Below are 72089 nucleotides of genomic sequence, written 5' to 3' on the forward strand. Positions count from 1 at the left end.
TCCTGGCAGGGGGCCTCTAGGCATTTCTATGTGCCTGGGGGTCACAGCCAGGGCCTGATCACAGAGGTGTCTCTAGGCATCTCTGTGCTGTTGTTTTCGATTGTCCCCAATTAGAGGCAGCTGCCCCGCATTGTTGTTTTCTCCCCACCCTAAACGGTGACAAAGGCACTTCCTCTGTAATCTCAAATAATTGTCCATTATTTATTGAGGAAAGCTACATAGGTCCTACATGTACAATTGCAAAAACTATCTATGAAACTCTATTAAATGTATCTAAAGTAAAATATACAAAAAAAATAAAAATAAACTGAACGTAATTTGAAGAACATATAAAATATGTCTCAAGAGTTGCTTATTTTCATCTTCGAAACATCGCAAAAATTAGAAACTTTCTATCAAAAACTGATGCAGAAAAATTAATTCATGCTTTCGTTACTTCTAGATTAGATTACTGCAATGCTCTTCTCTCTGGTTATCCAGACAAATTAATAAATAAACTTCAATTAGTGCTGCACACAGCTGCTAGAATCCTAACTAGAACAAAACAATTTGAACACATTACTCCTGTCCTGGCATCCTTACATTGGCTGCCTGTTAGGGTTAGGGCTGATTTTAAGGTTTTACTCTTAACCTATAAATCAATACATGGACTTGCTCCTACTTACCTTGCTGAAATGATCCAGCCATACATACCTACACGTAACCTTAGATCGCAAGATGCAGGCCTTTTAATTGTACCTAGAATTTCTAAACAAACAGTTGGCGGCAGGGCCTTTTCTCATAGAGCTCCACTCCTGTGGAATGATCGGCCAATTAAGGTTAGAAATGCAAACTCAGTGCAAACTTTCAAGTGTCTACTAAAAACTCATCTCTACAGCAAGGTTTATAATTAGGTGTAGCCTGGCCCGGGGGTGTGAAGGTGACCAGTAGGCTTGATACTGTCCACCCTTGCTGTCTTGCCAGGTGGGCTCTCGTCGCCACTGGGATGCCCTCCCTCCAATGCCCTTCGGGGGAAGAGTCACTGGCTTGTTGTTGACTCTCTATTGCGCACTTGTGCAGTTGGGCTGTACGCTGCTGGCAATACTCGGCCCTCATTCAGGGGGGTTGCGGTTGGTGGGTGTCCCTTTGGTTGATGCCTGGCAATGTGGTTGGATTGATTTCCTGCCTGTTGGGCCCTGTCTGGGGCCTCCCCCGGGTAGGGCCACAGTGTCACCGGACACTCAGTTTCCAAGGTGTTACGCTGCTATATTATTGTGCTGGGGGACATGAGGGATGTACTACTAACTTTTCTCAGTTTCCTCCAATTTTAAATTTTAGAAGGAGATGAGGTCCTGGTCCACACCGGCGTATTACCTGGTTTGGGGGGACCGTTGCTGTTCCTGTCCTTGTCCACCTGGTCATACTTCTGACCTAGTCTAAAATCGAATATTTAGCCAAGAGAAATTTATTTATTATTCCAATTGGACTCTTAATATCTCACCCGGCACAGCCAGAAGAGGACTGGTCACCCCTCTGAGCCTGGGTCCTCTCTAGGTTTCTTCCTAAAATTCGACCTTCTTAGGGAGTTTTTCCTAGCCACTGAAATTCAACACTGCTGTTGTTTGCTCCTTGGGGTTTAAGGCCGGGTGTCTCTGTAAAGCACTTTGTGACAACTGCTGTTGTAAAAAGCGCTTTATAAATACATTTTGATTGATTGATTGATTGATTGATTGATTGTAATTGGAAATGTAACATTTAACCTCATGGTGACTTTTGAACATTTGGAAAAATGGTGTGAACATTGTCGCTTAAAGCCACACTTTTTGTGTAAAACTTATTTTAATTTGTCTGTATCTATGATAAATCCCCACCCAAGAAGATTGGGATTCCATGATAACCGGCAGAATGGATAACACCATGTAACTACATGACAGCTCCATATTTATGTGTGCCTACTGTACTTCTCACTTTTTCTCCTCTGGCTGATGTGGTCAGTGTTCTGTTCCACATGAGAAATGGTCCTCAAAAACTCCACTGAAGGGCTTGTATATAATGAAGTTGGATCATTCACTGTTGAAGCTCCATCTGTGTTTTGGGGTCCCAGAGTAGCCCTCAGTGCTTTGCTGTGTACGGGACAGAGTACCCCGATGGGAGATAATCACATTCTTACATTTGTCACAGGTGAGTGATTTGCTTTCCTCTCCGGTTTTCAAACCTTTGTCACATTAAAAATATTAGCAGTACTGACAGTTACTTCTCACAGTGATGATAAATGAAGTACTTCATAGATTACCATACATCTATGTTTTACTCATATACATTCGTGTTTGACTTCAAAGGACTTGCTGCTAATAATGAAAAGTTTGTATGTTTAGAATACAAGAATGTCTCCATACAACAACACCCACTCAAGGAAGCACTCAATCAAATAAGAGAAATGGAAGCCCACATCCCAAGACCTAAATGTATTCCATGGCCGGAGAATGAACTTTCCAGCCATGTGACACATGATTTACACACGAAAGGCCACCGACTCTCTACAATGATAGATCTCCGCCTCAGTCTGCTCAGGCTCATTCTATGACATATAATCCTTCTCTTTTAAGCTGTAAGATAGAGATAGATAACAAAACGCTGTATTGATTTCCCTGTCTGCACACTGGCTGGGCTTTTAAGAGAGCACAAGCACATCATGTCCCTGTCTAAGTTCTAGACATAATGACAAGATGAATGCTATCACAGTTATTTATTTGTTCCCAGTCTTAGATAATGTTATGTGTGTTTATTTAAACTGATGTTGAACAGATTGCCTATGAATTTCTATATGTTTTGGTTATTCAATGTCATTTTATACACTATTGTACTGTGAATGTGCAATATGGGCCTAATGCTTAGTATGTGTACATTTAAAGTACACTTTTCGATACATTTAAGTAATGGGTTGAAAGGGAACCCGTGTGGAATATGAATTTTGTTTGTCTTAATAAGACAGTTTTTGATTTGCTTTTGTAAACCTGTGTTGGTGAGCTCCTGAAAAAGATTAAGATAGAACATAATACTGAATTTAGAATTTCTCTTCTCGTGGGTCATGCACCTATTTGGATGTCATCAGTTTCTGGGGCAACATGAGTGCACAGGAGGTTGTTCTTTGGCTTTAGGCCTGCTATGTGAATCCTCTCTGTGTTTACAGATTGAGAGAAATGGCTTAAATCTGCTGGCGTCAACCCTGATACATGTCACTGTGAGTGACGGGTGACCCAGGAGCTGCTGGTTTGACAGTCAGACAGATTACAAGTGAGCAAAATGCCAACAACCTCTGGCCTGCTGTGGGGCAACACATGACACAAGAGGAGGGCAAGAGGTGTACCGGCAACCATAGGCCTGCCCCCATCCTCCAAATGTCCCTTCAATTTTTCTCTGTCTGAACACCAGGTCTAATCGGTAGACAACAGGTTACCGAAATATAGTAGTCATAAGCATATCACTTCTTCAAGTATTATGATCTTAAGATCTTTTCCCTTGAAGAATCTATGTGTTGGCCGGTGCAGTAGGTTTATAATGGTTCATTAAGGCGTTGCCAATTTTGTTTAATGCTTTTTAGAATAATAGACATATATACCTAGCTTCAGAGTTGGCTTGGCAGCCTTTTCTTCCATCAACCAACCTAATATGATTTGAATGAACACAGACATTGTTGCAGATGTAACCTCTATTTATATCTCATCCATATACTTATCCAGGCAGAATCCACCCTTCTCTCCTCATACTCTACACACATTTTTTTTTTTTTACAAGCGTATTAAAGTCGTCTGATAAACATAGGTGTCACCCCCATCTCTGGTGCCCGGTCATTAGCGTTTGGTCTGTGAGTCCGGAGATGCTTGGGAGGCACAAGCAGGCAGTCGGCAGGAATTAAAGAGGGTGCTGACGTTTGCAAGGGGGCTAGGCTGCAGATTAGGCCTCAATAAAAATGTGTGATTTGTTGCTTTCATATTTGGGAGATGTCAGCTTCAATTTGAGCCAGCACGGTGCCTTGAGGCAGGCTGGGTGACACATTTGAAGGATGCACTGATGAACTGCTGGCAATCAACCCTTAGTTCTCTCTTCCAGTATATGATGGCAATAAAAATGTTGGCCATGCATTTCTAGTATATGCAAAATGTGTCCACAGTTCTCAGTGGCATTCTCATCCTGTTTAAAAAAAATGTTGGAAGGGGATTACGAAAAATTTAAGATGTGGACAATTAGAAATTTAGAAATAGATTTGTATAGATTGCTGCCCAGTGTTGGTCCTGAACTGGCCAACACACAAATGGTTTTTATTCTATACTTCTAATCAGGCTCTAGTTCAAATCTCATACAGCAGGTAAATGCAATAAATTAATTTGCCCTACATTGTGCGATTTTTACTAGGCTTACATTTTCTAAGATTAATCTAGCTATTTGTTTTGTAGCTTAAAAAGACCTATATAGGTTTAAAACAAAATTGTATTACAGAGGAATGTCCTCATACTATGGTGCAAAGGAACACTTTAAAAATACATTATGTACATGGTTTAACAGATTGTCTGGCCTGAACGGTCCTCCATGTTCAACCTTCTCACAGCTACAGTACTTTGCTAACTTTTTGAGGTGTGATGGGCATTCCAAATATTTTCTGTGGGCCAGCTGACATGGCTCAGTCCATGTAAAAAGATTATTTCTTTGAAATAAATATTTTTTTTACCAGAAATCAAATTCAATAATCTATTATCTATTATGTGAAAATATACTTTGGAACTACTAATCACAACTAATCACAATATATTAGACAGTAGTAGACTGAGTCACAACTAATCACAATATAGTAGACAGTAGTAGACTGAGTCACAACTAATCACAATATAGTAGACAGTAGTAGACTGAGTCACAACTAACCACCATATAGTAGACAGTAGTAGACTGGGTCCCAACTAATCACAATATAGTAGACAGTAGTAGACTGGGTCCCAACTAATCACAATATAGTAGACAGTAGTAGACTGGGTCCCAACTAATCACAATCTAGTAGACAGTATTAGACTGGGTCCCAACTAATCACAATATAGTAGACAGTAGTAGACTGGGTCCCAACTAATCACAATATAGTAGACAGTAGTAGACTGGGTCCCAACTAATCACAATATAGTAGACAGTAGTAGACTGGGTCCCAACTAATCACAATATAGTAGACAGTAGTAGACTGGGTCCCAACTAATCACAATATAGTAGACAGTAGTAGACTGGGTCCCAACTAATCACAATATAGTTGACAATAGTAGAGTGGGTCCCAACTAATCACAATATAGTAGACAGTAGTAGACTGAGTCACAACTAATCACAATATAGTAGACAGTAGTAGACTGGGTCCAAACTAATCACAATATAGTAGACAGTAGTAGACTGGGTCACAACTAATCACAATATAGCAGACAGTAGTGGACTGAGTCACAACTAATCACAATATAGTAGACAGTAGTAGACTGAGTCACAACTAATCACAATATAGCAGACAGTAGTAGACTGAGTCACAACTAATCACAATATGACGACCTACATTTCTGCCCTGCAGGACATCAAGGAAGATGTGTTGGGTTATTCTGGAAAATGTGACCTTTTTTTCTTTTCTTTTTTATAAAGTAAAGTACTACACACATCGCATTGGACTGTGCTAATAGTGCAACTTTCTTCAAGAGGGATTGAGACTCTTCAAAACTGGCTTCAAGTGGTGGTTGACACATCGGTGAAGCCTTTCAAATGTTCTTCTCTACTCACAGAGAAGTTATGACTTGACTCAATTATTGACAGGGCGTACGTCTTTTGCATTGAACACAGAAATGAAACAAAATGAATAATTAAGGCCTGCCATTACAAGTTGAACCATAAGAGACAGACAAAGAAAGAAATAGAGGATGATTAGAAGAGATGGGCAGAATATCATAAGTAGTCTTAAATTATGAAAACAAAAAAGTTAGAACGATTGCGGTAGAAACTTTTAAAGACATCTAGTTGATGACCCCACTGTTCCTGAGTTTTCACCTGTTCATACTTTATCAGCTGTCGCATTTTCGTATTAGAATGAGCTATCATGTAACCTGAATAAAAAGATGTGTTTACTGATAAATGACCAGGAATAAATTCATGATGCAAGATGAATATGCATTATCATGCAATGTAATCAATGGTATTGCAGTATGTTAATCAAATGTTTAATGTGATTTCCATATTTACAACCACAACAATCCAACAGAAAATATATACAACATACAGATCTTCCCAAAGCTGGTGGAACGGAGATTGCTAAAGGTTTTGAACCAAATCTATTGTATAATCAGTGAATGTGAAAATGGCAATCCAATTCTAGCAAAAGCAATAAAGCATGTACATGAGACCTTAACTGTGGCCTAGAAGTAATGAGGTGTGATGGTAAGGTAAAGAATTTTTTAAAAAGGAGTTCACGGAGCGTAAGGATTTCAGGGAAAAATACAATATGGACTCAGTTTTGGTCCCTTATCTCTCACCAGTAATTCATTAAACAAATGACATTTAGTTATTATGATGATGCAGCGTGATTAACTTTTTAACCCACTGATTCACAGATAACGCAAAAAACACATCCTTGTCCAACCCACTGAAGGAAACAGTCAGCCAGATAGTAAATGTTTTGTGTGTATCCAAGCAGGCAAATTCCAATGCACATTTGTCCCATTAAAGCACATCAACATCAGAGAAAGGCACGCCAATGTAAGCAAGGAGCGTACACTTATCATGATTTGATAACATGTTTAATGACAGATTGACAAAGCATTTGCAAATGCGAGCTGGCATCAATTTTGCTAAGTTCAGTTTTCACGGGCGCCTCTGCAATGCAAGCATACTTACGTGCATAATTTGATTTTTCTACTAAGCTATTAGTACAGTTTTTTTTAAAGAATCTTCAAGCCTTGGCCTGTGTGAAGAGTGTAAGCTGTTCTGATGTTTGCTAACCAACAGACTATGAATAATCAGAGTCATGACATTTATAGACCTTAAGACGGTTTAAATATTTCAAAAACAAATTTACTGTTAGACGTCCTGCATAATGGTATAGGCAGGCTGTTACTTTTGATTGTCTGCAAAACAGTGGGTAAGAATAATTTCTTAAACACGATATGACTAAGACAGGGAATTTAACATACTAATATTTTGCTAAAGTTTATTTCATTTACTTCTCCTTCATTCAAGTTTCACGGATGAGAGGAAATGTGATGATGCATAATACAATCTAAAGTCAACATCACAACTGCTGAATGTACAGTATTGTGTATAGCACTCTCTCTGCTATCTATACAGAATATTTCTGTCCATAAAACAGACAAACTCCTTCCTTCAGCCATGGCTAAGGTGCTGAGTTATTCTGCAAACAAATCACACATGTTAATAACCTTGCCCAGTGCACAAAGTCTGTAAAAAATATATAATTAGGGTGGACATGTTCCATATGGAACGGAAATCATAAAAGATCAAATGGATTGTTTGGCAACTGACTTGCTTACCTGTTATGAGTGCACTTTCTTTGCTTTGATGAAATGGTGTTTAGTCTGAAATGTTTGTTTAAACCTATGGTCACATACCAGGTCCTTAACCTCCTATAAATAAAATACTGTACAATGCCTGTATGATAACAATGAATCACCAATTTGACCTTCACATATTAAATCAAATTAAGATAAGAAGCAATCATTGTGGTTGGACTGATTACAGGATTTTAGCTTTAGGAAGCCTATAACAGTAGTTAACCTATAGCAGTCAAATCCGCGCCCACTAAACCAGTTCCACTCCATTTTCTCATTGCAACCCCTTAATCAGGGACTAATTTAGACCTGGGACATCAGGTGGGTGCAATTAATGATGAGGTAGAAAAGACTGCTAAGTCCCTGATTAGGGAAAATGGAGTGGAACTGGCTTTCAGGGTCGGATTTGAAAACCACTGGCCTAACCCTTTATCTGGATAGGCTGGACTTTATGCTGACAGGCGCAAACTATTGTATACCTCTGCTCTGAATCATTGTTTGCCCACATGCAAAATTGCAGTGTATTTTAATAGTCATTTCAAAAAGGATAAAAACAACTCAAGCAAAATTGTGACATTCAGAATAATTACAGCTGCAGCAGAATGGCGGCTTATCTCCTTTATAATAAGACAATTCAATCTCACATTTTAATTTCCATTAATAAACACAAATGATCTGGATATAGCAATCAGTTTTTCACTATGTTCAGCCCGTATCTTAGATCATTTGTGCTGGCCCCAATTTAAAATAAGTTGCTACTCTACAATATAATAGCTCTAAATCAGGGGATCCATTGGTGAGGCAAGGAATTCAATAATTTATAGCTTTAATCTGTTCACTGAGGTGTGTGGTCTATGACAGAAATTAAAAATGCAAGGAGAAATTATAGCCGAATATTTTAACTGCATTAGGAGTCATCTGATGAACAATTGTGATTGCATGCTCATTTCCAACAATAGAGGGCAAGTTGGTGTCACAGTATTCAAATCTCCATAGCGCCAATGTTCGTTTCTCCATTTGCCATCAAATGTCATTAGCCTGTTATAAAACAGAGATTTGATACATAGTGGTAATTGAGAGACTTGATCGCTTAAAAAAAGGGAATTCTGTAAAATGTATATGCATTATGCAGGCAATTATCTTTAATAGCTGTGAAATAAGGGAGCTGAAGGAAATGTTTAATTGTTGTGAAGAACACAGGCACTCCCAACAACACATTACTCTATACAGTACATACATTATATGGTTTATCTATTTCAGAAGACAGGAGACTCATGCAAATTTACAATGCTGGTAGCAAATGTTAATTCTTTATTTCAACTGGTAAAAAAGGTGCACGGATCATCTGTCTCAATGTCATTTTTTTTTCAAACGAAACACTAAGATTTTTTTTGTCTTAAAATATTTTACTTTTTTATACATGTAAGACATCATTGTTTCCAACCTGTCTACAGTTGTTGGGTTCATTTACAGAATCGGAGTCTAAACTGGTGATTTAACATTTATTAAAGTGCTTTTCTGTTATATCATTGCAACACAAAACATTTTTACATAGCAATACACTTTACAATTCAGCAAATGTGTTAACGTGTCTGGCTACCTGTTTAAAACAGCTGCATTTTTTTGCAGGTGTGTCACTGGAGTTAAAAATGACATTTTATCCATTAATTTGTTTTTGAAACAATATAATTGAAACTTGACATATCATATAAATAAATAGTAGTCATAGCCAGAGCTATTGCATGCAAACATCAGCAATTATGTTTTTAAGCAGTAATACATTTCATTACTGGTGATGCATTTGAGCAGGGTGCAAAGGTATAAGTTGGTGTATTATTTAACATTTTAGGATTCCGTCTAGCCAGTGTGTCCATGAATTGTTTAATTAAATGTTTTCAATGTCTTTATGCATACTACAGAACGCTACTGGAAAAATGGTTGAAATATCTGACCCGTTTTAAAAAAATCAATAACAACAAAATGGTACCAAAAATGAACAACCCCTACTCTTTGTCCATTTCTACATATTGTGAATGGTTCTCAGGTGATTTGCTGTGAGTTTTACTCAAGTGGAGTTTAACCGCATGGTTACTAGCAAATGTCCTACAGCAAAGCTTACATTTGAACTTAGCGTCAAAGTCATCCTCTGTTACTAGTGTCTCTGTCACCTGGAAACTGAGAGCCTTGGACAGTTCTGGCTCCTCTACCCTCGTCTGATGATCAATAGGCAGTTTGCACATATCTTTGATTTGGAACCCTAGATGGGATTCCAGATGGGAGATAAAAGCTGGTGGTGTCCTGAACTGGGAAGCACAGTCATTGCAATAGAAGATTGGATGGCCAGTGTCCATGCTCTTCAGAAATTTGGTCCCCCCTGTTTTCCTAAGTTGGTATTTCACATTGGCCAACCAGTGGCTGATGGTTGTCATGGACAGTCCGGTAAACTTGGAGATGTGCATTCGTTCTTGAGGACCAAGATCTGAGAGTAAGTACTTGCCCTCAGAAGTCAGAAAGAGGCTGGAGGCAAACTGGGCTTGGAGGATAAGAAGATGCCGGGGGTTCCAGTTGGACTGCCTTCCTTTTCGCTTGTGAACTGAGTAAACCTCTGCCGTCACATCCTCAAAGCGTCTCACATCAGTTTCCAGTTTCATGGTGGGTATCCTCGATGGCATGGAGGCTTTTGGTGTGGTGGCTTTAGGAAGAACTTTGACCATGTCAGCAATGTCAGAAAGTGCATATTTCTGCGGCATTGGGGCAGAGGGCCGTACATCGGATGAACTTGGTTCGTTAGATTTATATTTTGTCAGGTCAATTGGCTGATCACTGCTAGTAAACAGGAATGCATTGTTAACTTTGTTCCTAGCTGGGGTGGCATGCACCACTGCTTGTTTCTCCATACTCCTGTTTAGTTCAGAGAATATAAATTGGGATCGACCAGATATTTTACTATTTTCAGATCTTGAATTGGTCAGTTTATTTGCCTTGCCTAAATGATTGTTCAGAACGGACTGCAGGGCACTTAGAGGGTTTATGCCCAGTATTTCTGGGGTGTCATTGACAAGCTCCGAAGTAGTGCTTCGTCCATTGCTGGCAGGTGGGCTTGGTGTCTTGCCTCTGTCTGAGAAATCAGGACTCAACTTCCCTTTGATCACATCACTCCCTTCATTCAGACAACCTGCATCAGGCTTTGAAGAGGTAGAGGAATCGTCCTGACAATCGCTGTCATCATTTTCCACCAGATCAAACTTACTATTCTGACTTTCTTTACCATCACTAATGCCAACCTTTTCTTTTTTGATGTCTGCATCTTTAAACTGTTTCTGTCCCTGAGGAGTGTCAACTCGCCCAGCACTTTGAAAAAACTTCCCTTTTGGGGCAATCGGTCTCAGTTTGTGGTTAAATGTCTGCTTTAGCTGTATGGGGGGAGATGCTGAAAGGGGAGTACTGCTCTTGATGATTCCAGAGAGTTGATAGGCAGCATGAATACTGGGGTAAGCACTCCAGCTGGGGGTTCCAGTCTGAGCCTTGTTGATTGCAGAGGCCACCGTGTTGGCTAAAGACTTTAGGATGTCCCCTCCTCCACCTGGTGATCCCTGTTGCTCCAGGTCCTCCTCGCGGAGATAAGGATATTTCGGTGCCCCTTCTCCTGCTTTCGGATCGTCATCCTCTGCCTTATTGTCTTTCACTCCACTTTCTTCCATTTTCTCCAATGTGCCTTCTTCCTTATGGCTATTTTTCTCACCATCCCCTGCGGAGGCTTTTGGAAATATTTTATCGCTTTCAGTATCATTACCAAGAGGCTCGGCTAACACCTGCATCTTTTCTATAGCCAAGGGATCGAGGGCTAACTGTTTCCCCTTCTTAGAGGCGGAGTTTGTAACTTTGATGAAATGTCCAGTCACCATCATATGAGTGGTGAGCTGTTGCAGGGTGTCATGTGAGCTCCCACATTCCATGCATTTTAGAATCTGAGACTTGCATGTCTCAAACTGCCAAGTGTAGCTGGCTCCATTCTGATAACCATAACGATTATTGTTGGCATTTGAAATAGCTGCGGCTCGTTGGGCTTCACTGTAGCCAGCTAACCCTGTGGTAGAATCAGGAGAACAAGGTCTGTTGGCTTCGTAGGCCCGTTTCTTTGCTGGTGGGAGTAATTTGGGTGAAAGTACAGGCATAGGTTCTTTCAAAGGCACTTTTTGGTAATGCTTAGTCTTTATCATATGGACACTCAGGTCTTGGAGGGATTCAAAAGAATGGCCACAGAACATACACTTTAGAACTTTCTGTGCATCCTCTTTCCCTTCCATGTCTTGCAAATGTCTTTTTCTTGATTTGGAGGACGACATGGAGGCGTTGCTTGGTTTGTTGTGGTTGTTGTCCTGGTAATGTCCGCTCTTGTTCATGTGAACAGTTAAATCCACAATGGAGTCGTAGGCAGCACTGCAGTCCTTACACTTGAACCGACTGGCTCCCGTGAACACTGTCCCGCCTGCTTTGCTGCTTTGTCTGTAGAGGTGAACTGAGCTGAAGAGGTTGGGTTTAGACATTGGCTTTGGGGAATGTGTTTGCTGGAAGGTTTTTGAGAGGGCGTCCTGATGCCAGTCAAATTCACTCTTGGTGCTACCATTGGTGCTGTCGCAATTGGCTTTGCTGGGGGTTTTGCCAATTTTCAAGTCCATTCCAATCCCTGTCCAGTAGGAATCTGAGAGGAAATTTGCATATGCAGCTCTCATTTTCTCCAGGCTGCTATGCATTTCGTCCTTGTGTTTTGAACCACTGCTCTCCTCATCTTTCTGACTTGCTGGTGGTGAGGACGTTTTGAAGTCTGAAAGTGAGAGCCTATCGCTAGCTTCGCTAAGACGGGACTCCAACTCAGCCTCTTGATTGGAAAGGACACTGACAGGGGAATTCTGGTAGCTGTAGCTTATGCTGCTTTTATTGTCCAGCTCTTTGTCCTCTGAGGCCTTGGGACTCATCTTCTCCGAACCCTCTTCTTCAGTTGGAATGTCATTCTCTCCATCATTCTCAGGAATGGTCTCTCGCATGATGCCATCTTCATCTGGCTGGTATACTAAAAGAGGGAAAAGGAAAGAGAACAGAGATTAAATTGTGCTGGCATTTTTCATTACTCTTTCCACGAGCCCTTTGTTTAGGCTGGGACTAATTAATAGTTGCAATCAATACTACAATCACTAACATTTTAAAAATTATTTTCTCAGAAAAACTGCAAAATTCACGAAAAGGTGCATAATGCAGTCCAGAGTTACTACAGAAGATCAGCATTATCGATGGACATATTCCTGGACTAACAAACTGCCAGTGGTCAAATGGTTCCTTGTGATTCTCAGTGGACACTGACTTAGTGCACAGTCAAAGGTTAGCTTGTTTCATGTTAAGATGTTTACGACAACCGTTTGACCAGTGACTGGAAAATGCAGTTGATTTCTCCTGGGGTTTCGCAAGTGTTATTGCAAATGGCCTATTCCAAAATGATTATGGGTGTCTCAAAAACTGGAATGAACTTGAAATGAAAATGATATTTAAGCATTCTATCTGTGAAAATATGTTGTCTTGCTTGGATCCATCAGACTGCGTTGTAGCAAATTATACATACTGATAGATATTCTTTTATCTGACAAGTGTTCTAATAATAAATAAAGAAGGCTGAGCCTTGCAAGATGAGTTTCCTTAAATGTCATACCTCAAATATACATTATCTCAATTTAAATGGTCTGAGAGTGTCTGTGACAAAGTCTCTGTCGACAGATACAGTACTGTACATGTTACTGATTAATGCAAATGAAAAATCTAATATTGTGAATAATTAAATTATATTGTTAATCACAGCATAGAAACTGGGAAATGTTAGAAAATAGATTTACTTGGTATAACTAGATAATTATCTAATATTTCAAAAGATTATAGGCAGATCTGTCACATTGTCAAATAGTTCTTGACAGTTTCATAAACATAAATTATCTACTTCATTATTCACCTGTTTGTTCACACGCATAGGGCACAAATGTTTTTGCATCAATTAAACGATAATTAAAACAACAGTATTTCTAATTGACAAATGTACCATTGTCTAATTTGTAATACATGTGATACAGCATGATTTTCTGTTTTGATTTGGCTGGTGGATCCTTAAAAATAGAAACAGCTCAATACAATCAAACTATTCTCCTTTGATTAAACAGCCTCTAAAATCATTACATTGCACAAACTACTTCAGCAATGGTCACAAACACTTTTGAAGACAAATCTTGCACTTTGTCAGATCTCTCATAATATAATCTGATATGTCCTCTATGAATTCATATCAGAAAATGTGCATTTTGGGAAGTTATGGCAGACGTGCTTTCAGTTAAATATGAATAGGACATAACGGCCTTGTCCAGGCACTTATGCATTTCATGTGAGTTATATTTCTCCTTTGAGTTATGGGCACTCTATGGAGTGTAATGCTGGATGGGAGGAGCACTCAAGAGTGCAACAGTACTGTAGCAGTACGGCTCATATAATGTAGAATGTCCTCCTTTGCATTCGGAAAATAAGACTTTTGTATCAATATTTCACAAGTGCCTCAGGAGAAACCCTGGAGGTGAACTCATCGTCAGCTAATGGATGAAGATGGAGACGGGACTCAGGTTTTAAAACTAACATGGAGAATGGGGCCTCTGTGAACAAGGAAATTCCCCAATGTGCTGTGACCCTGATCTACCGCAAGAGAGATTTCTAGACTGGCCAACAGAGTTCACTGATGGCCTCTAAAACAGGCTCTTCCTCCCCTTCCAGGTTGAAGAGGGAGTGAATGTTGTCAGAGAACAGATGCATGTTTTATTGATAGTTATGTATATACACTGAACAAAATTTTAACGCAACACGTTTGTTTTAGCCCCCATTTATTATGAGCTGAACTCAAAGATCTAACACAAAAGGCCTATTTCTCTCAAATATTGTTCACAAATCTGTCTAAATCTTTGTTAGTGAGCACTTCTCCTTTTGCAGAGATAATCCATCAACCTCACAGGTGTGGCATATCAAGATGCTGATTAGACAGCATGATTATTGCACAGGTGTGCCTAAGGCTGGCCACAATAAAAGGCCACTCTAAAATGTGCAGTTCTATTGCCACAGATGTCGCAAGTTTTGAGGGAGCGTGCAATTGGCTGCAGGAATGTCCACCAGAGCTATTGCCTGTGAATTTAATGTTTATTTCTCTACCATAAGCTGTCTCCAAAGGTGTTTCAGAGAATTTGGCAGTACATCCAACCTGCCTCACAACCACAGACCACGTGTAACCACACCAGCCCAGGACCTCCACATCCAGCATCTTCACCTCCAAGATCTTCTGAGACCAGCCACCCAGACAGCTGCTGCAACAATCGGTTTGCAGAACCAAAGAAATTCTGCACAAACTGTCAGAAAGCGTCTCAGGGAAGCACACATGCATGCTCGTCGTCCTCATCGGGGTATCGACATGACTGCAGTTCATCGTCGTAACTGACTTGAGTGAGCAAATTCGATGGCGTCTGGCACTTTGGAGAGGTGTTCTCTTCATGGATGAATCCCGGTTTACACTGTACAGGGTAGATGGCAGACAGAGTGTATGGCGTCGTGTGGGTGAGCGGTTTGCTGATGTCAACGTTGTGGATCGAGTGGCCCATGGTGGCGGTGGGGTTATGGTATGGGCAGGGGTGTGTTATGGACAACGACCTGTGTGATGCCTCACCTGGCATCACACAGGTAGCTAGGAAAAACTCCCTAAGAAGGCCAAAATTTAGGAAGAAACCTAGAGAGGACCCAGGCTCAGAGGGGTGACCAGTCCTCTTCTGGCTGTGCCGGGTGAGATATTAAGAGTCCAATTGGAATAATAAATAAGTTTCTCTGGGCTAAATCCAGTCTGTTTGATTCTAGACTAGGTCAAAAGTATGACCAGGTGGACAAGGACAGGCACAGCAACGGGCCCCCCAAACCAGGTACTCCGCAAGTGTGGACCAGGACCTCATCTCCTCCTAAAATGTAAAACTGGAGGAGACTGAGAAAAGTTAGAAAGTGCATTCCTCATATCCCCCAGCACAATAATATGGCAGCGTAACACCTTGTAACTGAGACGAGGGGGTCCGGCGACACTGTGGCCCTACCCGGGGGAGGCCCCGGACAGGGCCCAACAGGCAGGAAATCAATCCACCCACATTGCCAGGCGTCAACCAAAGGGACACCCACCAACCGCAAACATAGACAATGTCTTAGATCTTGGAGTTCAGCTCATGATAATTTTGTTCAGTGTAGTTTATCAAGGGGAAGAAATCAGAAATGCTATCAGCCATGACAAGCTTCCAGGTCACGTCCACTTTTTTGAATGTCTTGAGACTATGGAGATGAGTTGAAATTAGAGTTGAATTGGATGATAATTGATTGAGAAATATGCATATTTTTTGTAACAATTCAATGATAATGTCAGACATTTTAGCAATCAAGGGAATTTTTTTGTACTTTAATTATTATAATAACAGAGCTGTATGAAGGAGGGCCAGATACTGTGGGGAGAACAAGTATTTGATAACCTGCAAAATCGGCAGTGTTTCCTACTTACAAAACATGTAGAGGTCTGTATTTTTATCACAGGTACACTTCAACTGTGAAAGATCACATTGTATGATTTTTAAATAATTAATTTGCATTTTATTGCATATCAAATACTTGTTATCAGCACTGTAGGTATGTCATAGGAGACAGTGAAGAAGAACACAGACCGGTGGCTGAGCCGAGGCTAAAAGTCCATCGCCAGGGGGCAATTGTGGTCCAGTGTCGGCAGCTTAGAACGCAATACCAAACTCCAGCACACAGGGGACATTTTAAGGATTTTAAGGATGTCCAGGGGACCATAACATAACATCTTGACTTGTTTTTGTTTCATGGTATGAGACTAGAGATCTTAAGAAAACCACCAATAAAAATAATAATGAAGCTATATTTGGCTAATTCACTTAATGTGCTAGTTGTGTTTTTGGTGTTTTATAAAAAAACATTTGCTAATGGATTATTGCTGGTTGGATAAACTAGTACCATACGGACGCTAGCTAGTGGAAGTTGATGTCATCTTGTCTATAGCGTAATGCAGTTGACAGTTGGCCATAACATGAAAAGGTCTTGGTGAAGACATTAATACAAGCATTGCAATAAAAAAATGTACACACCAGTTACCCAGCCTGTAAAGGCTTATTTTCACGGGTGGCAACAAGCAGATTCTGGATATATCCCTCTTTCGGGTAAGCATGCGTGGTGTTTCCATGGTTTTAGATGAACTCTGACTTGATCTTTGGACTTTCATCGGAATAATGGAGCTGCCATTACCTTTTATATCCATCCATGAGTCACATTTACTTAATTATTGGACACAGAAGTCAGAAGAAAGGCGGTAATAACCCTACATTCTGTATACTGGTGATAGAACAAAACAGCTTTTCTTCTTCATTGGATATTTCATGCAGATAAAAAACCTTACAAACAAATTAATGGATTAGGAATTTAGCATTAATAAATATTGAACTAAGAGACACTTACAGCTATCATACATAAATAGGGCATGCTGACACGCATCTGATAAATTATTTCATGGCAATTAGATGATACAATTTACCATGTTTAAGAAGCTTTAACTGCACTGTGCGAAGAGACCACTAACAAATCCAGTTTTACCATTACCAACAACAGTAAAGCATAGTCAAGTCATACATAATTTTAAGGAAATATGAGCTAAAGGGTAAATAATGTGAATACAGATATTCAGCTTACAGATATCCAGTATTTTCAGATGGAATTGACACTAAAATGAATAGTGGAATTTCTTACTACTACATAGTACATCAAAAGCAGCAATTAACCTTTGGCGGAGTCATTCCAAGATAAACATCTGCTTCCCCTTCTCGCACGCCCTCCATTCTGCCAGCCCACGGTCCATGTCAAGCAGCGTGACTCTTTAATACCAGATCAAATGCAAGGGCAGTTCCTACTATCTTTCTAGTCTACAAGAGCGCTGTGACATCGAGTTAGTACATGTGACAATGCAACAATAGCGGTTATTTAGTCGCAATAGCATGGTAATATTAAGTTGATTGTTTGACAGTTGTAATGCTAATAGGCCTGCTGAGAAACGCCTGAGTCTGTTAAGTCCATTCATTCTTAGAAAACAAGACGCTGACACGCCAGTGCTGAGATTTAGCATGTCATAAACCCCCGCAAAAGCCTCCAATCTGTGTCACTACAAATCTATATCTTTAGACAGGAATATGCAAAGGTCGAAAAACCTAGGGTGTCCATCATAAGTCAGTGACTTGAAGTGTTTATAACATTAATCTGTATGAACAGACTCCTGGCACAACAAGGCCTGAGCATCCAGGAGCAGCGGCCAAGTTCTGAGCCAAGTCAATCTCCCCCAGTGTTCAGAACACAGCAGACTGCATGGCCAGTGGTACAGTAGGTCTAGTAGTAGTTGAGGGATTCATATTTTTCAGTCACACAGAAATTAGCTTTACTCTGTCCAACGGGATTTTCCACAACCGATCACTCCTTATCCCCTTAATAGCTTACCTCTAAGGCTGAGCAGGGTTGACCCCTGGATGGGAGACCAGAAACAACTGGATGTTGGAGGGGCAACATAAAGATCCCAATACACCCGGACAAGGACTGGAGACCGAGCCCTGTGTAGGGGGCCGTTTCTTTGTGAACAGCCCTTTCTCTATGTGGTCAATCAAGGTCAAATAGCCTTTTTCTGTATGATGTGGGTGTTCACTTGTGAGTCCTGACTTCATTTCCAATCAGACTATCATACAAACATGGCTAACTGATCCCAGCTTCCAATTTCTCCCCTCTCCTTCCCCTGTAACTAATCCCCAAGTTGCTGCTATCACCAATTAACACTTACCTGGTAAACCATTATAACAAACAATATCAAGAATATTACCAAATTTGCTTAGATTTTTCACATTTCATAAAAAACATATTTCCCTTAAACACAGGACATTTACAGAAATTAGGTCTTATTAAGTGAGCCTACAGCATATGTTCCCGGTGAGAGTATTAGATTTTCACTACTAGCCTCTTAGCATTACATTTTATAATGGCAAAGATATCAACATTTATCCCATGGAAGGTCAACATTTTCCTCATTAAAGTGACAAGGCGAAGAGAGTGAGCAGCCTGAGGGGTTTAGCTAATGGACAGCTGCCTGCAATACTCTGTGATACCCTGCCCGCACCAGGTAACACTATCTTCACTGAAGATTGGGTAATTCATAGGTGCCAGTGACAGGTCCGCATGTCTGTGCCACTTTCCCTAACTGCTCTCTGGTTGTCTCAAGCTACAGTTTTCGCTGCTCACAAATCAATATTTCTTTTTACTTCTCATTGATTGCCTGGCGGTGGGACCGACCTAAGCAGGACTGTTATGACATTTCTAGATTTCCCCCTGTCCTTGGACCAATCAATTACACGCATATGGCAATCAAAACCTCTTTGCAAAATGAACCTGCTCCGTGACATTTACATCTCCCGGATTTATGTCATGCTAAATAGAAAAAAAAAAATATATATATCTACAAAAAATAAAACACAGCAGGCTCTAGCGCCTTCAGTGGTATTCTATGTAAACCTGCGGCTTCTACACAACAAAGCAGATCAGCAACCCACCGCGTCCTGTGGAACAGCAATGAAGAGCATGGCGCTAGCAACGCCGCGGTTCTGAGTTTGATCCACCAGGGGGCGAGACCCTTTGGATGAGATCCTCTGCCTGCTTACTTACATGTACAATTCAGTCATATTTTAAAAGTGGTAGGTTAATCTTCAGTTGCACACCTCATTGGGAAGGGACGGCCCCTCCTACAGACAGGATGTGGTGGGAGGACAAAGATCAATCAAAACTACACTACCGTCGTTGTGTTCATAGGGCCTGCCAGATGTCCACGCATTCTGGGGGTTAGTCGTCACCATATTCATTATTAACTTCTGCTGGATCTAATCACAGTATACGGCAATCACAAAAAACTGCCTAAGCTACACATGCCTGGGATTAAATATTTTACCAGAGATAGTCAGGTAAGGTGTACAGTGTGCTGATTATCAAGATCAATCTAGGAGCAGGATTCATGGCTGATATTGTATTAGTTAATTCTTAATCCAAGACTATGCTTTATGCAACCTACTCAGAAACTTTTCATAGCAACATTTTATTGACCTTTGGGCTAAACACAAAATACCTCAGTGAGTTTTAAAAATTCTTATCAGACCTTATTGTCATGGGTGACAATATCTTATCAAACCTTGTTTTCGGGTGTAATACCTTATATGCAGTGTTACAACTGAAAATAAAAAACAAATACACAACTTGAAACTAGCTCCCTGCCAGAGCCCTAAAACGAGCCAACAAAAGAAACTGCAATAGCACTCCAACAAGTTGGAAATATTTAGACTAGCCTGGGAAGACAGTAAAGTGCAGTATTAAAAACTGCTCACATCTGCAGAGACTGCACTTGTGAAATTGGTAAATTACCTTGGAATGGTGTCAGACTAAGGCTCTGCGTCTGTCCATGTGCATCTTGACCTTAGTGCTGCCTTCTACACCATTGATCACTCCCTCTTTATGAGAGATTGGAAACCCATATTGGTTTAATGTACATGGACACATTCTTGCCTGGTTTAGATCCAATCTATCAGAAAGATACAGTTCTCAAAAGATACAGTTGCTCAAAAGTTTGCATACACTTGGGGAATTAGCAATACATATACCATTTGTAAAGAAAACATGAATGAGCAGGCAAAACACGTCTTTTATTTCTTATGGGGATTCACATTCAACTGTAGGTCATAACAGAATGGCACAATCATAAAACAAAACATGGCAATAAAGAAAAAAAATGAAATGACCCTTGTTCAAAAGTCTGCATACCCTTTGTTCACTCTCATTGATGCTAAAGGGGGCAATACACAGTATTAAGAACTGTCTTTTGTAATAGTTGTCTATGAGGCCCCGAATTCTTGCAGGTGGTACAGCTGCCCATTCGTTTTGGCAAAATGCCTCCAGTTCATGCAAAGTCTTTGGTTGTCTTGCATGAACCGCACGTTTGAGATCTCCCCAAAGTGGCTCCATGATATTTAGGTCAGGAGACTGTCATGGCCACTCCTGATCCTTCAACTTTTTCTGCTGTAACCACTGGAGGGTCTACTTGGCCTTGTGCTTAGGGTCATTGTCGTGCTGGAAAGTCCAAGAATGTCCCATGCGCAGATTTCATGTAGAAGAATGCAAATTGCCTGCCAGGATTTTATGATAACATGCTACATTCATCTTGCCATCAATTTTCTCAAGATTCTCTGTGCCTTTAGAGCTCCCCCCCAAAAAAATCAGTGAGCCACCACCATGCTTCACAGTGGGGATGGTATTCTGTTCACTATAAGCCTTGTTGACCCCTCTCCAAACAGCGCTAATGGTTGTGACCATAAAGCTCTATTTTGGTCTTGTCACTCCAAATTACAGTGTGCCAGAAGCTGTGAGGCGTGTCAAGGTGTTGTCAGGCATATTGTAACCAGGCTTTTTTGTGGCATTGCTACAGTAAAGGCTTCTTTCTGACAACTAGCAGCCTGTATTTCTCCTGATGTTACCTGTGGGTTTTTCTTTGTATCCCGAACAATTCTTCTGGCAGTTTTTGCTGAAATCTTTCTTGGTTTACCGGACCTTGGCTTGGTATCAAGAGATTAGAATTTGCAAGGCTTTGGATATATCTTTATATCCTTTTCCATCTTTCTATTGTTCCATTACCTTGTTATGCAGGTTTTTTGACAGTTATTATCTGCTCCCCATGGCTCAGTATCTAGCCTACTCAGCGCATCCACGTGAGAGCTAACAAATGAATTGACTATTAATACAAAGACACTAATTGCCATTTAAAAAGCCACATGTGTGGGAAATTCACCTTAAATTGCCATTTTCACCTGTGTGTCACCTTGTGTGTCTGTAACAAGGCCAAACATGTAAACATTTGATCAGGGCCATTTGGGGGATTTCTATTATCATTATGATTTAAAAAGGAGTCAAACAACTATGTGATAATAAATGGCTTCATATGATCACTATCCTTAAATAAAATCGTTTTTCTTGCATGATCAGTTATATTTTCAAAATCAATGCCAAAATGTCACAATTTCTGCCAGGGTATGCAAACTTATGAGCACAATCGCATCAGTTTGTGTGTGTTGATTGTTTGCTATGGGCAGGGCCACTGTGTCTCTGGATCCCACCGTCTCAGTCCCTAGTGATTTTTACACGGTTTGTGTCAGGGAACTAAGTCCATATTCCAAGCCCTTGGACTACCTATCCTGGTGACTCCTGGCTGTCCCTCTCCAGAGTTTTGTTCCAGATCTATATAGTAGCTTCTGCCTGATGATTACTGCTTTCACAGCACACCTATTGACCCTCTGTTCATCTGAAAAGGCAAACATATTGTGAAAAAAAAGGTGGAAAACGAAAGTTTTTAGTGAGGAACAGAAGCGTTCAATTTGCAGTGGTCTCTTAACTTTAACTCTTCTGTTCCACACTCAAAACCTTCCTTGTTGACTTTTTTGGAAAGGAAAGAAAAAGGTGCAGTGGTCTCTTAATTTTTTCTGGAGCTGTATATTAAAACAGACTGTTTTATTTGATTAAGAAGAGCTACTTATTTTCTAAGACATTCTACCCAAACTCAGGAATTGCATGCATTATCATTGCCCTTATAACATTATCTGGTTCTTTTAGCTACACCTCCAGTCATAGTCACACACAGAACAGCTGTACTACCAGCAACAATTAGATCTAGTAAATGAAAGCAGTAATACAGTGGTTTGAATTCTATAAATGAAGGGAAAAACCCATTTACCTTTCCACAAAGTGGTTATGTTAAGATCTCTCTGAGGGCTTTGCTGCAGTGCAAAACCATACGACTGAAAGATTAGTGTTAATTTTTGTATGCATGAAAGGGATGTTACTTAAAGCGCATTACTTACTTCACTAAACAGTGGTTATTCATGCAGATAAATGCCTTGCTTTCATACACCCTCACATTAAATATTTTATAGATTAATATAATCAAATAGAAAACCTCGCCATTTAAAAAAATACAATGTGGACCACGTTGAGGAAGGCAGATTGTGAATTCTGCAAAAGACAGCATGATGTACAGTACATAGACGTACGGACCAAGACCCAGATTAATATGATAGGATCACCAATATGACACCATATCCTTCCATCTGGCTGCTCATTTGTGCAAAAATTATCACAATAATGATGGCAATTAATCAAAACAATGTTTTCACAACCAACTGATAAATGAAGGTAAAACACTGAATACCTCAGGAAGTAGCCTACACTAATGACACACAATCCTGAAAAAGGGTACATTAAGTATGTTTCAAAAGTTTTGGGGGAGATTTCATCAGTTCGATTGGAGGATTTTCTGTACAAAAGACAAACGTCGGCATTCCTCATTGTGTCCCTGTCTCTCCATCGATACTAATCACGATTCTCACTTAGTCACATCAAGCGGTGGCTTCCATCCTACACTAGCTCCAGGAGTCCCTTCACTTCCTCCATGGTGTCACGGAGCGGCGCTGCTCTTTTTGATGCCTGGCTGCTAGAAGCTTCTGCTCCGAGACGCATCACTCGGCCCGCTGCCTAATTGGAAGTGAGCGGTGGGGGGGGCATTGCAATCTGCACTACAGCACCTAAGTCATCACTTGGAGCGTGCCACCGCGCCACCGCCTCACGTGGAGCACTGTTGCCTCATATTCCATCTCACCCCAGGGTTGTCAAGAGTTTTTACACACCTTCCCCAAAAAAAAGATGATTTATCTGATGTTGCATCACTGGCAACACGGTCCACTCCTTCACTCCAACAATTTTCATTGGCGGTATGCAAGGCATGCTTTGTTGAAAAAAAACTAACTGTATTTATATATCGACAAGCATAGGATACTATCAGTCGATTTCCCTTTAAAACACACCTAATGTGAAACATTTATTCATTCTCGTTTTTCATGTGAGTGTGAGCGAATGACAGAGATAGAAGAAGAGAGAGAGCGGTTGCCCAGTGTGCTACTGCTTTCTCCTTTCTCTGTCACTTGGTTTTTGAAGAGCTTGTGACATGGCTCTCCAGGAGAGACATGATGAGGTCTGATGGTTCCTTTCTGCAGAATAGCAGTTTACCCCTCATTCACCCTTATCAGAGAGAGAACCCATCATCTTACTGTACGCCACTCAGCCAACCCTCGCATATTGGAGCTGACCAGTCAAGCAAACAGGGAGGTACTAATAAAAGACCATCTTGCTTCGGTTCAAATTTCCCTGATTGAATGTCAGTCAGGAATGTTTGCGTGGCTTGGCAGGCAGGCAGGCAGGGAAGGGGAAAGTGGGCCATCATTTAAAGGACCACTGCCTTGTACAGATTAGGCCTTTGTTCATAACTTTTACGAGCCACTGGCTGGGAGGAGAATGTGACTATCTTTTCGGCACTTAACTGACTGTCCTGGTAATACTGCCTAGTAGCTTTAACAAATAAAAATAAGGTACGTTTTTATATGGGTTTTCATACATTTTACCATAATATAGTTTCCACAGTTAAATAAATGTACTTTAAATTATATATATTTTTTCATACAATGGTATCGAGTGATACTGCAGACATTTTCCGTAAGATACCCCACATCAGAGTATTTTACGCGATAACACAACATTACATAAACATGCTGGCGGTGGACCGTCTCTTCCAGACATAGGTCAATCGTTGTTACATTTCCTCTTCCTTGCGAGTTAACAGACAGACTACACAATAAACAGTAAAGCATCATGAAGAGTGCATAACGCCAGGCATCAAAACACTGGCCATCACATCAGCAGATATCCATCAAGGTCAAGCCCAGCTTGATGAATCTGATACTGCAGCTGACTGTAGAAGAGTGTGTGTTCTATTAAAACAATCTGCATTTCACGAACGCTCCCTCCCTCCTTCGGCTCTCTATGGATCTTTCATTAGATTTTGGACAGGATCCAGCCAAGGCTTTCCTTATACAAGCAGTTTTGTGCAGTTTTCAGCAAAGGGAAGCATTTTTTTTTATATTCCATATATTCCATTCCTTCCTTTTATATTCATTAATAGTAGATTGCCACTTTTTCCCTTCATTAAAGACAATGACGCTACACAGTAAATTTGCAACATAAGCGTGGTATTGTCAGACAGTTTCTTGCGGAACCAAAGGCTGTTTCATGGCAAGAGCAAAGGGAGGGAGGCAGACCCACCAAACCTGCAGCAGCTTTGGGGGACAAGACAAGTTAAAAAGTAAGAAAGGCAGAAATGCTTCAAAACAACCCTGCCTCTCTCCCTTTCATTTCAATGGCAAATTTGTTGTCAAATGCATTGCAAAATGATTAGGGCCCACTGTTTTTCTGAATAGCACAAACATTGGGATTTGCCTGGCACCGCATTGTCACTTTGACAGCCCATTTTGAAAACAATGGCTGCCTAAATAGTGAAATGTGTTGGCACCCAATCTCTAAAAGTTTCTCTCAAAACTGGCTGGCTTCTTTTTGCTGTTTGTGGATATTCTGGAACGTTATCTAGATGTTGATTAGAATGAAAGAAGAAGCCAGTGAATTGAAGCTCCCCGAGGAGGCACATCAGCTATTGTCGAGAGATTGACAGTCACTCCATTGAGTCAATGTTTCAGTTTAGAAAACCTATTCCTATAAAAGCTGGTTACAGAGTACAGTCATTGTGTAAGTGTACTTTTTGGTTTGTAAAGCAATACGATTTAGGGGACGGGACTAAAGACTGGGGTCGTTCCACGAAATGAGTGCCCTCTGTGTCCCTTTCAAATTGTGTACTAACATGTGAAATATTTAAAAGCCTGTCATATTAAATGATGTACCCTGTAATGTAGACCGCATGGAGAATTTAAAAAAAAAATACACAAATAATGTGCCAAATTCAGCAATTTCACATTAAGATTTCAACCCCCTGAATTCAAAACATTTCTTAAAAAAAAAAAATCTTAAGACCCAGAATCACTGTTGATCACAAATTATTGTTGGATTTTACATACTGTTCAATTACCTTTTTTTGTTCAATGTGATTAGCAATTAATTTACCGAACACCTCTTCCTCATTGTAAGGTGGACCCTGTTATGTGATTCAACTACCCACAGAAATAGATACACAGTGCCTTGCGAAATTATCTGGGCAATCCTCGCATTTTGCTGAATTACAAATGTTACGTTCAGTTTGATAATTCACTTTAAAACACTGAAACTCAAACTCAATTATTGTGAAGTGTTTGGTTTTACATTAACACATAAATATTTGGTAAAGCCACCTTTTCTTACAATTCTGGGGTAAGAATGTACCAATTTAACACACAGTATTGGAGCAATTTTGGCCTATTCTTGGCAGATTTCCTGCAGGTTGTTTAGGTTGGTTGGACGATGCAAGTCAACCATACTTTTCAAGTGCCATAGATTCTCAATTGGACCTTTTTGTCATTGACCCACTGAAATGTTGCCTCGGCATTGAGATTGGGATCATTGTCCTGTTGGAAGGTGAATTTCCTCCCAAGTTTTGTTTTTTAGCACTACCACAGTACTTTCAAGTATTTTGCTAGACACATTCACACTTGGATTTTGGGCTAAAACATTTTACCTCTTCCCACATTTGCAGCTGGGTCACTGTACAATAAGTACAATTGGTTTTGAGTTTCAGTGTTTCAAAATAAAATATCAAACAGAACAAAAATGCCATCACTGTAGTTCAGTAACGTATTGATCAGGAATACTTCTAAATAATTTTGCAGGTATTTTTTCTGTAATATAATTACATTTACGGATGTGTCTCATTGCAATTACTCCCAATGGATTTGAAAGAGCAAGTGTTCCTCATGACCAAGTCATTCTTCTTTCTCTCATGTGGGAGAACTCATTATGAGGGCATGCTCACTCACCTCACAAACATATTTATTGCATGAGTCCAAGCTGCCTAAAGAAGTCTTTAGCGCACGACAAGGCCAGGAAATCCCTGCTGACGAGGTCTCCCCAATCCTTTGCATTGCCCATTGGGCTTTCCAGGCACTTATCAGCTTGCTGCACAGATAACACTCGAACCTAGCCCTGGTGCTCACTGTGTGGCTATGAAATAATGTATCTGTATAAATGTGGTGAAATCATGAAAACATTATTGGGATTAATTTACCAAGTTCCAATGCTGTGGAATTGATGGAACGTGGGAACCCTTGTTTAAACAACAAATATAACATAACCTTAAAACCCTGTGGATGTACAAAATAATTACTATGAATATATATTATTTTAGTTTTTTCAGCCATATTTTAAAAGTCCCTCTAGAAGTGAGTTGTTAAACTAAGGGCAATCCATGTGGGGGGGGGGGGCTAGGATCAGCCCTGATTACAGGACTCTTATAATCACTAATGTTTACATATTTCCACCGCTAAGTCAGAACTGCAACATCAATGTTTTTGTCCCTGCAACAGCCTCATTTACAATGAGCTTCTTAGCAGTGACATTTCTGTGGTGTTAAACAGCAGTAATGGAGGAGGAGTAGGAGCCACTTGCCTGCCTGACGAGTATAGGGCCTTTGTATTCATTGGTTAATTTATTGAAAAGAAGGTAGGCGGACGGGCAAGGCAGCAGAGCGGAACTGATACCCCCCGTGTGACTGTAGGTTGTGCACCGAGGGGTTGGGGAGGGAGGGAGGAAAAGGAGGGAGGGAAGAAAAAAAAAAAAAAAAAAAAAAGAGGTTGAGGAAGGCAGAGACCAGAGCGACAGAGGAACGGTTAATGGAAATGAGTGACAGGCTTTCAGAATGATTTACAACGGGTGGCGCAGCGGCAGAGCCGGAACTTGATGGATGATCCTGAAAGACGGAGAAGAACCATAAATCATGTCTTTGAATCATTGACAGAGATAAAGGAGGGGGAGAAAAAGCAATGGCATTGACGTTCATTCTTCCAATAATGTACATTGACGAGTTACACTACGGAGCCTTAATTAAAAAGTGAACACGGCGGGTTCTCTTTCTCCCTCCCCTCTCTCGTTCTGCTCTTCTGCCCCCCCCCCCCCCCCAACCCCCCTTCTCTGTGGTGGTATCAATGGTAATTAAAGATGCAGTAGCATCCCAGGCCTTCTTTCTGTCCCTTATCCCTGCTCCTGTCCCGTAGTTCCTTCCTCCGGCTGTTCAAAAGCGCAGCAGACAGATTAGAGAAGTGCACTGCTTTAAGATAATGTCACCCCTCGACAGTATCAGTGAGGTCCTAGTCCATTTGTTTTTACTTCTGCAAACAGGTGCAACAACAAGCAGACTAAAACATTGTAGAGCTACACACCGACACACCACTGATGTTAACTAATGTCCATAGGGCACCAGGCAATGTCTGAATAAGGCACGGATCTGTTCCACAACAGAGGTTGGTTGTGATGTCTTTTCAACATTCAGGAGGCGGAATAAGTGGCATTCCGTATCAGTTGAGCTCTGTTAAAGTGCACACAATAGAGCACTGGGGTGAAATTAATCCTGAACATCTGTCTTCTGTGTCCTACATGCAAAAACCCTGTTTGTTCTAGGACTGGCATTAGCAAGCACGGGGAGAAGGAGAGAGTGAAGGATGGAGGCATATCTCAACTCATGCTCTAGTTCTCCAAAGTGATTCAGGAGGCTTTGTGGTCGTACGTTGTCTCACTGCTCAGGCAAATAAATAGAGAAAACTGATCTGCTAATGCCTTGATTTCTTTATTTATTTAATATGGAGTCGACAGTCCCAGCCCTTCTTTCTGTGACTAATCGTGATTAGTCACAGATGTTTTTACATACATGTAATCTTTTGACCAATGAGATGTTAATAGTTTAGATAACCCCCCAGGAAAACCAACGGTACATTAATTTTTACTATTGTATAATGCCCAAAACTGATTGGTTGAAAATTTGGAAATTACCTCCCAAAGTAGCCTAATGCAAATTGTAGGGCCGACTTCAGAAGTCGTAGTTATAAATAGATTTTAGTACATTTAGAATGTTTCTGATTTTAAGTTAGCTGAATTACAACAATAAAGCATTCAAACTTACTTTCATTTCTACTTTTTGTCAACCAGTTTACAAAAATGTTAGAATACGAAAAACATTTCAAAAAGCGATTTAGATGACGCCACAATGATTCTCCACTACCCTGTGCTTGTTTCCCGAGGGATTTTGTTTTCCGCCATCTGTCTTTGCAATAAGTCTTAGTGACGCCAATGAAAGAGAGGAAGTATACCGCTTTTCCATTTGACGAAAATCGGTGTACATTCTCTTGACCTACTTAAGAAGTTCTGCATATTAGGATCATGTTTGTATACTCACAAAATTATTTCTAGGGGAAAAAAATAATAATTCAACTCTACAACGCCACTATTAATGCAGACACATGAATAAAATGTTCTTAAATTACAGCGCTAAAATTATACAAAAAAGCCACATCTTAAAAAATTGAGAGTAGTTATAAATATAACACATATGGCAATAAAATATTAGTGCTTCTATCATGTAACTTGAGGGCAGGATGTCAGATAGGCTGGACGACCCACGGCTCTGGCAGGCTACTTAACGGACAGGCCCACTTTCATGTTAAACATTTTATCTTCTTTCTTCTTAAATTTGCAGGACAAAAACACTATAGAGGTAAAGTATGTATGTATTCTAAGACAAAATATGCTTTTCATAGTAATTAGTCACATTCCTATTATTTTTTGACCTTTTATATGCTAACTGATGAATGACTATGAAATGCTAACTATAAAATGCTAAAACGTTGCTGTGAAAAACAGCAACAAAGTTCAGTGCTGATATCAGATATATTAGGTTAAAAAGGTTACAGAAATATTAAGAATAATTAAGAATGATATGCCTTAGTACAATTATATAACAAGAGGAAGTAGAAATTAATCAACAAAACATGGACGCCCCATAGCATAAACATTTCAATAACGTGCTAGCCATTATTGTGTAAACGTGGAATATTCAAACATGTGAGGCAGTAATAAAAACAAATTACATAGCAAGAAACTGGTAAAGATAAAGCAAAAAACATCAATTGTACAAGATTGGACATATCAAGAGTTCCGGGCAAAACAAAATGATTATTTTGTTTCAGGGATGTATTAACATCTAAGTAATGGTCACTTTGCAGATACTCAGATACTTTCCAGAGTGACTAACAGTTAGTTAATCTTAAGAAAGCTAAGTGGGACAACCACACAACTCTTTAATAGTAAGAACCCTACTCTATCAAGGCCAGTATATTGAAAGCTTCCTATTTGATGGGGTGGAGAGACTGAGGACAGCTGGGATGAACTGTACACTGGGTGTGGGATATTCACCACTGTTGCTGAACAACAGACAAAGGGTATCATTGCAAGTGGGGAAAATACATTTTGGCAGGCTAAAAAGGAACTGGAAACACAATGGAAGCACTGGCAATCATTTTGGTGAATACTGTGAATATCAAATGCACGCATGCACACTGACACAAACAGCTTTTCTAATACAGTGGTAATCATTTTCAGGTGGGATTTGACAGTATATCAATCTTTTATGATCTAACAATGGAATCAAAGAAGATTGATGGACAACTGAAGAAATTGCTTTTTATTCATCTGTTTCAGCTTTTCCTTTTTGTGTTTTCTTATTGTTTTCCCATCGTGAATTCACACTGCTTAAGGATATCAGAAAAACAGCATTTCTTCGTAAAAAGTCAAATTAATTATGTATGTAAAACAATATTAGTGGTGTGTTCATTTTGTTTAGTTATAAACCAAAAAGACAGCACATCGGAGAAACTGCTCCTTGAGTGTAATGAATGAAAGAGCTTAATGAACCTCTGTGTTAGAAGAGTGATTAGTTGACTGTGGGCACTGTGATCTTAAATGGTCTTAAAAGATGATCTATAGAGTAATGAAGCAAGCTCTCCCATTGGCTCAGAGCCCAAAGTGGAACATAATCAAAGTCATGGGAGATAGTACTAGAGATTTGACTTCCTCCTTGTAGTGTTTCTCTCCCACTTGACCAAAATAGGCAATACAACTGGAATATTTTACAGCATATAGAATATCCAGAGTATTTGCATTCAAACAGGCAAACTGATGAGGTCCATAGCCCAGCCTACTGTAGCCAAGTGTGCTGTGTCTGTAAGTGCAGCATGTAATGGCTAGGGGCCTCCCTCTCTCTGACTCCTCAGCTCGGACCACCCTGCACGCTGCATGGCTCTAGCTGTAGCTGCTTATGACAGGATGATGCTGCTTAGTCCTTGGACCCATCGCATTGTTTTTCTTGGACCGTGGTGAAAGCAAATAGCAGCTAAAGGGCCCCAGTGCTCACAGTAAAAACCAAAAACCCGTGGAGTCATTCATCAAAGCGTCAGACAACTCGCTATTCCACAACCCCCCCCCCACACACACACAACTCCCACCCACCATCAACCCCCCCGCCCCCCAAACTCCCCCCCAGGCATGGCCATCTCCCCACTCTGGGTTTTAACTAGGACTCCAAATAATTCAAGAAATGACAAATGATACTTATATCTCTGGCCTGTGCTGAATCAATAAGCATGCAGAACAACTATCCATCTTGGGAGGTATTGACAGAAGCAGCTCGACCGACATTGGTGGAGAAGCACTTGCTGGCTTTATTCCAGAGTAGGATGTGGAGGGAGGGACACACGGCACAATCCCTTATGAAATTAAAATATTGTCTAGTCCTTTAAAAACCACACATTATTGTTACCGGCAGAAAAACAACCTTTCATAAAAAAAGAAAAAAAAAAAGGCAGCAGCAACCATCTGGAAGAGCCAGAATGTAAAACAGTTTAAAAATCCACATGCAAGGTGAAGGAGAACAGGACGTGTCCCCATTCATCCTGCTGTGGAAATGTGTGCGACCAGCTGAACTGGGACACGGGTTACTTTGACAGGATCACATGCGCGTGTTTACATGGCAGTTTGTAGCTGGGCTATGAGCTGATGGGCGCTGATAGGGCCCCTCTTCTCTCCAGGGGTGTCGGGGCCTGTTTCAGAGTCCCGGCTGACAGATAGCGCTTCAGCCCAGCTTCAGCTGCAGCTCCCCTTGAGGGTCTGTGATTGATGAGTCGCACCGCCACCTAGATCCATTTTCTCCTCTAATCTGACTCATCTACCTCAGGTAGCCCAGCTAGTGGATACAAATGCTGGCTTTTTCCCCACTTCTCTTTCCCCTTCTTTCAATGTTCAAGAAGGGCTGTTTTAGTGAAAGAGTTCACAAACACTGCTGCTGATGAACATCTAGTGTTGAAAGCATTAAGTAGGTGGAATTTAGCAGGAGTCGTTTCAACTCGGCGCTCGACAGTAAATCTTGATCTCAAAACAGCATTTCTTATGGCAGGATGTTAAGAAAAACAGCAATCCCATTAAGCACTGAAAATGTTTGGACCCCAAGACCCCTGCAGGTCTAAAGGCATTTAAGAACACTTAGCTTAGCCATCTGGTGGACAATTACACAGAAACAAACACTCAGCCTCAGCAACTAGGGCTTCGGTCATCAATCACACAGGATAGCCAGAAGTTCAGCTGCTATTCCACTGCTGATTTAATAACCTAGGAGACCACTGCAGTACACTATCTCCTTAGCGACAATGAGGTTTCACTCAAACGAGGAGCAGCACAAAATAATAAAAAGCCATCGCACGCAGACGACACGGGTATGATCTTAGCAGATTTAGACGACGGTTGCCTTATTTGTTGAACACTGATATCCATATTGAAAACAACACCAATTGTTTTAGGACACGAAATGACTATGTTGAGTGTGCCCACGGAATAGAGCGCCGTCGTCCTAATGGACAATGGGCAGCAAAGATAAAACGGAAGTTAAATTGTATCACAGGGTTACAAGTGCAGAAATGTCAAGCATCCGTTGTTTCCCGTTTCAAGTAGTTACCTTAATTAACCTTTGGCCTATACTTTTTAATCACAATCATGGTTCCCTTTGGGGCACACGTGGAATGTTAATTCATCTGCGAACGTTGATATGAGTTGGGACACGGTGTCAAACCTCCGTGGGGACTTTTCTAGAGTGGAAAACAGATAGGCCAGTGGGTTGATTAGTCATGCCTGTCTACAGAACAGATGACAGGAAAAAGATGCTCCGTGTTTCCATTCACTCCACTGGTCAAATGTTAATATACACAATTTCACCCAGAATACATACAGTGCATGCAGGGTAATGTAGCAGTAGGACATATATCATCTATCATTAGATGGCGGTTTGATGCTCTCAAGGCTGCAGCTAACAGTCGCCCTTTACCCTTTTGACCAACCTCAGTGGATGCACATCTGGCTTTATACGAGGTGTGATTCTGAGCCTCGAAGAGTTCTCCGTTTCTGGGTTTTCGCCCATGGAAACAGTGGAAGTAGGCCACCACAGTACAGTCTCTAGTCTAGATCTCCTCTTCTGGTACGTGTCACCTGCCTGTCGGCTCATGTGGCCCGGTTGAGACGTGACTTGAGCAGATCTGGCAAGAACCGAATGTTTTCATTTACCTCAGGGGGCAGCTACACTCTTCTTCAGCAGGCAGGAGCAGCCTTACATGTCAAGATACCGGCCCCAGACTCTACTGCTACTGGAAAAGGTCATGCACTCCGAGTTGGGTTTAGAAGACACCCTGGCACACCTCTGCTCCACTCCACACTCAGTTAGAGTAAAGGATGGGCAGGAATGGAAACAACATCTGTCTACAGTGGCTTGAAATTAAACTCTGATAGGTAAAGGGGACCAAAGTTGACTAAAAGTTTTCATAGAACCGAGATTCTTATACTACATGGTAACAACGTGGAGAAAATATTTAACATAAACAGTAGTATCCTCAGGTTCGCTTATATTTTCACCAGATTTGATGGATCTCTATTCAGCTGGGCAGTAGCGGGTAGAGGTACATTATAAGCTAAGGTCAACACATTTACTTCTAGCTGAGGACTGGGTGACAGCACATTTAACATTGTGATCTCCATATATGAGAGAGACAGTTAACACTGCTGACAGTTTAAAAGCTCTGCGCTGGCAGTTTCCTATAGACCCAGGTCTTCGTTTCCTGTCACTTTTCATGGGATGGCGACAGAGTATACTTCCTGATAAAACATGTAGTTGGATCGGTGGGTAAATAAAATCATCAAAGGTTGCATTCCACATTGCAGCAAACCCACATTTTTTTTTCTTTTTAAAACAATACAGTGGAAGATATGGGTCTTTTCCTGACGGGGGGGGGGGTGAAGACAGCGGCGTTGGAGGGTATGGGAGACCGGGTCTGTCTACAGAAATCTGATTCATGATGTACTTAGTTTAGTGTGTGTTCACAGGTTTCAGGGATTTACAGTCAATTAGAGCAGCGGGTGGTACAGGAGAAGGAGAAGGAGGTATTTTTTCTGCGGATAAGTTAAGTCTTGACACATTTATTTCTGCTACTGCCGCTGAAGACTTGGTGACAGCACATCAGAAATGAGTTTGTGTGATCACCATATTCCAAATGTGAAAAACGGTAAATGCAGGTGACAGTTGGGAGAAATATTCCCGAAAAGATCAAAATGCCTGAAACCTCTTCATTTTACATTGGGTAGTAAGTGTTTATGTTAATGACTATTTTTCCCCATTGTGTCAATTAAAATACACCACAGAAACTGATGAATATCAACAACAAAAAAAGTGATATCACAAAAAGTACAAAACTAGGTCAACAAAGACAACAACAGCTCAATTTGATCACAAATTGGACTTCAACACACCTGGATGTTTTCACATTCAGAAAGGTAATGCTGTTACTCCCTTTATTGCCAGCTTAAATTATAAGCACATGGTACAAATCATTATAATACCACATTAATACTACAGATTGAAAGTCTATACATAATTTACCAGCAGGCTAACAATATATCACTATCTTTTAGGATATACATGTACATTTGATTTTCGGAGAGATAGTATGATTGAGCCAAGAGAGTACAAAGCAACATCTACCAGATGAGGTACTTGCAGAACACCTCGAAAAACTCAAGCATTTAATGATCCTCCACTGCGCAGAATCCACAGACCTCAGAAAGAAACGAAATCCCTTTTCCCACAGCCTCTTTCAGCCCGTATGATAAATGACACCAGTCATTCTGCCATTGCCAAACAGCACAGAAGGGAATTGTTCTGATATATGATTCAACAGAACAGGAAATAAACTCTCCCTTTTTCTATTGCTGCCACTCTTGCCAAGTAGGACAGACCTGGACAGTGTCAATGGTGGGACTGAAAACTCAGCAGAAGGACTAAGAAACTGACTAAACCCAAAATAGAACAGACAGTGGTTTCAAAACCTGAACTCTACCCTATCTCAAAGGCCTGACCTGCTACTGACTTATGATGAAAGACAAGAGTCACTGCGTTTGTAGAAAAAAAAAAGACAAAAGAATGTATCGGAATGAGCTGAGAAAACACTGAGGGGAAACAAGAAAGCTGGCTTGAGAAACCTAAAGAAAATAATTATCAGCAAGAAAAAAACATTAGAGAAAGAGAAACCTCTTCCTGCCCCCAATTACTATAAAGCAAGTCAGGCTAATTACCGCTCCTTGATTATCGCAGATTGCTGTGTGAATGAGTGATAGAGGGGGAGGGAAGAGGAGAGAGAGAGAAAGAGGAAATGAGAGAGAGAATGAGAGTGAATAAAAATATATATATTCCTTTCTGAAAGTTAATGGCAGGACACTTCAGGAAGTTATGTGAAGACACATCCATCACATAATCTACAAAACATTTACTATACCATTTTCCACAGCATCCGCTGTCACGAATTCACACCAAATTCTCACATTTAATTAACAAGTAAACCAAAGCCCAATCCCACTCTGTGTTCCCGGTCTGGCTGGAGGCTCTGTTGAGTGTTGCCTCAGCCGTGGCCTCTGCCACCTTTAAGAGTTTGTGTCTGCGGCTTTGTGACGGCCACCGCTCAGCCGGCGTTAGCAGGAGAGCACCCTTCGGCCAGCCGGCCAGCCAGCTCGGTGCTCTGCTTAGCGACAGAGCGCAGGGATGTGCCCAGTGCCAGGAGCAGGAGCACTCAATCACCCAGACAGCGACATCCTTTCGCCATCACCATCAGAAGGGCCCCTATGGGGGGACGGGATATTTATGAGCACCTCATCCACACACACACACACACACACACACACACACACACACACACACATGTCTGCGATTCCACTGATATACTGGCGACTGGACTGTGGGATGGAGCCATAGAGTTCATCTCCTCATTTTCAACACCCCCATCTCAGAATCAGACCCTGAAAGTGCTCCTCAGAGATTGGGCCTGCAGGTTGGACCTGATACAGTAAGCACATGTTGGTCTCATAGCAAATCTGTGCAGAATACATGCTTGTTTGGTATTTCATGGGTTTAATGCCTTATAAATTGTAAAATAAAAAAAGATTGCAACTACGCACTCTGTATCTCTGTTTCATTAGTACATTAAGAGCCATTATGTGATTTGATTGAATCAATCTGAAAACAGTTAACTAATAAGATTTACCTCAGAGTGTTTTATTGTTATTTGTATTTCAGTTAGTGGAGTAATTGCAATGGTAGATTCTGCTAACAGACAAAGAAATTAATTGGAAATTGCATAAAATTGTTGCTCTACAGTAAACAGACTGCTTTGCAACACAAGTGGTTTGTATTCTCTGGGCGTCGGGGTTTATTTAAATTTTTTCTCTGTCATGGAATAAGTGATGTTTCAGAACAATTTAAATTGGTAACAAAAATATTTTGAAAACTTGAGCCTAGAAGGTTCTATCTGACATTTTGGTAAAAAAAAAAAAAAAAAGGTTATTCTCTTAAGGTTTCTCTTCAATGTGATATAATGTACATCCGATAAGTCAATGGAAAAAAAGGAAAAAAGGCAAGATATGTTATCTGTGCAAACGCTCTTTGAAGTTAATGCTATAAGGTTATATCTGCATTCCTGTCACACAGGGTGTCAATAAAAAGCAATGTACATTATTGAGTCATGAAGAAACCGTCACAAAACATTTCTGAAAACACTTGAAAATACTTACGATCTGAAAACCATATATATTAGCAGATAGAACCTTATGGTCCCTTATCTTCAATTACTTACAGTGGATATAAAAAGTCTACATACCCTTGTTAAAATGCCAGGTTTTTGTGATGTAAAAGAATGAGACAAAGATAAATCATATCAGAACTTTTTCCACTCTAAATACACTCAACTAAAGGATTATTAGGAACACCTGTTCAATTTCTCATTAATGCAATTATCTAAACAACCAATCACATGGCAGTTGCTTCAATGCATCTCGGGGTGTGGTCCTGGTCAAGACAATCTCCTGAACTCCAAACTGAATGTCAGAATGGGAAAGAAAGGTGATTTAAGCAATTTTGAGCGTGGCATGGTTGTTGGTGCCAGACGGGCCGGTCTGAGTATTTCACAATCTGCTCAGTTACTGGGATTTTCACGCACAACCATTTCTAGGGTTTACAAAGAATGGTGTGAAAAGGGAAAAACATCCAGTATGCGGCAGTCCTGTGGGCGAAAATGCCTTGTTGATGCTAGAGGTCAGAGGAGAATGGGCCGACTGATTTAAGCTGATAGAAGAGCAACTTTAACTGAAATAACCACTCGTTACAACCGAGGTATGCAGCAAAGCATTTGTGAAGCCACAACACGCACAACCTTGAGGCGGATGGGCTACAACAGCAGAAGACCCCACCGGGTACCACTAATCTCCACTACAAATAGGAAAAAGAGGCTACAATTTGCACAAGCTCACCAAAATTGGACAGTTGAAGACAGGAAGAATGTTGCCTGGTCTGATGAGTCTCGATTTCTGTTGAGACATTCAGATGGTAGAGTCAGAATTTGGCGTAAAAAGGAATGAGAACATGGATCCATCATGCCTTGTTACCACTGTGCAGGCTGGTGGTGGTGGTGTAATGGTGTGGGGGATGTTTTCTTGGCACACTTTAGGCCCCTTAGTGCCAATTGGGCATCGTTTAAATGCCACGGCCTACCTGAGCAATGTTTCTGACCTGTCCATCCCTTTATGACCACCATGTACCCATCCTCTGATGGCTACTTCCAGCAGGATAATGCACCATGTCACAAAGCTCGAATCATTTCAAATTGGTTTCTTGAACATGACAATGAGTTCACTGTACTGAAATGGCCCCCACAGTCACCAGATCTCAACCCAATAGAGCATCTTTGGGATGTGGTGGAACGGGAGCTTCGTGCCCTGGATGTGCATCCCACAAATCTCCATCAACTGCAAGATGCTATCCTATCAATATGGGCTAACATTTCTAAAGAATGCTTTCAACACCTTGTTGAATCAATGCCACGTAGAATTAAGGCAGTTCTGAAGGCGAAAGGTGGTCAAACACAGTAATAGTATGGTGTTCCTAATGATCCTTTAGGTGAGTGTATAAAGTGAACAATTCAATTGAAAAACAAACTGAAATCTTCAAGGGGGGAAAATGAAAAATAAAAACCTTTCAATAACCTGGTTGCATAAGTGTTCACACCCTCTTATAACTGGGGATTTGGCTGTGTTCAGAATTAACCAATCACATTTAAACTCATGTTAAATAGAAGTCATTACACACCTGCCATAATTTAAAATGACTCTGATTAATCACAAATAAAGTTCAGCTGTTCTGGATTTTCCTGACATTTTCTTAGTTGCATCTCAGAGCAAAAGCCATGGTCCGCAGAGAGCTTCCAAAGCATCAGAGGGATCTCATTGTTGAAATATATCAGTCAGGAGAAGGGTACAAAAGAATATCTAAAGCATTAGATATACCATGGAACACGGAGAAGACCGTCATCATCAAGTGGAAAAAATATGGCACAAAAGAGACATTACCAAGAACTGGACGTCCCTCCAAATTGATGAAAACACAAGAAGAAAACTGGTCAGGGAGGCTTTCAAGAGGACTACAGCAACATTAAACGAACTGCAGGAATTTCTGGCAAGTACTGACTGTGTGCTACATGTGACAACAATCACCTGTATTCTTCATATGAATGGGCTATGAGGTAGGGTGGGAAGACGGAAGCCTTTTCGAACAAAGAAAAACACCCAAACCCGGCTGTAGTTTGCAAAAACAAACATCAAGTCCCCCAAAAGCCCGTGGGAAAATGTGTTATGATCTGATGAAACCAAGGTTTAACTTTTTGGCCATAATTCCAAAAGGTATGTTTGGCACAAAAACGACACAAAGAACACCATACTCACAGTGAAGCATGGTGGTGGCAGCATCATGCTTTGGGGCTGTTTTTCTTCAGCTGGAACCGGGGCCTCAGTCAGGGTGGAGGGAATTAGGAACAGTTCCAAATACAAGGCAATTTCGGCACAAAACCTTCAGGCGTCCGTTAGAAAGCTGAAGAGGAAGTTCATCTTTCAGCACGACAACGACCCAAAGAATACATCCAAATCCAAAAAGCATGGCTTCACCAGAAGAAGATTAACGTTTTGGAATGGCCCCGCCAGAGCCCAGACCTGAATCCAATTGAACATCTGTGGGATGATCTGAAGAGGGCTGTGCAGGGGAGATGTACTCGCAATCTGACAGATTTGGAGAGCTTTTGCAAAGACGAGTAGGCAAATAATGCCACGTCAAGATGTGCCATGCTATTAGACTCCTACCCAAAAAGACTGAGTGCTGTAATAACATCAAAAGGTGCATCAACAAAGTATTAGTTTAAGTGTGTACACTTATTATTATTATTATTACTTCCCCATCAAAGATTTCAGTTTGTTTTTCAATTGAATTGTTCATGTTATAGGTCACATTAAAGGTGGAAAAAGGTCTGACATGATTTACAGTGGGGAGAACAAGTATTTGATACACTGCCGATTTTGCAGGTCTTCCTACTTACAAAGCATGTAGAGGTCTGTAATTCTTATCATAGGCACACTTCAACTGTGAGAGACGGAATCTAAAACAAAAATCCAGAAAATCACATTGTATGATTTTTTAATAATGAATTTGCATTTTATTGCATGACATAAGTATTTGATCACCTACCAACCAGTAAGAATTCCGGCTCTTACAGGCCTGTTAGATTTTCTTTAAGAAGCCCTCCTGTTCTCTACTCATTACCTGTATTAACTGCACCTGTTTGAACTCGTTACCTGTATAAAATACACCTGTCCACACAATCAAACAGACTCCAACCTCTCCACAATGGCCAAGACCAGAGAGCTGTGTAAGGACATCAGGGATAAAACTGTAGACCTGCACAAGGCTGGGATGGGCAAGTACAAGACGGTCAATCTCCCTCGGTCTGGGGCTCCATGCAAGATCTCACCTTGTTGGGCATCAATGATCATGTGGCAGGTGAGGGATCAGCCCAGAACTACACGGCAGGACCTGGTCAATGACCTGAAGAGAGCTGGGACCACAGTCTCAAAGAAAACCATTAGTAACATACTACGCCGTCATGGATTAAAATCCTGCAGCTCACGCAAGGTCCCCCTGCTCAAGCTAGCTCATGTCCAGGTCCATCTGAAGTTTGCCAATGACCATCTGTATGATCCAGAGGAGGAATGGGAGATGGTCACGTGGTCCGATGAGACAAATATAGAGCTTTTTGGTCTAAACTCCACTCGCCTTGTTTGGAGGAAAAAGAAGGATGAGTACAACCTCAAGAACACCATCCCAACTGTGAAGCATGGAGGTGGAAACATCGTTCTTTGGGGATGCTTTTCTGCAAAGGGGACAGGACGACTGCACCGTATTGAGGGGAGGATGGCTGGGACCATTTATCACTAGATCTTGACCAACAACCTCCTTCCCTCAGTAAGAGCATTGAAGATGGGTCGTGGCTGGGTCTTCCAGCATGACAACGACCCGAAACACACTAGGCAACTAGGGAGTGGCTCCGTAAGAAAAATCCCTGCTACAGTGTGTGCAAACCTGGTCAAAAAGGTGAGGGCCTTATTGGATTTAGAAAGTTAGAATTCAACACAAAACATTAGGTTTTGACATTTGGGATGTAAAACGATACAAAATCCGCTTTGTGCTGATAGAACATTTAAGTCCTTATGTCTTAAACAGGTTTCACTCAATTTGTCTTCCAATAATATTTTTTGAACTGTTTTAAAAGCTGGATTTCATTTGACTTTAATCCAGTTTTTCCCTAATTTCAAGATATCCAATTTGTAATCAATGCCTTGCTTCATTGCAGCAACTTCCAAACAGACCTGGGACAGTTGGTGTCAAAATATATTTGTCCTGTGAAGCACATCCTATGCAGATTTGGTCCTTATCACGCTCAACCAAGACGTCTATACCAGATTCCTTTTGAGCCAGAAGGAACACACTCTCCCACAGCTCACATGTGCCTGAGCTACCACAAGGAATCACTTGGGTGCGACGAGTTAAGGTAACTATATTGGAACACGAAACTCCCAAACCCGGACTGTGCAGGCCAATTTCCCACTACTGATCCGTAAGCAGGATTCAAACCAGTTTCTCACAATAAAACTGTTAGGCAATTTCACCTGATGTTGGCAAGAGAAAAGCGAACTGCCAAACAAACCTCAACATTTTCATTGTTAATCATGCAATGGGAAAGTATTTCTGTTCCACACATAAGCCAACTAGTATACATGTACACCTCTATTCCTTGGAATGGGAAACCAATAAAATAACTCTGTGTGATTAATTTACCGCCTTTGCCATCCTAAACGTACATTTCGAGCTCAACTCTACAACATCCCCAAACACAATGTTTACATTCTTGTTTTCTACTTCTCCCCAGACTAAATAAGGAACGTATAAAGCTTTGCATTTACATTCACACCCTGGGCACATAATAGGACTGAGTGTTGAGTAAACACCTTTGATTGCTTTATGGCTGTCCTTCTAACCGTCCGCTATAGCAGCCATAGAAATAGCAGTCCTGTCTGTCTGTCTGCAAGCCTGCCTGTCTGACTCCCTCCTCTGTTTTGTTCTGGGAAATCCAGGCTTGGCAGTAGCCTAATCTTTTCCTTGCTAGCCCTGTAATAAACCACAGGTCGCTTCATTAGCCTGCGCTCACACATTGATTGATTGCTGCCAGTCACAGAAACCCCATCCTACCCTTTCCTCTCCCTTAACCCACAAAATGAGCCCCTTTTTAAGCTACTAGGCATCACAGTATTAAAGGAGAGTATTCACAGGGAGCCAGAGAGGGGAGTGGCACACACTCTGTAACATGGGCAATGTAACAGTGTTCCTTTTGTATAAATGCTTAGGTCAAAATCGATTCATGGGATGCACTTCACGGTCTCTATACATCTTATTCTTTAAAGAGTGTGAAAATGAACGAACAAGAGGATTCGACAATGAGCTGTTGATTCAAATGTATATATGGTTGGCAATGCACCACGATTGGTAACGTAACTGTATTTATTCATCATTTGATTGTGGTTTTGTCTTTATAGCATTATATTTTTTATTATAAGTCAGCCATAATCATCTAATTTATAATTGTGTGCTCGATATTATAGTAGTCCTTGGCACAAATGTATTACTTTATGTTTATATTACAGGAAAGTTAATTATTCTTTTCAGAAACATTATCTTTCATGTGGTGATGTTCATAGTATGCCCAGAGGACCAGAAACCAATGGAAACGCGTTACATCAGTGATATACAGCAGGAATTTGATAAGACATTATGTATGTGTGGCTTTTCATCCTCTGGTTCAGCACTGGTCTGAAGTACCTTTCCAAATCTCCCCTTAATATCTACAAATGTATGAGCGATCCTTCACAATAGCGTTTGATGGAGGAAAAGAGGAATGGAGCGAACCAGAGGCGCAATGTGCTGGATGGTGTTCAGCTGCAGTAATAAAGTCGGTAATATCACTATATCGCTCTCCTCTCCCAAGAATTGCTATAAACCTATTTCAAAAAAATTGCACCCTTATATTTGTGGGAGACAGTTAGCTCATCTTGGTGACAGGGCAAACTTTTAGGGTTGAATTATGCCATTGTGATTCGGCAGAGTTTATCAGAGCAGGTCAATTGCTCACAGTGCAGGCCGGTATCTCAGCCAGCCCAGTGCACTGCCTGATGCCAGACCACTGCCTGATGCCACTGCAGATAAGAGACTCAAGATGGTGCACAAACACAGTTACACAAGCGCGCACGCACGCACGCACAGGCGCACGCACACAACACGGCTCTCGCTCCCTCCCACATAATTAACCATTAAAGCCGACCAGCAAATAAGATGATTTTCTTTCAGTTTCCGAACCGTTACCCAAATTTGGGCTTTGTCACTGTCAAAATTACAGCCGGAGTGTCAATATGAACGGTGGGCGTGTTCACAGTAACTGTTTGTTAAGGTCTCCAGTACAAGTTTAGTTTCTGTTACCCAGATTGAAACAAAAACACAGTTCTGTTCTCGCTAGAATAAGCATAAACCTTCCCATGACTTTCTGTCATGAATAATGATCAATGTGGGCTGTTTGCAGACCGCAGACACACTCTGCTCAATGTGCCTGTAGGCGGGAGGGAACCAGGCAGCACATTCCTCTCTGAACCAAGAGAGCATAGACAGAGACCCCTCATGATCTGAGCCAGAGTTGGAGATGATCCTCTCAAAGCTAAGGCCTGGAGGTTGTGTGTGTGTGTGTGTGTGTGTGTGTTTAGAGTTGACATGGCAACCATGAGCCTGCAGAATCACAGAGATAAATCCAAGCGACCACACCCAGCTCGGCATATGTAGTGAAGCAGGAGGAAGAACACTTATGTGCTTATGATACCTAAGGTTTGGACAAATGGGTACTTTAGATGTGTATACTCTCTGTGTGTTTAGGCAACATCTATCATTTACAGAGTTAAATGACTGACTGGTATTTTCAATACTATTCATTTCCTAAATGTCCACGGTTAATTTATATGTATATATATATATATAATTTGTTTATTAAATTTTTTATTCAAAACAGCACAATTAGCTCTATGATATAATCAAGAAAACGTTTTTGGATGAGGGTTTACATTATTGGATAAGGAAGAAAAATATGGGGACACAAATGTGTACGATTATATGAAGCAATGACAACAGAGTTTTGTGGAGTGATTACACGTTTTTGTTGTATGCTGTAAAACATATGCTAATCAAAAAAATAAATAATTAAACATACAACTACTATTTCTATTTTGTCACTTCCTGAATACTACATTCAGATATCCACCATCTCAACATGGCCCGTGTTCTCAATGACATGGCATGAATCATGTGTAACCAGTACAGGGTCCAAATAAAAAAAGAATCTGTGTGTAGGACTTTGCAGATGTACAGTACGTCTCAATGTAACAGGAAATAAAAGAGGGGGGAAGAAACTGGCCTTTCATCATCTCCCCCAAATCGGAGGAGGAAATGAATGGATGCCCTCCGGCAGGGAACGGGGGAAGGAAATTCAGGGCCTGATGAGGTCCCCAAAGGATGTGTCTGGACACTGCCGGAACCTTCTGGGCTGGGCCATTGCCAAGATGGAGGGGCTGCATCGGAGCATGTAGGCAACATTCAAACGGACACATGTGTACAGTTTCCATTCACAAACAAGCATGCAAACACATGCCCGGATACACACTCACGCACACGCCACTGACACAATGTATTAATTGAGCCATCGTGCAGGCACACAAGAGATCAGGAAATTCATGAAAACACACTACAAAAAACGACAACAAAAACCACGACGACACCTACGAAAACAACCAAAAGGTACGAGACTTCCTCCAAACTAAACAACCCATACCAGCTGTTGTTTTGGCCACAGCACATGCCTTGGCACACGCACGTGGCTCTATGACTGCCACAGGTAAGAGAGAGTAGACAAGACAGGAAGCAACGAGTCATGGCTCGGAGCTTCTGGATTTGCCCCTTTTGTTTTTCCGTCGAAGGCATGTAGGAGTAGGGATAAGTGTTCTTCCTCCGGGGCCAGAGGTCTTATGAAGGTTGAGGGGGTGTTGTCAACGTACAAGGAAAAGGCACTCAACAAGTAAGATGGACAAGACTACATTGTTAACACGGACCCAGACCAATATTAACTGTACAGAATATGCTCCCAAAACATGTGGTTGATATAATAACTAACGAGACGTCTGAAATGAACCCCCCCCCTGTTGCCATCTGGTATCACAGACTCTCGTGTCAAGCAGCCAATCACAAAGTCCCCTTATTTCAAATGGAATCAACCCCTGTCACTAAGCCTCTTGCAGCCTGTGTCGCAGGGCCACAGTCTGAAAGAGCAATGCAAACGGATGTATACGCCATGTTTGTTGTAGGGTACACACACAACTTAAAGTCTGTTTCACTACATGGCAATGACGGACGAGCAGACAGTTTGGCTGTTTCCAGTAGATATGCAGAGATACACAGTACCCGGTCCTGCTGAGAGACAGCCAGTCCAGTGTTGATGTCATGGCTCCGGGCGATAGGCTATGATCCGTGTGTGACCTCTGTGATGTTGTTCTGGAGATGATCTCCCCACAGGCAATGGTTACCAGAGAGATACCAGAGCCCTGAGCGCCGGTCATTTCACTCCACTCAGAGAGTCACAAACTGAGGATGGCTTATAGCTAAGGAGATGACTGGCATGCGGCTCACTCCCAACATGATCACATTCACCACGTGACACAATGACTTCCCCCTGACCCAAACACCACACCAAAGAACAACACTGGGAGAACGGCAGGGATGTACAACTTTATGAAATTATACCTGAGCGGATCGTGAAATAATTAGATCAAAACAACAACAAATGCTGAGTTAGCATGTTTTACTTATTATGACATGAAGTGTCACATTTACAGCTAGAATTGCTCTTGAAAGAACTTTCATCACTCTTAATTGGGAATATTTCCCAGAACTGTATCTTAGCGATCACTGCTAGCCCAATGCTAATATTTAATGCCATAGTCAAATAACTACAGGTAGTCATGGGGAGGGGTGGGGGGGTAATTAAAAAAAATAAATAAAAAAAAACTGTAATAGATTGTTAGATAAGTTACAGTTGTAGTACGATAATATCCCTTTTCACACGGACTGTGATTAATTAAAAGTAACAACACTACACTATTAGGGGAAAACACATGCACTGGGAAGATGAGTCACTACAAACATCCATATCTGCTTTCCGCTGGGATGCATACTGTCGTTATCCTGCAGAACTAATCTGACTACAGTATAATGTGGAACAGGATCCTACTAACCTGTAATGACTCCCTCTGGCAGTGTAATAGCAGGTATTACACTACTGATCCCAGAAAGCCCTGCTTCCGCCAGTCTAGATACGCAGGCAGACAGGCAGCGTATCAGACTATTGGACATCATCAGACAAGACCATTTAGTTAGCCCTCAGAGATCACACACCTGTCCTCTCACTCAGTTCTGTTTTGGTATTTACTGCACAGGGTCCTATCCAGGAGAGCATGAGTTTTTTTTGCGAAAAAGCAAACAATTAAAATATTTCATACTGAATTTTGGTCATTTTAAGTACAATTAGGTAATACCTTCCTGTTTCACTGCTTCAGAATAGAACATAAAACTCCTTCTGCTTTTGGTTTAGGAGTAGATATTTTACTAGTTTGACATAAGATAACATATGAGTGGCCAGGTTAGTGACCTCTTGAACATACAGTATGTACTTGAGAAAAGAGAACCCTGAAAAAATAGTGCAGAGAGAGGATTCTGCTAATACCTTATTTTACTCTATTATAGTAATGATAGTCATGATATATTTCCTTTTACTAATTTCCTTGGTATCACTTAGTCTGGAATGAAGAAGCATAAAACCTGACTCAGTACAAATGTAACTAAATCATACTTGATTTAAATAGTTTTTAATCCTTAATCCCTGCTTTTTTAACCACGCATTATTTGGAAACTGTCCTGTCTAGATGTTCTTAACAACTACATTTGTCCAATCAGTCATGAAACCTTTTGTGTTTTTTCTAAACTAGGGTGTGTCTTCATCACAGCATCCAAAAACCACATGAACCTTTCGTGATGAGTCAGTTCATACAGGAAGCCTTTGGCATGGCGTTTTCTTTCACTACAGTTACACTTGGCTCACAGTAAAGCAAAGCTTTCTCACATACAAAGACCTCCCCGTCTGCTATTAACATGGGATGCAAAATTATTACGTTTTAAATCCAGCATTTACGGAAATCCCCGTTTCAGATACCAAAAAGTTGTGAAAATTCTAAAATGGTTTAATCAGATGTCTGCAATCTCAGATCCAACATGGATCAAGTAGATTAATCTGTTCATAAGCAAGAAAAAAGAAAATGAAATGAAATTGATATGTGAAAATATTTGCAAATATTTGATTATTCTTGAAGCAGAAGCACAATTTTCTTTTAAACATATTTATATACAGTATATGTCGTTAGAAAATAAATGTCTTAATGGCAAATACAATGCATCAGAATCGTAATTTCCTAAATTTTTTCACATTAATTTTCTTCTGGACATATGCTCATTAGAAAGACAGACATTCTTTTTTACCAATTACCTCTCATTACAAGCTTAGATGACACAGGATGCACATTTTTCATAGCGGTGTATGATTTACTCTTGCTCTGAAAATGACGTGTGCCTTGCAGTGACTGAATATAGCAATGAGTTAAGACAATTCAATTCCCAGTTTGGGTTGCATGCAAACTGTCCTGTTACTACACACATGACAGTGAACGTCAAGTTGCGTTTTTCAGGTGTTTAAGACAACACGTCACATTAAGCCATGGCTTGTTCCAAATTAACTTCTTGGGGAATCGGGTCATGACATACTGTACGTAACACACAGTTTGAGCAGCAATTGCTCAGATGCTAAACTATTATTGTACAGAATTGTTCTTCAAAAATTTAAAAGAATGGTGGTAAGTGCTATAAAATTAAGTGACATAATAGCTGTTAGCTGTGACCTTGTACAGACATTCCTAACCTTTCCCCCTAAGGCCTCTGGCCTAGCACATGCACCTGGTACAACATCATTACACAGGTTTCTCCCTTTGACAATATACTTATAAATTCCACATAGAGTAGACTGAGGCATACAACATTAATATGTTCTCTGGATCCTCTTAATCAAGTTGTAAGTACAACAGAATTATTCTATATTCAACACGGACACCTAAGCTGTCAGCGCTATTTAATGAGTTTCAATTAAGATGTTAGTTTCAACAGAGTGGCTTAGCACATGCAGGCAAGGCTGGAAAAGCACACCAATGGAAAATGAATAACAAGAACGGTCTTAAATGATTGCATTGCAGGGCGATCATAATATATCTCCTGTATTTATAATATTAGGATTTTTGTACACTATGATCGTTAATAGCAATATATGGTTAGTGATGACCTTTGACATTATGTACTAATGCCAACTGAAGAACATTTTTGAATTAAAAAACATCAGAAACCTATTTACTGTTTGTCAAAGTCAATTTATTTTTTTGTCAAATACACTACCATACAGTAATTGACACAAAAAATGTCCATGTTTTATTAGTTTCTATACATCCCTATATACAAACATTTTAATTTCCAAGCATCATTCTTCTACAATAAATGTTACTGAATTGATGAATAGATAAAACTTGAAAATGTCCCAGTTTAAAGACTGAGAGTAGGCCAAGATGGCAGAGTATTGGGTTTATCACATTAGGTCTTAATGTATTATAACATGTGAGGACTTGTGAAAAGTGCCAGCTATAAAGTGGTCAGAATTATTAAATCAAGAAACCAAAATGCAAGGTGTCCAATTTTCTCTTCCTCTGACGATAGGCATATGAGGTGTTTTAAGCCAGCTTGGACAAGCAATGGATTCAGCTGATTATTTGAAAAAATACTTTAACACTTCTTGCAGAAATAGCACATCAATAAAGACCAACAAAAATATTTGAACATATGAATAGTTTTTATTGAGATTGTTTTGTTTTAAATAATTAGAATAGTGGAGTCTTTCCTGTATGCAGCCTTTACAATAGACTAATATACTGAAAGTAAACAATGTTTAAATGGAAATGTAAAGACATTTGACCTGTATGGAAGCATAGATGCACAGTATGAAGTTCAGTTTACGTTTGTAATTGTTACAGATGACACCATTAGCACAATATTGTCATAGCTCCTGCTACTGCAGGCAGTAACTGCAGAGGGTTAATTTGCATAATACATCTTAATTGAAGCCCATTAAGGATTTGATTAGAAGAAAATCAGGTACACCACGGATAACTTCAGATTAATGTCTTGATTGTGTTTTGGCTTTATGCACATGTTCAATAGTTTTTCATCATCAAATTAGCATTCACTCAAAGCTATTCTATTTTTACACACATATGTTACATTTAATAACAAAACCATTTACAGCATGTCCTTGAAACTAGAGAACATTGTTGTATGTACAACATTAAGACATTCTTCTGTGACCTGGGGCAAATAGAAAAGATATGGATCTATATGGATGTATCTATTTGAGAGGCATATGGAGCGTGGACACCTGATCCAGCGCTGGCTTCAGAGCCAGATGGCCAACGCTTAGGTCTAAAACTATACATTTCAGCCAACGACTGTCAGGTAGTGATTATATTATTTCCTATGTGAGTAAACTGTGAAGGTGAAGTACAAGCTAAATGTGCTTATAACATTATTATAAGAAGCTTGGCAAGTGAACAAGTTCCACTGTACTTCATCACAGACAAATGTCCTTCATGTAATCAAATAGCAGGACCGCAGAGTATTAAGGTATAATGTCTACTAGGCCCTTACCCATTTTCATCTTCAAAGTACATTGAACTAACTGCCTTCGCGCTTCAGAATTTTCCCCATTTCGGTCTTTAAACCACTGAATCTGTAGGGACCTGGACAAAACACTGTGCCGTAGCATAATTTCTTTTATAGTTGGGATGTCAGGTAGAAATAATGAGATTTAGCCTGCTTGCAATAAACCCTCCCAATATTCTAGCTATTGTCTGGCTTAATGAGGAAAAAAATAATAACATGAAATAGCCTTTTTTTCTGCTGCAACGATCACATGGATACATTATCCACATGAATCGGCCAGCCCAACGGCATATCAAATTGTGCCATTTGCCTGGAAACTAGCGCAGGTCTCGGAGGGAACGCAAGGTGAACGAGCGGTTGCGAGCTGCAGTTGCGTTGCGACTGAGAAGGTTGCCGCTGCAACACTGCGCAGGCAGTCAGGCACATGCCTCCAGACCAAACATAACAGTCTGTTTTCCACACAACACAGGAGCTGGGGAGGGGAGAGACCAACCCGCTGCGGGGCAAAGGAGCCTGCCTTCTTATCACCCAGACAGGGTACCACCCTGTCTGACTACCAGACAAACAAAAGCCTCTCAAACTATTAGCTATCCACACCTGCTGTCACCTCACCTGGCATGGCATGCCGGCAAAGTGCAACCGGATGACCCAACCCCACACTATTCTTACACAAGGGGGGGGGGGGGGGGAAACCAAGCTGTCAAGACTAAGACAATAATAAATAAAGCAATGATCAAAAATACTCATTAGCAAACATGGGAAATATTCTTCCAAATAATAACCCAGTTGAAATTAGCACTCATTATTTGGTGGTACCAAATCATTTAATCTATTGTCCTTCAAATCAAATGGTTGCATTAAAATCCCTTTTCTTTTTACCTAAAACTTGGATAAACACCATCTGCCTTGATGATAAGATGTTTCCAGAACAAACCACTTAGGAGGAATTTCAGATAGCCACTTCCCACAAGCTGCTGTCACTCACTTACTGGCACTGCAACACTTAATGCCTTTGTCTGTTCTCCGATTTATCTTGTTAACGGCAAATTGGGGTAACAGTTTGAGGCACAGCTAAAGGTATTATAAAACCGATAAGAGAACAACTTCCACAGCTGCAAAAAATGTAACGTATTACCACATTCACCAGAATTTTATTGAGTCCACTTACAGAATAAGGACTAACCACTTGCAAGTGTACAAGTCTCCAACACATGTACTTTTCATTAAGGTTTTCTGATATTCCTGGCCATGCATATTCTTTAAAGTCACCAAAGGTTTCCACAAATGTGTAACGCAACTTAACAATTAGAAGTAAATGTTGAAAATAGCCAAATACTGAAGCTGGCCTTTAGATGAATGTCAGAAACCTCAAATTTAGAAAGAAACTATTAATAATACTACTCGTCAAGGAGAGACGCCATAAAAACCAAATGTCCCATAAATGAATGTGTTGCATCCGAGGACTTTCTCTTTACTACACCTTAAAAGATTGCAATTTCACTGAGGAATGGGCCTGCTACATCTACTACAGAAAATGAATCCTATTCGATGCATCTCTTATTTCAATACCCCTCTCTCCTTGTTCCCTTCCACACATCATTAAACATATTATTATAACATGACTGTCAGCCCGCGTCTCTCTTCACTCCATTCTTGCTCTGCCAGGTAATCAATTTGTCGTCACTCTCTGTAACCCCAGTAAAGTCATCAAGCGAAATGAGTTACAGCTGCAAAGAGCCTTCAAGAATACAGAGGGAAATAAGCGAGTGAGAGAAATGACAACACAGACCAGGAATATTCAGCCGCCTGATAGCACATCCCAGGTCTTGAAGATGAAATATTAATGCACAATTTGTTTATCTGCAGGCCCACATATCTCCAGTGCCGAGCTGTTAATTTTCTATCGGCACAGACAACGGATCAGTCAGTCATGAACTCTTCACAGCCATTACCGGGAGACATTTTGATTAAGTATTCCTAATGTAGTGGATAGGAAAGAATGAAAACACTCTGCCTGCCAACTTTTGATTGACCATTAAGCCACTGATGAATGTGCCTGTCAAAGAGGAGACAATTACCTCAACAATGAAGAAACTCTTCTGGAAGGCTTATTTCTCTATAGGGCTGACACATTTACCAGATTACAGACGAGGCAGCTGAGAGCTGGAAAGGGATCGCTTAGGCATCTTCTAAAAAGTTCTCTGAATAATTGTGGGTTGGGGACATGTTAAAGAAAATTGCCTTTTTCTGAATGGAATCTAGGAAAAAATATTTAGCTCGCAAATAATAATATAGGTATTTGAAAATGAGTGTGTGTGTTTTAGGGGTGTTTAGATTTTTTTCTGTGTGTGTGTGTGTGTTTGTGCGTGTGTCCGTGTGTGTGTGACAGTGCATGTGTGTGTGGACTGTTTATTTCACAAGTGTTTCACCATCTTGAACAGCGAAATATATAAATATCCACCATCATTGGCAGAGACCAATCACCATCTGGTGCCTACATCCGCAAACCTAATAAGGAGTGATAACTTCTAAACCCGCTGAACAGCTTCCCACCACCTCCGCTGATGATGCCCCTTTATACATCAATTCCTATCCATCATCTCTTTTGTTTTGCAACTATTTTGTGGTACACTGTGTTATTTTAATGGTGTTATTTTAACCCTCAGAACAAGGTCAAGGTTAATCATTCAGGTGACGTGTAGGGCCTGAGCATGAACACGCATTATTTTTGCAGAGCAGATGAACAAAGGATTTGGTACTGGTCTATCAGAAAGCAACCCACGTTTGTAAAAATTTAAACGGTTTGGCCACCCTTAACAGAACCATTACAAGAACACTGATGTCCCAGTAGTAACAGAGCTTGGTCTACTCCTGTGTTTGTATTTTGCACCTTGCATTGTAGATGTAAGCCTACTGTATGTATTCAGTTGACATAATCCAGATGATTGACGGTCAGGTATAACTATTTACATAGCATTTGCATTACACAGTTACAGCGTGAATTATTAGCTTAGGTACAATTCATCTATGAGAAGGAAAAAAAAAAACTAAGGACACCACGAACGCAGTACGACCACGCACGCAGTACGACCACGCACGCACACAATTTGCACGCGTGCACACAATGCAAACATACAAAATAAAGTGTCACGCTTAAAAACATTTAAATGTATTGGTAATAAATGGAACTTTGGTCGTTGTTTCAGTCACCCTCACACTCTCTTTTCCTCGGCGTGTGCGTGCATTTTGTGTGTGTGTGTGTGTGTGTGTTCTCCATTTGTCTAGGCTATGAGATATTAGGAGTTCATCCGCAGTTCATTCATTTCAGATAGCCTAGCCGAAGCTCACATCTGAAATATACTTTCACGCACGTCTGTGTGTTATTGTTTATGACAATACCGCACACTCCATTTTTTTCTAGCATAACAACTTTCCAATTACTTGGACGAAATTAAACACTAACGCAGACTACGTGAATAATTTCTCACCCACGCGTGTTCGGATAAAACACTTCCCTATTAATGAAAAGAAACACAACATAAACAAAACTTGCAAAATATTCAAGTATGACATTTGAATAAGTTCCACCTTCGTCATCCGGTATTACTGTCCCGGATCATCGCTATGGATCAGAGGCTAGTAGCTTACTCAAAACCTAATGTACAAATTCAAAGTACTATTGTTTTAACATAGACCAATGCAATGTCACTTTGGAAAGAAAAACAACTAATATTGTTCTAGATCAATATAGGTACGTGAATGTCCTCTTACCCGCAGCCCGTTTCGGCGCCTGCTGTTTCCTCCTTGGCATTTTTGAACTCGTAGTTCACGTAGCTCACTCTGCCCAGGTGAAATCGGTATGCCGTCTAGTAAGATAGTCCATGCAGAGAGAGCGACTCTTTATTTTGCTCTCAAGAGTACTTATCTCCTCTTACTATAAAATCCAGGGTCAAAACGCGTTGCCTGGGCAAAGCAGATATCAGTGCGGATATTCTTCTTTCACCTCCGTTCTTAGATCATGCAGGGCGTATTGTCTTCTTTTTTCTTTCCGTTTGGGTCCGTCAAAGCCATAGGACGACGTCCGTCAGATGCCAGTCAGGTTTTGTGCGCTCTGTATTGAATAGCTTATAGGCTATGGAAGGAAGAGCGTAAACGTGTGGGGATGGTAGACTATATCACGCACGGAGCAGGCAGCGCAAGGCGATGCCAGGAAACATCGATCCATAGAACAAACTGAACATTAAAAACTCCTCCCTCCTCGCCTGGACTTGATGATGGCAGCGAGACATTTGTTACACTAGATAACCATGAGTTTATTAAAGGGACAGGGGCCAGAGAAAACACGGATATAGTGGTACTGTTATGCCAACACAAACACACAAAAAAGTAGCCTACCCTGATTTAAGTTTGCTTTTGTTTTCAAAGATTATAGAAGAAACATGGCTTTACAAACTTAGATTACTTCCCAAAAATGTTAAATGACATTGTCTGCACATGTATTTGTAATGCTTGACTCCTGGTCATATTGCTCTTCCTCACATTGATCCTCACAAAACCCACCATGTTGGACCTGTGAGTGCAGGTGTTACACAAACCATCACATGTATATATATGTATGTATGTTATCTGTTTTTCCTGAGAGAATTGCTATGCTTGTGGAGGATAACGACCAACTGCTTCACCAGAAACCATTGATGTATACAAGTACACCTGCATGTTTAGACAAAGCGTGTTGTGTTCCTGTAGCGCAGCAACACATGACCTAATCAGGAACCAGGTTTAGGTGATATGATGGATGTCTTTGGTGCTCCTAAAAGAGCAACATGATCTCACAATCTTGACACAATGCCTCTTCATGGAGAAACCGGTTTGCCCCAGCCAGTCCGTGCATTACAAATTGCCTCCTAATAATATTCTATCATCCCGTTTATGTGGATGTCAGTCATCTTGCCCAGAATGCCAGAGACCTCCCCTGAACACGGCCTGGACCTTCGTGATCAATCACGGCTTTGATCCAACCCCAGTGTTACCTGTCTGACAGTTTTTAACACCCAACCCGGCAGGGCCGTGTGTACAACAGACGCCAGTGTGTGTGTGTGTGTGTGTGTGTGTGTGTGTGTACACAGTCACTGACTGGCAGGTCCCACAGAAACTCTGCCACCCACCTCCGCTCAGTTCATCTTATCTCCACCTGCATGCCACGCTGCGCTCAACTACTGCTACGCACCTAGCGTCGACTTGACACTTAGCCTACCCTAGTCGACCTGCATGGATCCATAGATGGTGTGGGGGGGGGGGGGTTGATGTGTGGGTGGGTGGGGGGGGGGGTGTTTGTGTGTGTGTGTGTGTCTGTATTTGCGTGTATGTGAGCGAATCTAACGTGTGTAATTTGTCCAAAAGTGATCAATTTTACATAAATCATTCACTGACCTCTATGGGACACCTCTGCTACAACTAGTACCTACCTAGTTCCACATCACGCCCACATTTTCCAAGTTTGTCGAGTACCTCTGTTCGCATGGCTCCACCTCTCTAACTTGGCTGCTTTTGGATTTTACATCTCATTGCTAGTAACAAACACAGGTCTTTAGCAAGAGGATTCTTTCCTGTGGCCATTTGAGGCTGTATCCTTCCATCATGTTCAGTATCGCAGCAATTATATTCATTTAGTTTCCTGCATGCTGAGAGTTCTGTAAACTAAGACACATTGATGTGTGTTTATTTGGTTTGAACTATGTCTGTCTTGGGATGTCAAAGTCTGACATGTTTCAAATCAAATCACATTTGCCTGAAATTCAACACTACTGTTGTTTGCTCCTTGGGGTTTAAGGCCGGGTGTCTCTGTAAAGCATTTTGTGACAACTGCTGTTGTAAAAAGGGCTTTATAAATACATTTGATTGATTGATTTGTTATATTCATTTTCTTTTCAGATTGTTGTACTTTACTAATTCAATGTTGAAGCATGTTGTTGAAGCAAACTAAACAGAAGGCACAGATACATAACGTACTTCCACATATACAAGCACATAATGCTAAGCTAATGTCACCCTCATAGACCAGTCCACTCTATCTATCAGTCCAGTAAGTTTGGACTTATTATTATTGCAGAGCAATTCACAATTGTAGATCCCTCTTTTAGCCACATTTAGTCACATCAATGTTTAATACCTCAATAAACATCCTATCACACAATTATATGTCCTACAGCAGAATATAATAATATACAAGATAATTTAGCCATGTAAGTAAAACATTTGGCTTACATAGATATTGAAACATTACATAGAAAATATGTATTGGTCCATGTTATGAACCCTGAGACACTGGGTATACATTAGTCTAGAGATCCATGCAACTAAAAATGAAGTGATTTGCCAGGTCAGATAGTGTTATGGCAAGACAAATCTATTAAATTGTTGTCTTTCTGTAACACGCACACTTTTCATATGATCTACAAGTTAGCAAAAACAAGGCAATAGGTAACATAATTGAAAGTGTAGATTAGACAACTAGATAATGAACCGGTTAGCCTAGTTAAGAAAGACCCATAATATTAATTAATGTAAAAATATATTAATCATTAATGTAAAATGCTCCCTGTCAATTCACAATAGAGGGGGAAACATTTTGGCGATGGCTGAAATGTTGAAGGCTGGAAGCAGTTTTCTGTAAGGAAAAAAAAAGGAGAACTTCCTACATCTACCAGGCTTTGAAATGTAGAAGGAAAACTGGGAGGGTTCAGTGAGGTGACACATTTTATGAAACACTTTTCTATGGGCCCTGCCTAAAGACAGACACATAGCTGGACTATTGTGGTTTTACAACTCAACTCACTGATGGTGTGCTTTTTACATTTTACTTCAGAGAGGTTCAAGATTAGGTTTAAAGGGTATTTCCTCCGCTGCACTGTCCCTGAATATTTCCATTAATGTGTTACCACTATTCCACAATGAGCCCTTGTATTTGATGAGCCCTCAAAAAAATTGGTAGTGTTTTAGCAACCACTCTAACCAAAAGAGGCTCACACACATGTTTACTGCATACCCAGAATGAAAGGAACAAGCAGAATTGGTGTTCAAGCCAAGAATGCAGAACTTCATGGAAATGCTTGTGAACTTTACTGTGTATGGCAGAAAGATGATTGTCTACAACGATTGTCTACAGCACTGGTTCTTACTCCTGTTCCTAAAAATCAAAATGGTGGGCATGTTTTTGATAATGACATGATCATTTCAATCAGCTGTGTAGTGCTAGGAATAAAGAACCACATGTCTACAACAGGGTTTCTGAACCGTTCACAATCTTTAGCCCTAAACTGCCACAGATGATTTAATTAGTTAAGTGATGGATAATTGGTTTTATTTGAATCAAAATAAGCTTTTTGTGTCAGTTTTGTGTTAATGAAAAGTATGTAAAACTCAACGCCACCTTGTGAAAAATTAAGCACCCCACTGGACTCAAAAACAGGTTGTGAAAACTTTAGCAGCAATGACTGCAACTCACAGACAGATTGCCTGACATTCTCCTGTAAAATGTCCCCAAATCCTGACTCTGCTTCCACCATTTTTGACCATTGGTATGAGGTTCTTAATTGTGTAACGTAGTGTTCAGGGGTGTAAAAAGTACAAAGTAGAAGTACTCGGCTGTGTTCATCAGTTTTGGGAGGTTCCTGAAGAAGGGTTAAATGACCATGTAAACAGAGTTCATAACTCATCAGTGTCCTTAATTGATAATTTACACTCTTCCTTTTTATTTAATTGATCACTAGTTAGTTTTGAACTCCCTTTACCTGGTTATTTAGATCTTAATTAGATACTTCCCAAAAGTGGTGAACACAGCCGAACCCAGTTGAGTACTTTTACTTTGTACTTTTTACACCTCTGGTAGTGTTTGGTTTTCAAAAAAACAAAAACTGGTCTGTGTTTCCCAAAACATTCCACTTTTAACTCATCTATTTCTGGAACTCTTCAGCTGAGGTGAAACATTTTCCACCACCTGAAAAGTTTCTTACCCTGAGCTGTGGCTCTCAGTAACCTGCAATCTTCCCCACAGACTAATGGGACTGTGCTAGACATCAAGACACCTCCTACCTATCAACTGCAAATTACATGGAACTGTATGTGCCAATGAACTATAAATTATTGTAAATTAATGTATAGGATACGCTTACCGCTTATGTTCTTTAATCCTATATGCTCTGCAGTGTATTGTACTTAAATCTATAGAGGAATGTCAATGAACTTGGGTATTCTGTCCATTTTGTGTTTTCTGTCCCTATATCTTGTCTACCACTAGCAGCACCTTCACAGAAAATACAATGCTGTGTATGTGTACTCAATGTATAAACACGAAATCAGATTCTGCTATTAAAAACAACAAACTGTCTGTCTGTCTTACATCCTCCTACCTATCAAGCACACAAAATGATGTCTGAAAATGTTATTTCCAAGTTTGATTATGATATTCTAGTTAAACCGCGACGCAATTGTGCAATATACTCTGACATTGCGTAACATGATCGGATATCTTTTCTTTTCTATTAGTAGCCTACAAGCATTCATGACTCAAAACATAAACCTTTTGAACATGCATTTTCTCAGTGCAGCATATCAGTTTACCAAAATCCACCATGAGCAGCCAGTTTCACCTCTCGACTGTTTCCAATATTGCAACAACCCAACAACCCAGTGCTCATTTGCATCTTGTGGTTCAACTATTTAGTTACGCAGGCTTGCTACCGATCCGAGCTGCATAGCCAGTCTAATTAAAATGCACTAGCCATGATGAAAGAAGAAAGGCCTGGGGAATCCAAACCTGTTTTTGATTCAAAGCTGAAATTTCATGTGAGACGGACAGCCGGTGATTGAAGTCTTGAGAGTCATAATTTTCAAAGTAGAACAACAACATATGCATACTGTTAACGGCAGATGCCGATTTAAAAAATCTAATACATATTACCCAGTTAGAAAACTAGCTAAAAGTACACAGAGCTCAAATTAAATATGAAACTATTTCACAATTAGCTCTGCAGGATTACTATGTGTATTATCAGGGATTCAATTTGCACAATTTAGAAGTTGGAAGAGGTACATTGCTTTATTCCCAGGTAAATAGTTATTGGATCTACAGTGAATTACTCTATGTTTTTCAATCTAGTTGGTGTGATTGAGGCATCATTAACTAAACAAGTGCCTTGAAGTCTTTTGGAAGATGTCTTAAACTGTGAGTGAGTTTTGGCATTCACCCACTTTGTAAACTTTAAGGTATGTATAATTTTTACCCTGAATAAATGTAATACTACTTAAGAAAACCTGTTGCACTTAATACACCTGAGTGCAGTTATTTGAAGGGAAACCTCTGTGACCCTGAAAAAGGTGCCTGTTTGTGTTGTATCCGTTTTTAGCATTTATCTTCTTTCTATTTCATGTTTTTCAGGCATTTTATGCTTTATTGGACATTAAATTGTTGAACGATAATGGAGAGAGTTTGTCCTGCGGGACTAAGAGGTCAGATTCCAACCCCCTCTGCAGCATTACAGGAACAACGGAGGCAGCTGGCCATTTGTGTCATGCCCCTGTGCCACACCTCTAATATAATTAGCAGTAATAGATTTTCAGTCCTGTGGTGTTCACAGAGGAGGTTTTAGGCTCATTTTATTATTGTTTCTTTCACAGCACATTCCATATTTCACTAGCCCTAAGTTTGAGGATTTACCCTAATTGGGTGTACACAAAATCATGGTTTACTGGTCACTCTTCGGTACCTTTTTTTTTTGAAGTATTTTGAAGTATTTTTAGCTTACTTACACAGGAAGCTGACTTACACTAAGTAATGAGTAATGAGTAATTCCTATTAGAATTCAGCCAGAACTAAGATGTCCAACAGATGTTTTATTCACCCGTTTCCTGCATTCATAATGACTGACAGTGTTGGGAACAATGTGAGGGAACTACACAGCAAAAGGACCTACTGGAACACATTCAAATGAAAAGCATTTGAGTTCAGGATGCACTTTTGAGATTATGTACGGTTGTGCACATAAGTTTGCATACCCTGGCAGAAATTGTGAAATGTTGACATTGATTTCGAAAGTACGACTGATCATGCAAAAGAACGGATCATATGAAGCCATTTATTATCACATAGTTTTTTGGCTCCTTTTTAAATCAGAATGATAACAGAAATCACCCAAATGACCCTGATCGAAAGTTTACAAACCCTTGAATGTTTGGTCTTGTTACAGGTGACACACACAGGTGAAAAAGTCAAGTAAATGTGAATTTCCCACACCTGTGGCTTTTTCAATTACAATTAGTGTCTGTGTATAAATAGTCAATGAGTTTGTTAGCCCATGTGGATGCACTGAGCAGGCTAGATACTGAGCCATGGGGAGCAAAAGCTAAAACTGCAAAGAAAAACCCACAGGTAACCTCAGGAGAAATACAGGCTTCTGGAAAAAGAGAGTGTGGTTGTTTCAAGGAGTACAATATGACGATACTTGAACAAAAATGAGCTGCATGGTTAAGTTGCCAGAAAGAAGCCTTTACTGCACCAGTGCCACAAAAAAGCCTTGTTATAATATGCCTGACAACGCCTTGACACACCTCACAGCTTCTGGCACACTGTAATTTGGAGTGACAAGACCAAAATAGAGCTTTATGGTCACAACCATAACAGCTATGTTTGGAGAACGGTCAAAAAGGCCTATAGTGAACAGAATACCATCCCCACGGTGAAGCATGGTGGTGGCTCACTGATGTTTTGGGGGTGTGTGAGCTCTAAAGGCACAGGGAATCTTGTGAAAATTGATGGCAAGATGAATGCAGCATATTATCAGAAAATCCTGGCAGACAATGTTCATTCTTCTGTATGAAAGCTGCCTCATGGGATGCTCTTGGACTTTCCAGCATGACAATGACCCTAAGCACAAGGCCAAATTGACCCTCCAGTGGATGCAGCAGAAAAAGGTTCTGGAGTGGGCATCACAGTCTCCTGACCTTATTATCATTGAGCCACTTTGGGGAGATCTCCAATGTGCGCCCAAAGACTTTGTATGACCTGGAGGCATTTTGCCTAGATGAATGGGCAGCTATACCACCTGCAAGAATTTGGGATCTCATAGTCAAAAGACTGCACGCTGTCATTGATGCTAAAGGGGGCAATACACAGTATTAAGAACTAAGGGTATGCAGACATTTGAATAGGGGTCAGTTCATGTATTTCTTTTTTGCCATGTTTTGTTTTATGATTGTGCCATTCTGTTATGACCTACAGTTCAATGTGAATCCCATGTGTTTTGCCTGCTCACTCGTGTTTTCTTTACAAATGGTACATATATTATCATTTCCCCAAGGGTATGCAAACCTTTGAGCACAACTGTAAAATTTCAGCGTTTAGTTCAGAAAGTTGTGCTCAACTTTAACACGTTTTCTGCAATTTGTACGTGATGTCAGAAATCCAATTTGTAAAATATCATGCTGATTTGGGCTGTTTAAGATCCCACAGTGTACTATGGATGTGATGACACAAGGTACTTTGTTTGGGCTACTGTACAGCAGATTAAAATGTGCATGTTTAACCCAATGAAATCATATACAAACAACGTTTCTGCCATCTCGCCGTTTGACCTATTTCTTCGCCTATAATAGACTGTTAAAGCAGCTTCTTGAACTGGCTTAATTATTCATGTGTGATTTCAAAAACGAAGCGCTTGAAGAACATGGTTGCACTGGAGGATTGACACACGCATCAGTGCTCTTACAAGCACACACACTGAGACACACTGGGATCAGGAAGCAGAGCTGTTTAAAAACACTCCACCTCCCTCCACTGGGTTCATCGTGTGTGTCTGTGTGTGTGTCTGTGTGTGTGTGTGTCATGTATGTGTGTGTGTCATGCACTAAGGCATTAAAGCAGGAGTGAAGATAAATGCTGTGTCAGTGTCTTTAATGATTTATCTCAAACGTTTCACTTGATCCTATAAGATTACCCTGTGGCAGGTAATTGCTTAAAAAGAAAAAGAGCATTTGTTTATTAAAGTACTGAGCATTGAAGACACTTTTTTAATTTTTTTTTCCTAGTCCAGACTACATCAATGTATGGTACATGTTGGGGGGAATGGCAAGCCGGGCATTTCCACGAAAATCTTTAGTGTTGAAACCTCTGCAAAACCTCTTTGTCTTTACCGTATATGTACAGTAACGTGTGTGTGCCTGAGTGTGTGCGTGCGTGCGTGCATGCGTGCGTACGTGTGTGTGTGTGCGTGCAAGAGAGTATCCACTCCGTCTTATTCCGGCCTCCTCGTTTGCATACGGGCTTACTGCAGTGAGCGGTTAGGTAAGGCATCAAAGCAGCCTGTCACTTGTCCGTTGGCATTGCTTTAGTCCATGTCGACAGTTTGTCCACCCTGGGTTTGTCTGTGTCAGTTCAGACCTGACCTGTCTTGTTCAGCACATGGCACTAGCTAGAGGATGCTGATGGACATATCCAGTGCTCCTTCTCTGTGTCCATCACCCAACCCAGGCAGGATGGCAGGATGCATCTCCGACGCGTCTTACTTTGAGCTCCTAAATTTGTTGACAGTTACAGAGGGTGGTCTGCAGTTCTGCCACCCTCAATTACCAGAGATTTGATCTGATTCTGACTTTGAGTTTAGGTTGTAGGTTGCCTGCTGTGCATAAACGCCTGATTGTGGTCAATCGATATTTTGCTAATTGACTCTGAAAATGGAAAGCTGTTTGATTTTATCTCATTATGAGATTTTGAATAATAATGGTGCATAATGAAGATATGACCCAGTTGATATAATAGTATTAGAAAAGGATTATTATCCGTCACTTGTGATATTTAATGAATCCTCTCTCTGTTTGCATGAGTGTTTACAGTGACTGAATGTTTTTGTATTGCCATCTTAAAATGGATGACACTCATGTCATCGAAAAAGTTCATTTATATTTTATGGGAGATGGAAAGGAATCCCATTTTCAAATGAAGACGACAACCAGGTTACTGATGGACATTGCCACCCGGGCTTTTCTTTTTTTTTTTTTTTTGAAAAGGACAACAACTACAGCTTTTAATAAACATGTAATAAGAAAGAAAACAGCTGGCAGCAGCCTCACAGATGGCTCCGTTCCTGGCATCTCCAAGGAGGAAAGCACACATGCAGATGGCTCATTATTCCAGCATTTGGTTATGCATATTGCACAAAATTTTATTCCAATGCTTAACAACCAGTAAAAGCAATACAGGTGTTACTATTTTTCACGTGGCTGAGGCTCTGAGTATCCTTCACAGTAAACATTTGGGACCCGGATTCTGCTTTGGTCGGAAGGCTATCATTAGTGCGGATCGATTGCAATGTGTCTTAAACTGTTCTCGTATACATTTTCCAGTCCCAGCTCTCTTTGTTTGTGATTGTGAGGAAAACCCTGTTAATCATTAGTGAGGAGGTGATTCATCTGTCAGTCTTTCTCTGACTGCAACTTTGTCTCAAGCAAAACGGCAGGTTGTGATGTTAGAGGAGCCCACAGGTATTCCAAGCCAAATATAAATGTCTTCATACATGATAAATGGTATTTATTACAAATAGCAACAGACCGACAATGTCAGCTACAGCTAGTCAGATTTAAGGCATTAACATTGACCAGATGTTCACACCATTCTCCATTGTCTCTAGAAAACCAAGTACGGTAGATACAGTACACACAAAGAATTACCTGAAAGCAACGAACTATTTTTGAATTGTGCTTCTGGGAAAAAAATAATTTCAGTGTGAAAGGCGAATATGCAAAATCTGCTTTTGGTTAATACCTTTGTTTTTAAAATGTTTAGAATTACAGAAGCCCTTTAAAAGGGCTGTGGTCAAATAAACCTCTGCTAATGAGGCCCTGCATTCATTTTACTTTCAAGTATTTTTCTCTCTCTCCATCTCTCTCCATCTCTCTCCATCTCTCCCTCTCCGTGTGTCCCAGTACTTTGAAGCAGTCGTCTGCTGCTTGCACAGCCACCCGGCAGCTCCTGACAGGCCCGCTGACAGACCCCGATGCCTGCAGGAAATATGTAAACATATATACATGCACAATAACTAAGACCTCAGTGTATGTATGACGACCGGACAATATCACAGAGCAGAGATTAGCCACTATGAACTGTTAACTGTTCATGATGTAGCGTACTGATCTCCTAGTCCCAGTAGACACTAGAAATAATCAACAGGGCATTATCAGATTTCGACACAGAGGCATGGTCGTGTCTGTTATATGATGTATGGGTTTGAAGACCTCTGTTTAATTTGATGATTAAGTTTGTGCTAAACATGAGGAATGAAGGACAAATCTCTCGAGGTTTGTGTGTGTTCCTAGAAGATCCACAGGGATCTTCCTTCAGACCTCCTCACATTTGACACCGCATGTATGCTGGAGCTGTCCTGTTTCATTTATAACAGCAGGCTACATGACCTTTATCCCAGCCAGAACTGTAATGCACTTCAGCACATGTCAGTCTGAGGTTAGCATTATCCTGTTTGTCATACGGTTTGTCTTCAACATAATACAATGAACCGGGACACCCATGGTGCTGTGTCCCAACCAACTTGGTGATACTTTTTCATATTTTTATGCTCATTCAATCGCACTACTTATGGATATAGTGTGTATGGGTTTTAATGTGTTTGGAACACTTAAAATAAAGTGTTACCGATATACAGCGAATTAAGATTTGAAGTGTGAATGAGTGTTAATAGACTGAGCAGAAGCTGAACACTGGCTTCCAAAAACATATATGCAAATTCATGAATCTACTTAAAACTTGTAGTTTGAAGGAGGCCTGTTCCACAAAACATCACCTTGGCCAAGCCCACGGTACAAAGCCACTGACATGGCTCTTCTCTTACTCTGGGATATATTTTGTGTGTCTCATGAATCTTATTTTGCGTGTCTTAATGAATTGTGTGTCTCACTGCCCCACCACTCTGACACACCTCTGCTGTCTCTACATCATTAGGGTCTGACGTCTCTTCGCAGGTTAACTTTTACAATATGCCATTGGCCAACGACTCATATTTGAAATCTGAAGTAATGAAACATTTCTATTTCTCTTCTGTTCCTGTCCGGCTGTGGTGAGGTGCCTAGAATATGTCCCTCCCGTTCCCCAAGGTCTATTTGTAGCATAGCATCCAATACTCCCTCTCACTCTCTGATAAATCCTATAATTATGCATTGTTAATGTCCGTGGCATTTTGCAAATTAAACTTATGCCTTGTTTAATGTAATCATTCATTTTACAAGTAAATACATTAGCTTATGCTTCAGTTGTCAGACCAATTCTTGCCAGCTCCTGGCATATTGCTTCTTTTATCTTCATAGAGTCAGATTAGAGTTCAAAATACTTTGTTCATTAACTTGCATATGTGTTGCATATGTCATATATAATGCACAGTCTATACACTAACATGAACTACTACTTCACTGCAGTACTGCAGTGTGACTAGATTCTTATGATGCTCAGGTGCCGTCTTATAAAGAAGCGTTGAGTACTCAGGAGTGCAAGTTGTCATTTTCAGGTACTTTATAGTATAGGTAAGCTGCACAAAATAACTGTCACGTGTGTTTTGTCTCTAATTTCACCATGCTCATCTCATTACTCATCAGCTATGTTGTCAGGACTGCTACATCCCTTTGATGGCATCACTGACAATTAGCAAGTCGGTGCCACACAAAACCATCTGGACAGGCACATCTCTCACTGCTGAGGGAGACAGTTTGGGTGTAACAAAAATAAATCTCAAGGTCATCGTTGTTGTCACATTAAAAGTATCAGGTTCCTTTGGAGATAGACACATTTATTGCGATGACAATTATTTTCAGTTGGCAGATTCACTAATTATGTGTCTTGGAGAATGTTAAACAGTCACAGATGCAGTTAAGCCCTAAATGCGCATTAACGGTTTCACACTACACTGTGTCCATTCAAAATAGATTGTAGATTGACGGATGAATAGATTGAGAAAAGGTGTATAAAAATATACAGCAGATATGTTACGGTCGATGTAACAATATCATTAATTCCAGAATTCACCGCAATGCATCTACATATAGATGCCTATTGTGTGCATACATATGTACATACATACAGTACCTATAGACATAGTGTGACAGTGATACTGACACTTTGGACCTGTTTCAGGCATAGGTGATGAATGACTGTTGGCTTTCCGCAGTTAAGAGAGACACTGGGTTGCTCAGGGGTCAGAAGCCTCCAGGAAATTAGGCCTTGGCAGCTTTACTACCGTTCCAAATATGATGGACCTGGCTTGTCATCTTCCCCTCCAGGAGCACACTCAGAAAAGCCATCAATTATCAGTAGGAGAGGGAAATTGATTCCCCCTTTTCCATACGCAGCAAATGTTCCCCGTAAATACACACTGCTTTGACATACCTCTTTATATTAAACATGAAAACAAGGGATCGGTCTATTAGAATGTACAGTATGATTAGTGAGACATGACTCGCGCTCCCTGGTTGCCCGAGACTGATTAGTCCAGACTGAGCAGAAGCTGAACACTGGCATCCAAAAACATACGCAAATTCATGAATCTGCTTAAAATTTGTAGTTTGAAGGAGGCCTGTTCCACAAAACGTCACCGTCCTTTACCTTGGCCAAGCCCACGGTTCTGTATCCTCTCATAATGTCTGTTCTGTTGCGTAGTTAAGCAGGGCTGCAGAACCCAGGCTCCGGTGTCATAGAGACGGAGTTATCCTTCACTACTGGCTGACGCTGGCGTTATTCCGATGGGGATTGTTTGACTAATAAGCATTTTCACTTCACTGTGAAGTGCTGGCTCCAGTCAATGCCGGGCAGTTCTGGGTATGTAGAGGACACCTTTCTGAAGGAAAAGGTGGCCAACACCATTTAATGCAGTCACCGATCTGGAAAGCGCACTGTGGTTTCATTAGGAAAAACATAAAATGGTCTGAAACACGATAACTGAGTTGCGTTTTGTCTTTTTAAAAAATTGCTGAATGCAATCACACTGTGTCTCCGAGAATGTTTTAATTATTTAATATTGACTAAGACTGGCAGGGGACAGTAAAGTATTGCGGTTCGGGGTTTTGATTAGATTAACAATATCTGACCTGCTTCCCCCAGGGGACCCCAAAAAGAGTAGCTTCTGCTTTTGGTGGTAGTTATTGGAAATCGTAATATGTTCCAAATCCAGAATATAAACCACCAAAATAGAGAAATAGTTCCCAAACAGTGAAAATGACGACGTGAAGCCTCTGTCTCGACAAAGTTCGAGAAACCTATGAGCACTGGGGAGAACAAGTATTTGACACACTGCCGATTTTGCAGGTTTTCCTACTTACAAATCATGTAGAGGTCTGTCATTTTTATCATAGGTACACTTCAACCATGAGAGACGGATTCTAAAACAAAAATCCATAAAATCACATTCTATGATTTTTAAATAATTAATTTGCATTTTATTGCCTTGTGGGGCATTTTAATACCTTGTGGGGCATCAATGATCATGAGGAAGCTGAGCGATCACCCCAGAACTACACGGCAGGACCTGATCAATGACCTGAAGAGAGCTGGGACCACAGTCTCAAAGAAAACCATTAGTAACACACTACGCTGTCATGGATTAAAATCCTGCAGCGCACGCAAGGTCCCCCTACTCAAGCCAGCGCATGTCCAGGCCCGTCTGAAGTTTGCCAATGACCATCTGGATGATCCAGAGGAGGAATGGGAGAAGGTCATGTGGTCTGATGAGACAAAAATAGAGCTTTTTGGTCGAAACTCCACTCGCCGTGTTTGGAGGAAGAAGAAGGAAGAGTACAACCTCAAGAACACCATCCCAACCATGAAGCATGGAGGTGGAAACATAATTCTTTGGAGATGCTTTTCTGCAAAGGGGACAGGATGACTGCACCATATTGAGGGGAGGATGGATGGGGCCATGTATCGCGAGATCTTGGCCAACAACCTCCTTCCCTCAGTAAGAGCATTGAAGATGGGTCGTGGCTAGGTCTTCCAGCATGACAACGACCCGAAACACACAGCCAGGGCAACTAAGGAGTGGCTCCGTAAGAAGCATCTCAAGGTCCTGGAGTGACCTAGCCAGTCTTCAGACCTGAACCCAATAGAATGTCTTTGGAGGGAGCTGAAAGTCTGTATTGCCCAGCGACAGCCCGGAAACCTGAAGGATCTGGAGAAGGTCTGTATGGAGAAGTGGGCCAGAATCCCTGCTACAGTGTGTGCAAACCTAGTCAAGAACTACAGGAAACGTATTATCTCTGAAATTGCAAACAAAGGTTTCTGTACCAAATATTAAGTTCTGCTTTTCTGATGTATCAAATACTTAAGTCATGCAATAAAATGCTAATTAATGACTTACAAATCATACAATGTGATTTTCTGGATTTCTTTACACTCACAGTTGAAGAGTACCTATGATAAAAATAACAGACTTCTACATGTTTTGTAAGTGGGAAGACCTGCAAAATCGGCAGTGTATCAAATACTTGTTCTCCCCACTGTATGTATTGTATTTATGTGCTGATACTCGCTTGGTTCCTCTGTTCAGACCCGCAGCCGAGAGATCCTCTGCTGGTGGCTGGAGATATTTACAACCCGAGGGCATCCGACAGACGCAGAACCACCATCAGACTCAAGAGACTCCTCATTTCATGGAGGTTCCTACGATCAGATGGTGTACAAGATGCCGAAGTCTCTCATGGCAGCGTTTTTTCGTAGAGGTTCAGCACACACGGGACACCGTCATTTGAAAAACATCTGTCACTCTGACAAATAATAAGTGCACAGGCTCCCCTGGGGAGAAGATGTGCAAGCTTCACATTTTATTTTCTCTGTGTGACGCTGAGGCTGGTTTGTGTGTCTTGTGATCTGTACTTAATTCCAAATAGAACGACTGACTTATTCAGGACGTTCCCCTTGATGGAGAAAACTGGACAAGCAACTATAGTAGGAGCAGTGACACACTGGTAACAGGGCTTGGTATAGCGGAAAACATTTACATTCAGACGTGGCAACGTTTCCAGATTAGACTCTATGTTAACACAGATGTGTGTATGTAGGTATCTTGGTTTCAGCTTCTGTGAGTCGTCTTCAATGTACAGCCTGACCCAGTCTGTGTGCATCAGGTATCTTCCCCCTGGGCGCCTGCAAAGCCAAGACAGCACTGTACCGCACTGCTCTCATTTTCTAATTCTCCCCACTTCCTCCTGCCTTAATTGAGAATTTGAACAAACAAATTAATCATTGCAGCCCATAAAAATGACAGGATTCATGCAGTAGCATTCTTCATTCTCTCTAATTTGTTGTGTGTTGTCACCCCCCCCCCCCCCCCAATCCTTCTCCCCTTTCCCATTCCTTTCATAAACCCCCACAGCATTTTTTGTGCTGAATCTGCTAGTTTACCCCCCTTATTAAAATTACAAATACTTGTCAAGGTTAACGAGTTAATATTCTCATTCAATATTTATTTTATGGGCGAGAGAGCGTCTCCCTTCAGCGCATCCTCTTGCCGGGCAAGGATGGGTTTGTTAATCAAAATGACAAGGACAGTGTCCTTTTGATAATCCCCTGAATCATCGAGAATAAAAAAAACGAACTTTATTAATCAGCAGAGTCTGATTAATTGTTACGAAGGGGTTGTTCGTCCATTTCCCTCGGCATTTCTGTAATTTCCACAGAAGCCTAACCATCTCCCCAATGAGTTGAAGCCTTTTGGGCTCCATGCATGGCATTGCACTCAACAGCAATAAATAGCTAGGCTTCAAATCTCCATAGCTGGGCTTATTTATATTGTAGGTGACTTACAACACACACCGTTTTTTTCCCCCTATAGAATTATTTTACCATTGGTTTATTAATTGCTAATATCGAACAATAAGTAGCTAAGATGCAGTTAAAGTTGAAAAATCTGACATGTGTGAAAGTCTTAAAGTCCAGATATGGGCTGATAGTGAGGAAACTATGAAAAAAGTTGATTTTTGAAATAAGAAAGAAGATAATTTGTGTGAGGGAAATAATTGATTTGAAGAACACACATTCATACAGTAGTGTAAGCCCCAAACTTTCCAACAGACCATCTCATAGTAAATGACAGACTAAAATAAGTAGGGCAATTAATACTGCATCCATTGAATGTTTATAATTAATATATAAAATGAAATGCAGTTTGCATAGCGGATGGGCTCAAGGTTGGGGTTCTAATCTAATATAATTTACATGAGCATGTCAGACGTGTGGTGCTCATTTGCTCTGAAGTTTTGTCCATGAAACAGAATATACAAGATAAGAAAGTTTAATATCTTCAGGGTGCCCCCCCAGTCTCCCTCTCTGACACACACAGTGTCTTTTTTTCATTCTATCTATTCAATGCTCATTATTACTGGAGGAGGCCAAGATGAGGAGAGGATGTGACACAAGACCTTAATTTACAATGTGTCTCTCTACTGTAGCCCTTCCAAATATAAAACACAATTCCTTTGAACATCCCCGAAAAAATTACATTGGAGGTGTTAGTAAACAAATTATATTATTTTCACTATGCAAATGTCTGAAAAGTGAATTTCTGGGGTTGGCTACATTAAATGTTGTATCAGTAGTTTTCAGAAGGGTTGCTGGTGGCTCGTATGCAATTAATTGTGAAAGTGTTTTATCCATCAGAATGAATAATTTAAAGGGAGTGTTAATAGGTAGGCCAGACTGGGCTTGTGGAAGAGAGACAAAGCGTTGATAAAGGACTTATTACTTTTCTCTTTTCGACAGTACCTACAGTCTCCTGGGTCAACTGTGGCACAGCGGAGATCGAATGAAAAAACAAACGGCATTCTACCAGGAATATATACATTCATAAGAGATGAATGAGATTAGAAATTCTGCATGTTCCACTGCAGTGCATGGTTAACCATACAAGGTACCAAATTCCTCATACTGTAATGGTATTTACAGTGACATGGAAGTCAATCAACTTCGCGATGAGAACATTGCTTATTCAACAATCCCTCATGAGGAAAAGGAGGCCAACCTTTTGAAACGCTACTTTCTAAACCTTCTGAAAGTAAATGTGTAGCTGAATCAAATGAAGCCAGTGTATGTTTGTTGTGTGGCTATTTGTTCTCTATAATACACTGTACTATTATATACTGTAGTTATCTTAGTTAAATTGTTGTAGATTAGCCTACTGAGGCACTATTTGTCACATAAACTTAGGGTGAGGAATGGAGCAAAAATGAAACAAGAACAAGTTTTACAGACTCACAAGATGTTGACTTTGATCTCTATGCTGCTAGATCTTACATCCCCCCCCACCAAAAAAAACATTCAGTATGATTTATATATTAAAAAAACACAAATTCAATGATGATGGCCAAAGTATATTTTTTCAGCTTTGACTAAATTCCTTATGTGTTCCTGTATATCCTGTGTTGGGAAACTGTGTTGGGAAACTACAGTCATGGAAGTCCCATGTGTAAAGTACAGACAATTCCATCACATTAAAAAGTCATCTCTGTCAGATGCAGTAACGGGAGGACAACAATAGCATACTTTTCCATCCTTCAAATGCTCGTATACACCCACTCCAAGACATGAATTAGCTACAGTTAGTATTGATTTTTATTAACCACGCAATAGTTAGACATTTGGAAATAAACCATTGGGACATTGCCATATTTTTCGTGTGAGAAATTCAGGGAAGATCTTGCGATACAGTATATCCTTCTAGAAGGAGGCGTGTTTGGAGCAAAACAAGGATTTTAATCTTCCAGGTGTCCGTTATGTTTTTAAAGGATATCTGAGAAAATCGAAAAAACAATGTGACACCAGGGAGTTATGACTTATCTTACACTTAATTAAGCAATATGGAATATGGAAGGTGTGGCAAATCTGTAAGAATCTAGTGCTCTTCCTATGCAGAAGGCAATGTGAAGTGCCTTGGACACAGGACTTAAGCGTGGTACGTTTGCTATATACCACAAACCCATGAGGAGCCTTATTAATATCATTATAAACTGTTTACTACCACATGTAATATAACATAGCGTTTAGCCATTCTACATTCAGCATTTAAACCACCAAGTTTATTATACATTATTGCACATTAAGTCATAGTCACAAATCAATATGTGTATCACAATCAACGGTGTATATTTTTAAGGAGAAAACATTCTGAAAATACTTCTCAATTGTATTAGCATTTTAGTGCTCTTGTACCATCAGTCCCTTTACTGTACATGTTGATCTATGAGCTCTGGGAACAAAAGGCACTCCTTCAATGACAAGTGGAGATTACATCAGCCCTGTCCTTCTTTTCAAGTAATTCCAGCCATGGCTATTCAGGGTTTGCCCTGTGGCAAGACCCAGCACTTCATTCTCCAGAAATAGCCATAGCTCATCCTTCACAAGGACTCAGGTTGCCTTATCATGGAGAACTAAGTTCATTTGAATTTCTGTCTCTTCAATAAAGCCTGGCAATCATGATGCTTGGTTAATATTGAAGTTTGGGGAGCGCTTGGTGTTTCCCTTCCCCAGGGCCCATTGCATGCAAAAGAAACACGTAACTTGTCATCAA

General features: G+C 40.6%; 1 protein-coding gene across 1 annotated transcript; it reads right to left on the reverse strand.

Moving 5' to 3' along the window:
* Positions 1-8693: 8693 nt before the first annotated feature.
* Positions 8694-53739, reverse strand: LOC105013569 (teashirt homolog 2). The gene is made up of 2 exons (XM_010875150.4): positions 53257-53739; positions 8694-12621 (listed from the first exon to the last, which is right to left on the reverse strand). The coding sequence occupies exons 1-2, from the start codon at positions 53294-53296 to the stop codon at positions 9554-9556; spliced, it is 3108 nt and encodes a 1035-aa protein (XP_010873452.2). The 5' UTR covers positions 53297-53739; the 3' UTR covers positions 8694-9553.
* Between the last annotated feature and the right edge of the window lie 18350 nt (positions 53740-72089).

This window comes from Esox lucius, chromosome 12 (assembly GCF_011004845.1).
Source record: "Esox lucius isolate fEsoLuc1 chromosome 12, fEsoLuc1.pri, whole genome shotgun sequence".
In the NCBI taxonomy this organism is placed as follows: domain Eukaryota; kingdom Metazoa; phylum Chordata; class Actinopteri; order Esociformes; family Esocidae; genus Esox; species Esox lucius.

Coding starts and splice junctions, on each gene's coding strand:
- LOC105013569 (XM_010875150.4), bottom strand. CDS start 53,296: ATGCCAAGGAGGAAACAGCAGGCGCCGAAACGGGCTGCGG. Junction 12,622..53,256: donor GGCGCCGAAACGGGCTGCGG/GTAAGAGGACAT, acceptor TCCCTCTTTTAG/TATACCAGCCAGATGAAGAT.